This window comes from Artemia sp. Qi Xiang Cuo, unplaced genomic scaffold (genome assembly GCF_049724085.1).
Source record: "Artemia sp. Qi Xiang Cuo unplaced genomic scaffold, ASM4972408v1 HiC_scaffold_3386, whole genome shotgun sequence".
Taxonomy (NCBI): Eukaryota; Metazoa; Arthropoda; class Branchiopoda; order Anostraca; family Artemiidae; genus Artemia; species Artemia sp. Qi Xiang Cuo.
Genome location: NW_028300811.1, coordinates 888004 through 960092, shown reverse-complemented (window position 1 = coordinate 960092; position 72089 = coordinate 888004). Strand labels below are relative to the sequence as shown.

Below are 72089 nucleotides of genomic sequence, written 5' to 3'. Positions count from 1 at the left end.
AAGAGAGGACAAACACACAGAAACGACACATAGAGACGACACGTGCACAGAGACGATACACACAAACACAGAGTCAACACACACAGAGAGACGAGACATGGCGTATCTGATGAAATAATTTAGGTCGTATGATCAATTTAATTTTTTTTTTTAATACAGTAGTTTTTTTTTAGTAAGGACACTCAAGACAACACGCACACAGAGAGAACACACACACACAGATACGAAACACACACAGAGACGACACACACACAGAGATGACATACTCAAAGTGACGACTTACACATAGAGACGACACACACACACGCACACAGACGACAAACACACAGAGACGAGACATATAGAGAGACGACACACACACACACAGAGACGACAAACACACAGAGACAACACACACAAAGAGATGACACACACACACACACACACAGATACGAAACACACAAAGAGACGACACACGCACGGAGTGTCTGACCGTTTAAGTTTTGATGTTAGTGTTGTCAGTCAAAAGCTATGAGCTTGAGAAAAGAGCTTGAGAAAATTGCCTGATTATTGAAAAATGGGGAAACAACCTCCAAAAGTCGACAGGAATGCCCCCCTCCGGCGCACTGGAGGGGGGCATATCTGTCGACTTTTGGAGGGTGTTTCCCCATTTTTCAATAATCAGGAAATTTTCTCAAGCTCTTTTCCCAAGCTCATAGCTTTTGACTGACAACACTAACATCAAAACTTAAACGGTCAGAAACTCCGTGCGTGTGTCGTCTCTTTGTGTGTTTCGTATCTGTGTGTGTGTGTGTGTGTGTCGTGTCTTTGTGTGTGTGTTGTATTTGTGTGTTTGCCATCTCTCTGTATGTGTGTGTCGTCTCTCCATGTGTCTCGTCTCTGTGTGTTTGTCGTCTCTGTGTGTGTGTGTGTGTGTGTCGTCTCTATGTGTAAGTCGTCACTTTGAGTATGTCTTCTCTGTGTGTGTGTCTTCTCTGTGTGTGTTTCGTATCTGTGTGTGTGTGTTTTCTCTCTGTGAGCGTGTTGTTTTGAGTGTCCTTACTAAAAAAAAACTACTGTATTAAAAAAAAAAAAATTAAATTGATCATAAGACCTAAATTATTTCATCAGATACGCCATGTCTCGTCTCTCTGTGTGTGTTGATTATGTGTTTGTGTGTATTGTCTCTGTGCAAGTGTCGTCTCTATGTTTCTTTTCTGTGTGTTTGTCATCTTAGTGTGTGATTCGTCTCTTTGTGTCTGTCGTCTCTGTGTGTTTGTCCTCTCTGTGTGTGAGTGGACTGTCTCTGTGTTCGTCGTCTCTGTGCTGGTGTCATCTCTGTGGTTGTTTCTTATCTGTGTGTGTGTTGTCTGTGTGTGTTTGTCGTATAGTGTTGCATTTAATCTATATATGCGTCTCCGTGTGTTTATTTGAGTTATCTCTGTGTCGCTGATGTCTATCTTTTTGTTTATTATGTGTTTGTGTTTGTTTGTTTGCGTGTGTAGTTTCTGTGTGTTTGTTGTCTATGTGTGTGTGTAGTCTCTATGTGTATGTCGTCACTTTGAGTGTGTCGTCTCTGTGTGTGTGTCGTCTGTGTGTTTGTGTGTTGTCTCTGTGTGGATGTTGTCTCTGTGTGTGTTGTCTCTATGTGTGTGTCGTCTCTAAGTGTGTTTCGTATCTGTGTGTGTGTGTGACGTCTCTTTGTGTGTGTCGTCTCTATGTGTGTTTGTCATCTCTGTGTGTGTGTCTCGTCTCTCTGTGTGTGTTGACTCTGTGTGTGTGTATCGTCTCTGTGCATGTGTCGTCTCTAAGTGTCATTTCTGTGTGTTTGTCCTCTCTCTGTGTGAGTCTTCTTTTTGTGTTTGTCGTCTCTGCGTGTTTGTCCTCTCTGTGTGTGAGTGGACTCTGTGTGTGTGTGTCGTCTCTGTGAATGTGTCGTCTCTGTGGGTGTTTCGTATCTGTGTGTCTGTCATCTCTATGTCTGTGTTGTCTCTATGTGTGTGTTATCTCTGTGTGTGTTTGTTGTTTCTGTGTGTTTGTCCTCTCTGTGCGTGTGTCGTCTCTTTGTGTGTTTCGTATCTGTGTGTGTGTTGTCTCTGTGTGTTTGTCGTCTCTGTCTGCGTCTCGTCTTTCTATGTGTGTTGTCTCTGCGGGTTTGTCGTCTCTGTGTGTGTGTCGTCTCTATGTGTAAGTCGTCACTTTGAGTGTGTCATCTCTGTGTGTGTGTCGTCTCTTTATGTGTGTTGTCTCTGTGTGTTTGTCGTCTCTGTGTGTGTGTCGTCTCTATCTGTAAGTTGTCTCTTTGTGTGTTTGGTCTCTGTGTGTGTGTCGTCTCAGTGTCGTGGCAGTCTCTGTGTGTGTGTGTTGTCTCTAGTTGTGTGTTGCTTCTATGTGTGTGTTTTCTCTGTGCGTGCGTGCAGTCTCTTTGTGTGTGTTGTCTTTCTTTATGTGTGTCATTTCTGTGTGTGTGTCTCGTTTCTGTGTGTGTGTGTTGACTCTGTGTGTGTGTGTATCGTCTCTGTGCATGTGTCGTCTCTATGTGTCGTTTCTGTGTGTTTGTCCTCTCTTTGTGTGATTCGTCTCTTTGTGTCTGTCGTCTCTGTGTGTTTGTCCTCTCTGTGTGTGATTCGTCTCTTTGTGTCTGTGTGTGTGTGTCGTTTCTGTGTGTTTGTCCTCTCTGTGTGTGATTAGTCTATGTGTGTTTGTCCTCTCTGTGTGTGAGTGGACTCTGTGTGTGTGTCGTCTCTTTGCGTGTTTCGTATCTGTGTGTGTGTTGTCTCTGTGTCTGTGTGTCGTCTCTGTGTGTGTCGTCTCTATGTGTGTCGTCTCTGTGTGTTTGCCGGCTCTGTGTGTGTCGTCTCTCTGTGTGTTTTGTCTCTGTGTGTGTGTGTGTCCTATGTGTGTGTGTGTCGTCTCTGTGTGTGTGTCGTCTCTGTGTGTGTGTTGTCTCTGTGTTCAATAGTCGTTCTTTGGTCTTGATTTCACCTCTTAACTTAAAAAGCGAGGCATTGAATAGTCGTTCTTTTCCATGCTATAAAAAAACAGTACCATTGTTGCATCTCTGACCGATGAAAAGTCATCGCGCCATCCCCCAAAAAATACTATTCAGATATTTCTTGTTAAAAATAATTCCCCCCTCGATATAATCCCATTCCTGTCGACTTTTGGAAGGTTTTTCTTTATTTTTCGATAATTAGACAATTTTCTCAAACCCTTAGCTTTTGACTGGCAGCACTAAAGTTAATGAATCCTAAATCTTTTGGAAACAGCCTCTATTTTCTGTCCGTTTTTAAGTTTTGATGTTGCTTCTTACTTTCAGTTGAAGAAACTTTTTTTTTATAATTTACTTTCTGATCGCGGGGGGCTGGGCACGGTTGAAGTTGTTTTCAGGTAAAAATACCCTCCACCTCTTCTATGGAAAATTCCCCCCTCAAGACAATCCCATTCCTGTCGACTTTTGGAAGGTGTTTCTTCATTTTTCGATAATCCGACAATTTTCTCAAACCCATAGCTTTTGACTGGCAGCACTAAAGTTAATGAATCCTAAATCTTTTGGAAACAGCCTCTATTTTCTGTCCGTTTTTAAGTTTTGATGTTGCTCCTTACTTTCAGTTGAAGAAACTTTTTTATAATTTAATTTCTGATCGCGGGGGGGCTGGGCACGGTTGAAGTTGTTTTCATGTAGAAATACCCTCCACCTCTTCCATTTAAAAGTCCCTCCACAAGAAAATCCCAGACCAGTCAACGTTTGGAAGATTTTTCTAAATTTTTCGATATTCAGACAATTTTCTCTAACCCAGAGCTTTTGACTCACAGCACTAAAGTTAATGAATCCTAAATCTTTTGGAAACAGCCTCTATTTTCTGTCCGTTTTTAAGTTTTGACGTTGCTCCTTACTTTCAGTTGAAGAAACTTCTTTATAATTTAATTTCTGATCGCGGGGGGCTGGGCACGGTTGAAGTTGTTTTCATGTAAAAATACCCTCCACCTCTTCTATGGAAAATTCCTCCCTCAAGACAATCCCATTCCTGTCGACTTTTGGAAGGTGTTTCTTCATTTTTCGATAATCAGACAATTTTCTCAAACCCATAGCTTTTGACTGACAGCACTAAAGTTAATGAATCCTAAATCTTTTGGAAACAACCTCTATTTTCTTTCCGTTTTTAAGTTTTGACGTTGCTCCTTACTTTCAGTTGAAGAAACTTTTTTTTTTATAATTTAATTTCAGATCGCGGGGTGTTAGGCACGATTGAAGTTGTTTTCATGTAAAAATACCCTCCACCTCTTCTATGGAAAATTCCCCCCTCAAGACAATCTCATTCCTGTCGACTTTTGGAAGGTGTTTCTTCATTTTTCGATACTCAGACAATTTTCTCAAACCCATAGCTTTTGACTGGCAGCACTAAAGTTAATGAATCCTAAATCTTTTGGAAACAGCCTCTATTTTCTGTCCGTTTTTAAGTTTTGATGTTGCTCCTTACTTTCAGTTGAAGAAACTTTTTTTTTATAATTTAATTTCTGATAGCGGGGGGCTGGGCACGGTTGAAGTTGTTTTCACGTAAAAATACCCTCCACCTCTTCTATGGAAAATTCCCCCCTCAAGACAATCCCATTCCTGTCGACTTGTGGAAGATATTTCTTCATTTTTCGATAATCAGACAATTTTCTCAAACCCATAGGTTTTTACTGACAGCACTAAAGTTAATGAATCCTAAATCTTTTGGAAACAACCTCTATTTTCTGTCCGTTTTTTAAGTTTTGATGTTGCTCCTTACTTTCAGTTGAAGAAACTTTTTTTATAATTTAATTTCTGATCGCGGGGGCTGGGCACGGTTGAAGTTGTTTTCAAGTAAAAATACCCTCCACCTCTTCTATGGAAAATTCCCCCCTCCAGACAATCCCATTCCTGTTGACTTTTGGAAGATGTTTCTTCATTTTTCGATAATCAGACAATTATCTCAAACTCACAGCTTTTGACTGGCAACACTAAAGTTAATGAATCCTAAATCTTTTGGAAACAGCCTCTATTTTCTGTCCGTTTTTAAGTTTTGACGTTGTTCCTTAATTTCAGTTGAAGAAACTTTTTTTATAATTTTATTTCTGATCGCGGGGGCTGGGCACGGTTGAAGTTGTTTTCAAGTAAAAATACCCTCCACCTCTTCTATAGAAAATTCCCCCCTCAAGACAATCTCATTACTGATGTAAAAGTTTGAATCAAACACTTTTAGGATATCAAATGTCCTTACTGAAAAAATACCGTATTGAAAAAAAAATTAATTAAATCTATCATACGACCTAATTATTCCATCAGATACGCCAGCACTCATAAATGATCCTTTTGAAATTCTGCTAACAACATCGATGCTCAATGTAGAAGTTTTAATCAGACACTTTTAGGATATCGAGTGTCCTTACTAAAAAACTACTGCATTAAAAAAAAAAATTAAATTTATCATGCGACCTAAATTATTTCACTAGTTTTATTTTGTATGATATTTCTAAAGCCAATTAAGATGAAGAAATGTCTTCAAAGTCAAGGATATAAGAAAAAAAAATTCTGGATATTTTTTTGTCAGTTTGTAGTTTACGCACTAATATCAATATCACTAACGATTCTATTTGAACTTTCTCTAAGTTGATCAAATTGGTCTCTAAAGGGTTCTTGATAACAAAAAATAGTGCACGCCATGCTGAATGTGCTTTTAAAAAACTCATCTGGTCGATAACATGTTTGTTATCGTTAATGATTTCCAAAGATGTAAGAAAATTATGGAGCATAAAATTCTCTGGTTCAAATCTGAAACTTTAGTCTATTTTCGGATCGAAAAATAAAACTATTCCTATAAAATCTGAGCTAATAAGGGTTTTTGACCGTAAACTCTAGTTTCTTGTAAGAAAATTATAGAAAATACATTTCGCTGGGTCAAATTTGAACCTTTGGTTATGAAAAAACCAAAGCTATTTCAACGAAATAAGCTACTTTAAAATGTATAAGAATTATTTATTTAACAGAAATCCTCGCTTGTTTGAATGGCCAAAGCGTTTAGAATTACACAAATCCTTGTCTTAATCATCGACCTTTTGTTTTCATAACTCAGATAAGACACGTTTAAACTCTGACTTCAAAAGGGACTCTCCGTAATTATAAACACATGTGGTTTTTAGACTGGAAAAAAGATTTTCTGATAATTGGGAAAAAGGGACATTTTTTTTTTATGAACGAAATAGTTAAAAGTAAGGAATTATGGTCGTAACACAACAGTGGATGAGAGAGTTTTTGTTTTACATAATAGAAAAAAGCATACTTAGTGTTTTCTATCGAATATACTATTGAATGGGTTTTGTATTGTTGGGAGTGGGGGAGGGGGGCTAAGTCCCCCTGAAATTTGAATTTACTGGTAAATGCTTTTTATCTGGAAATAAATAAAGAAATTTAATAAGCTGTACTCACAATGACAATTGACTAATCCATTGTTTTCAACGAAATTTCAATGATGAATTGTTATGCAAAGGGAAAATCATATGTAAGCAGTTCTCTGATTGGCTGCCTAAAAAACAGGTGTCAGCTCGAAAAAAAACACTCTGGTTGAAAAACTTGGAGTTGAAACAATTTTGTGCGGGGAATCCCCCGTTCCTACTGCTATCTTTTTTGCAATGTTTAGGAACAGGAGGGGAATCCCCACTCGTTTGCAATGGTAATAACGGGACATAAACAATTAGCACATAGTTTCATAACGTGTTTAATCACGTGTAGAGGTCCCATAGAATAACAATGGAAGGAACATAGAATAGCATGGTAATTCGTATAGCTTCTATAGAAATGTAAGGCCATGTGAGAGGATACTCACTCTCTTTGAAAAGGTGTAGAGCAGTGCTAGAATAACATGGAGATTCCTAGGGGCGCGATAAAAATGGTACTTAGATAACTACTTATATATATATATATATATATATATATATATATATATATATATATATATATATATATATATATATATATATATATATATATATATATATATATATATATATATATATATATATATATAGCATACAGTTTACGTTACGACAAACAGTTTGTCGTAACGAACTGTTAGTAAGGAGCGACCCGGTTGAAAAGTAACCAAAACTCTAGAAAAAAGGAATTTCGATATCAACAGACATATCAAAGGAATCAGATTTTTATGCTGATTTTAAATATATAGCTTTAATTAAATTTAGTTTCAAAGGTTAAATTCATCAAAGGTTACGAGCCTGAGAAAATTTGCCTGATTTTCGAAAAAAAGGGTGAAACCCCCTAAATGTCATAGAATCCTAATGAAGATCTTACCATCACATTCAGCATTCAGAGAACCCTACTGTAGAGGTTTCAAGATCCTATCTGCAAAAACGCGGAATTTTATATTTTGTACCAGAAGAAAGATCACAGATGCGTGTTGTTTTTTTTTTATTATTAAATTTTTTTCCAGGGGTGATCATATAGACCCATTGGGACTAGAACGTTGGGAGAGGGCTTATTCTAACGAAAATGAAAAGTTGAAGTGCCCTTTTCAAGTGACCAAAAAAAATGGAAGGCAACTAGGCCCTCTCCCACACTACTTTTTTCCCAAAAATCGTCCGATCAAAATTTTGAGATAGCTATTTTGTTCAACATAGTTGAAAGACCCAATAACTATATATTTAAAGATAACATGACCCCCCCCCCTCAGGCCCTGGGGAAAGATCTTTAAGTTATAAAACTTGCCCATTGTATAGTATTTGTTATTGGGAAGTATGCATACATTTTTCGGGTGGAAGGAAGATGACAAACTATCTGCTGAGGGGATTTTCCACTGGGAGAATTTTCCATGGAAAGGAAAGGTTTCAGGGGGTGAACTTTCCAGGGGAAACTTTATACTGGGGGAATTTGCCAGAATTCGTATGCGAAATTTCTTTATCTGTCTTGCTTTCTCTTTACTGACTCAATTTTACGCGTGCAGAAGTTAAGGGTAATTGGCCGGGGTAATTTTTGCCTGAATTGAATTGTCTGGAGGATATTTTCATTTGGAGGGGGATTTTTCCTTGGAGGTGGAGCCAGATATCCTGGCCCTGTTTAAAAACGATCAGAAATTAAATAAAAAAAAGTTTCAACTGAAAGTAAGGAGCCACATTGTAACTTAAATCGAACAGAAATTAATAAGTAGATGAGGGGGGTTGCCCCCTCCTCAAAACCTTACTCTTTACGCTTAAGTTCAAATTTTGTCCCAATTCTTTAATAACGACTCCTGAAACACAAGGCTCGTTTAATTAGAACAATAAGTAACTTTTTGAAGTGCCGAAAAACTTCAGCGTATTGATATAATGTATGATTTATGTAATATTTAGCGTATTACGTAATAGCGTATTGCATATTACGTAGCGTATTACATAATACGCAATGATTTAGAGTATGATATTACGGCTAGGTAGTCCTTAGAAAGAATTTAGTCAAGTTAAAGAAGAATTAATTAAACAAAGTACGGGGATTATTCCTAACATATTGACATTGACATAAAGGAATCCGCTTTATAGTGGAAAATTAATTCAAAAAATGTTTTCCCACAAAAGAATTTTTTCAAAGAAAAGCAAAGAGCTACATTAAAACTAAGACGAGTATAAATAAATTACATTAATAATTCAAGCTTAAAACCAACATAAATCACTATTAATGAACAAATGAAACCTGGAACCAACACAAATCAGTGCCTATTTCAAAATGACAAAGGCTTGAATGTATTATTTTTTTTTCCCCAGAGCTTATTCATATGGAAGGGATAATCGTGGATACTTTGTAGGGGACTCTTTAAAATTAAAAATTCTAGTGCCCTTTTTAAGAATCAAAAGTGATTGAAGGGCAACAAGCCCCCTCCCGCGCTTATTTTAGCTTCGCTTTCCCCAAAGATATCCGATCAAAATTTTTAAATAACCATTATCATAGGCAGCGCAATAGCGCTGCCTAGGTAAAGAACGATGTTGGCACAATGTATTATTATTATTTTTTTGGTCTTAGACCAGGGCACTTTGTATCGAAGGAGTTGTCGTAGAAACTTTGAAAAGGCTCATTTGATTGGAAACTGGAAGCCAATTTTAATAGCTGAAAGTGATTGCAAGGCAACTAACACCCCTTCCACTCCCACCATTTCCCCAAACACATCCAATCAAAATTTTGAGATAGCCATTTTGTTCGACAGTTCTCCCAATTTCCAACCAAAATTTTGCCTTATCACATGCTTCACAAAGTGCTGGGTTTTTTGACCACCCGACAATTTCCGTCCGCTTTTAGTACGCTTAAGAGGAAAAGCCGCAAGTTCGGCAACAAGCAAAGAATGGATCAATTCAGCTCGGCATACATTTAGCTTCACTCGCGTATCAACTGAGTCTGTACGAGCAGACTTAGAGAGTATATCATAGGGCACATGGATTTTGTCAAAGATTAAATAAAACGACTCATTAAATTTTTGAACATTAATCCTAGACCAATTCGGTAACTTAATACACCTTTTACGCGACTCGGTGCAGTCCGTATCTTGTGGCAACTGAGCCGGCGGGAAATATGCTCTAAACTTGAGTGGGAGATGGTCCGACGTAAAGTTATTATCCGTAACAAGCACAGAAGGAATATTAACAGATTGGCTTGCTACAACATTGTCCAATTTGGACGTACTTCCAGAGTTATGAATGTATGTGTATTTTTCAATTTTAGCTCTGACGCCGAGATCATCACTGATAATACCGAGTAAAACACTTCTGCGACTTGACACCGCGTGGTCGCCGAATTCCAGGTTGCAGTTGAAGTCACCTACTATAATACAATGGAGCTTTCCTTGACGAGCTTTTTCCAGGCATTTAGAAAGCTTAGACATAAAATTGCGAAGTTGCATTCCGATTTGTCATCCCGGTAGTCAGTGGGAAGATGACATGAGTTTTAGCCACATTACTTACTCTAGCAGCAAGGTAACTATCTTCTGCATCCAAAATATCGGGGCATAGGTTTGATCGAACGTACACTACTAAACCACCTGAAGGACGACCACAATATTTTGTGTGCTTCGCAGGGACAGAATATACATTATGAAAAGGTGAAAGATTCAACAAGTTTATGCCCTGCTCCTTAGTAAAATGCTCTTGCAGGCATATTATGTCGCACTCACGAAGAAAATCAAAAACGAAAGTAGATTGGTTTATAAGGTTCCCACTGTTATTCCAAGATATTAGACTATGTGATGTCGGGGGTTGTTTGGTCATGGTCTAGCAAAGGTCGGTTTCTCTTTAGAAACGGGACAATTTGCGCTCTAGCACGTGTGACCGTTTTTCTTACATACTACACAAAGCATAGCAATAGTGAATGAATTGGATTTGCTGGATGCGTGGTCAGTCGCTCCACAGTGACCACAAATGGCGATATTATTACAATTGGCCACAATATGGCCTTTGGCGTGACAAGAGGAGCATCTTCTTGACAAAAATTTATATCCATCAACACGAAGTACTTCGTAATTAATTTTGGCTCCGTGTTTAAGGAAGGGGTCCACGTCAGCGTGGGTATCGGAGTAAACTTTGTAAGAGCGTGAGCTTCCGATCCTGACAGCTTTTCAAGCTCTGGGGATAAGGTGCAACACATCTTGATCCCTTCATTTCGATGGGAATTCTTTTCACTATCCCAATAAATTTTGGAGCCCTTAGTGACGCATTTATCGTGGGTTTCTTGCCTTTTATGTCGTCAATGATAGTTTCAGCAGTATCTCTAGACTTAGCTTTAAGTTTCCAGTCGTCTTTACTCTTACGTAGTTCACTGATTTGAGAAGGATTTGAACGAACTGAATCGACAAAGGACTTACGAGCACTGGGGGTGCTGAGTGATTCAGGTAAGTTCTTGAGTACAACTGCATAAGATGCATGAATGCTCGGATTCCGATGCATTGAATATTGAGGGCCAAGAAATAGGTTTGTTATTGTTTGATTCCATTAAACAATCAATTTTCCGGCCTAGCTCGTTTACTTTCACAGCCAGAGTAGCCACTACTGCATCGCCTAAAGTGGGAATAGAGCAAAGTATAATCACCTACGGAACAAGTACTGACAAAACTCTCCAAAAGTGACCCCGCGTACCTCAGCGCCTCTAGACGCAAAATGTTGTACTACTTAATCGCTCCGAGCCAAAGTACTTTGCTCCCGCCAATAATTATGCTAGAGCATGGTTCAGGCGACGAGTGACCGGGATGAATTGTGTAACTACGGTTTTTAGTTGCCAGGTTCGCATAGGTATACAAAGGATCACTTTTTTCGTGTGGAGAGGATAGGTTTTGTCAGTACTTGTTCCGTTGGTGATTATACTTTGGAATAGAGCAAGAATTCTCAATTACGAATTTTGGCATTGGCTTCTTTTCTTTATCCCGAGGGTGTAACCATTTACAAATATCTGTAACATTGTCTTCGCATTTCACGTTTCTAACGAACCTGCTCGTAAACTGGAACTTATCGTGCAACATTCTTTCGCAACATTCGTGCAACATTCTTTCGCTGTAATTATGTCGTCTTTACTAAAGAAGCTTGTTGTTTTGCCAACAATTAACTCAATCTTCGCACCCTCTGTCATTGATCGATAAACAAAGTTCAGAACAGGGCTTAATATTAGTCCCGTCATGGTAACAGAAACTTGTCTAACTGGATTTAAGACCTTGCCGTTTAAACTCCAAATCACTGTCAAAATATCTAGTCTAATATCTAGGGCAAAAGTCCGTTCATTTCACTAGGTAAAATAAGTTCATAAAAAACTTGCCAAACAGCTTCTTAATATCCAGAAAAATGATATTTTTTGTTCGTCCACACTGAATGAAAGCAAGTTGTGGGGGCAGCTCTCCCCCCCCCCCTCACACACACATACGTCGTATTGTCCCAAAAGGTATGTAATAGAAATTTTGAGATAACCATTCCATTCAAAATAGTCTAAATATCATATAACAAGGCTTTTGGGGTTGAAACAAACCCCAGAGATTAGGGGCAAGGGTTGTAAGTTATGTCCAGGAGATATTTAATATTTTTTTGGAAGGGATGGTTGTTTAACTTTAGAAAAGGCTCAGTTTTTTCCTGAAAAAGACTATGTCAATATAAAACGAACAGAAATTAATTAAAAACTTTTTCCACAAAATAAGTTTTTCAAAAAAAGTACAGAACTCAATTAAACCAAAAATGAACAAAAACAGAATCAAATAATCTACCAAGTATACAACTACCACAAATCAGTATCAATAAATAAATGAAAACCAAAGCAAACGGAAATTAAAATAAATAACAGAGTCAAATTCAAAACGAGCAGAAAAAAATAAAAGTAGGGTTTTAAAACCATATGCTTTCTAGAAGCCAGAATATAATTTGTACTTTATTGAAAAAATTCTTTTAAATGGTTTAATTTTTATAACTTTAAGAAATCAAAAATTAATTAAGCTTTTGAGGAATAAATATCAGCATATGCATATTAAACTGACAATGCACATTTTTTTTGCCATAAATTCATTTGAATTTTCTTCAGTAAAGCACAAATCATATTCTGGCTTTTAGAAAGCATAAGGTTTTAGAACCTTACTCATATTAATTTCTGCTCGTTTGAGTTTGACTCTGTTATTTATTTTAATTTCTGTTTGCTCTGGGTTTTATTTATTTATTGATACTGATTTATGGTAGTTGTATGATTATTTGATTCTATTCTGTTCATTTTTGGTTTAATGGAGTTCTCTACTTTTTTTTGAAAAACTTATTTTGTGGAAAAAGCTTTTTTTAATCAATATACTAACTAGTCTGCAGGTTGAATAACTATGTCTCCGGGTTGACACAGCCCAATACAGACTCTGGGGCTAGGACTGTAACTTATAAAAGTTACCTATTGTTTACATATCATATTTTTTATTGGGAAACGGGGTATTTTTGATCCTGGCTCTCCAAAAAGGCTTAAGGCATTAAGGTGAAATTTCAGGAAATGTTGAGGGAGGCTTTTCAACAAAATCAAAACACAGTATATCTTGCTGGTTTTCAAAAGGGTGTATCAGCAATTTCTAAGAAAAGGCTAAGATTATTAAGTTGAAGCTTTCAGGGTATTTTGAGAAGGATATTGAAGAGTGATCGGATGGCATCCAATACCCCTCGCTCTTTTTAAATGCCCTTCCCTCTGCACTATGACTGTGAACTGTGACTATGACTGCAACTACTTATGACTGTGACTAATTTTCTACTTGTGACTCCTTTCAGGAAATAAATAAAAAAAACAAGTTTTTTTAAACTGAAAATAAGGACCGACGTTAAAATTTAAAACGAACATAAATTGTTCCGTATATGAAAGGGGCTTTCCCCTCCTCAACGCTTCGCTCTTTACGCTTAACTTTTTAACTGTTTAAAAAAATAGAGTTGTTAGAAAGTCAAACTTTAGCGTAAAGTGCGAGGCATTCAGGGGGGAACAGCCCCATTCACATATGGAATAATTTTTGTTCGTTTTAAGTTTTAACGTCGGTCCTTACTTTCAGTTAAAAAAAATAGTTTTTTTATTTAATTTTTGAACGTTTTTGAATAAATGCAGGTTTTGATTTTGGCTCAACGTATGTGAATAATCAACAACAAATTTGTATATTAATTTTACTTTTATTTGGTTAAATAGCTTTCTCGAACGTTGTATAATTTTATTTACGAACGTTTTTATTAGTAATAAATATACGTAACTTACGAATTAACTTACGTAACAAATTTCTATATTCATTTGTTTTTAATACGTATATTAGGGGGTTCGTCCCCTCGTTAATACCTTGCTCTTTAAGCTAAAGTTTGAATTTTGTTCCAATTCTTTAAAAATGACCCTTATTCATAAAGGCCGTTAATTAGAATAAATAGCTCTTATGAAAGTACTAAAAAATCTTTGGCTTAAAGAGCGAGGTATTGACTAGGGGGCGAACCAAATCATACACGTAATATTTTATGTTGGTTTTAAGTTTTGATGTTGCTCCTTACTTTCAGTTGAAAAATTTGTTTTTTTATACAATTTCTGATTTTTTTTTTTTAAATAGTGCTTGGAAATCCGACGCCCCTTCATAGCAATGTCCCTTCCCATATGAAAACTTCCTCCATATAAAGATCCTCCCACATAACCCCAGACCCCTCCCCCGCCCCCCCCCACTACCAGAAAAAATCACCCTGAAAACGTCTGTATACTTCCCAATAACCAATACTATATGCTAACATTGGGTAAAGTTCATAACTTTCGACCCTCCCCCGGGGACTTTGAGGGATTAAATCATCCTAAAAGTCATATTTTATCATATTTTCGACCATGCTGAACAAAATGGCTATCTCAAAATTTTGATCGGGTGACTTTGGAAAAAAAAAATGAGCGTAGGAGGGGGACTAGGTGCCCTCCATTTTTGTTGGTCACTTAAAAAGGGCACATCAAATTTTAATTTCCGTTCCAATGAGCCCTTCATGATATTCTAGGAAAACTGGGTCGATACGAACACCCCTGGGAAAAAAAAACAAACAAAAACAAATAAACACGCATCCGTGATCTTTGTTCTGGCAAAAAATACATAATTCCACATTTTTGCAGATAGGAGATTGAAAGCTCTACAGTAGGGATCTCTAATACGCTGAATCTGATGGTGTTATTTTCATTAAGGTTCTATAGCTTTTAGGGGATCTTTTCTCATTTTTTTTAAAAATCCGCCAAATTTTCTCAGGCGCGTAACTTTTGATGGGTCGAACTAAACTGGACGAAACTTATATATTTGAAATCAGCATTAAAATCTTATTCCTTTGATGTATCCATTGGTATCAAAATCCTGTTTTTTAGAGTTTCGGTTACTATTGAGCCGGGTTGCTCCTTACTTACAGGTCGTTACCACGAACTGTTTGAAAATTGTATTAAAAAAACACATTTTTTCAAATGAAAGTAAGGTGCAACTCTAAAAATTAAAACGAACAGAAATTATTGCGTATATGAGGGCGTTGCCCCCCCCCTCAACACCTGGCTCTTCACGCTAAAGTTTTTTGGCACTTTTAATGAAGTTACTTATTATTCTAATTAAACGACCCATGTGTTTCGGGAGTCGTTTTTAAAGAATTGGGACAAAATATCAACTTTAGCGTAGAGAGTGAGGTGTTGAGGAAGGAGCTATCCCCCTCATTCACGTAATAATTTGTGTTTGTTTGAAGTTTTAATATTGCAGCTTACTTTCAGTTGAAAGAACTTGTTTTTTTCATTTAATTTCTGATTGTTTTTTAAATAACACCAGGATACATGGCTCCACCTCCACGGAACAATCCCCCCCCCCCCTCCGAAAATATCCTCTGGACAATTTAATTTAGACAATTTTCCTTAACATCTCGGATAACTACCACGCGTAAAATCGAGTTTGGCGAATTCCCCCAATAAAAAAATTCCCCTGAAAGGTTCACACCCTGGAAACTTTCCTATCCATGGAAAATTCTCCCCGTGCAAAATCCCCCAGCAGAATATTCGTCCTCTCCTCTCAACCCGAAAAATATACGCGTACTTCCCAATAACAAAAACTATACGGGAACCATGGGCAAATTTTATAGCTTAAAGAAATTTCCCGAGGGGCTGTGGGGGGTCAGGTTATCTCCAAAAACATAGTTATTGGCCCTTTCAACTATACTGAACAAAATAGAACTTTCAAAATTTTGATTGGAGGATTTTGGAAAAAAAGTGGCCTGGAAGGGGGCCTAGCTGCTCTCCAATTATTTTAGTAACTTAAAAAGGGCACTAGAACTTTTAACTTCCATTAGAGTGAGTCCTTTCCTGACGTTGTAGGTCCACTGGGTAATTACGATCAGCCCTGGGGGAAAAAACAAATAAACATGCATCCGTGATCTTTCTTCTTGCAAAAAATACAAAATTCCACATTTTTACAGATAGGAGCTTGAAACCTCTGCAGTAGGATTCTCTGGTACGCTGAATCTGATGGTGTGACTTCCATTAAGATTATATGACTTTTAGGTGGTGTTTCCTCCTTTCTTCGAAAATAAGGCAAATTTTCTGAGGCTAGTAACCTTTTATGGGTAAAACTAAACTTAATGGAACTTGTATATTTGAAATCAAATTTTGTTCCAATTCTTTAAAAAAGACCGCTTAATCACACAGGCCGTTCTTTATAATACATAGCTCTTATTAAAATACTAAAAAATATTTGGCTTAAAGAGCGAGGTATTGATTAGAGGGTGAACCCAATCATATATGTAATATTTTCTGTCCGTTTAAAGTTATGACGTTGCTGCTTACTTTCAGTTGCAAAACTTGTTTTCTTTTTTATTTAATTTCTGATCTTTTTTTTAAATAATTCTGGGAAATCCGGCGTCCCCTTCATAGCAATGTCCCTTCCCCCACAAAAATTCCTTCATGGAAAGATCCTCCCACATAACGCCCGACCCACCACCCCCCACTCCCACTACCAGAAAAAATCCTCCCTGAAAACGTCTGTATACTTCCCAATAACCTATACTATATATTAACATTGGGTAAAGTTCATAACTTTTGGCCCTCCCCCCGAGGACTTCGGGGGATTAAGTCACCCTAAAAGACATATTTATCATATTTTCGACCATGTTGATCAATATGGCTATCTCAAATTTTTTATCGGGTGACTTAGGGAAAAAATGAGCGTGGGAGGGGGCCTAGTTGCCCTCCATTTTTTTTTGTCACTTAAAAACTGCACTAGAACTTTTAATTTTCGTTCCAATGAGTCCTCCCAAGATATTCTAGGACCACTGGGTCGATACGATCACCCCTGGGGTAAAAAGACGAAAAAAACAAATAAACACACATCCATGATCTTTCTTCTGGCAAAAAATGCAAAATTCCACATTTTTGTAGATAGGAGCTTGAAACATCTACAGTAGAGTTTTCTGATACGCTGAATATGATGATGTGATTTCCATTAAGGTTCTATAACTTTTAGGGGGTCTTTCCCTCTTTTTTCGAAAATCTGTCAAATTTTCTCAGGCGCGTAGCTTTTGATGCGTAAGACTAAACTTGATGAAACTTATATATTTGACATCAGAATTAAAATCTGATTCTTTTTATGTATCTATTGATATCAAATTTCCGTTTTCTAGAGTTTTGTTTATCATTGAGCCGGGTTGCTCCTTACTTACAGTTCGTTACCACGAACTGCTTGATTTAACAAGTTAATTTAAATTATTACTTCTGCCAGTAAACTTAATCGTGATTGGTCTTTTCTGTTTTTATGATTGTAAAAATTGCTTATTTTTGTTCAGTGTACATTTTTTCGTTTTTTTTTTCTCCCTTTTCCCCCCTTATGTTGTACTCTGTCATTTAAGGGCTCTATGCTCTTTTTTGTTTTGACAGGTTACAGATGAATTAAATTGAATTAAGCTTATTAATAGTTGTACGTTTAATCTTAGCAAATAAACAAAGTGAAAAAAGTCGCTTTTTGTGGTTAATGGCTTTGCAACTCTGTTCAAAATTCCTTGAACTTGAGGGGGCAAAGTTGTGAGCAGGTTTTGGGGTATTTCCTTCTTTTTTGCTAATAGAAAAATATACTTATTTCAATGCCTTCGGAATGGTACCTTTCAGCTTGTTATATTTAAATATTCAGATCCACATGAGATGCACATTTTTTATTGCACACGTTGTGATAATTGGCACGATTCACTTTTTTTGCTTGTTAGTTGGTACAGCTCGCAATAAAGAACCGTTTGAAATTACTTTCCTATGGTTCTACGGTTGAGCTGTGCTTTAGTTTAATTTGTTTACCTGTATTATATATTTTTGTAATTAATTTATATTATTCTTAAACGTATATAATTCGGTAATTAAACGGTAATTCAATGTTTTGCTTGCAAATCCAGGTTAAAGTCCTTGAATGGACCCCAAAGTTACATCCAATCCATTTTTTTGCAGTTTCATATAGGGTAAGATAAGTGGTTTAAAATATACAATTCAGTTTCAAATCCTTTAAAATTTCAAGTCAATCAATAAATTTATTGTCAATAAATAACAGAGAAAAAATTTCAAAACTTTAGACCCCCACGTGGGCTCTTTGGCCGGTGAGAGTGGAAGACTAAACTTATCATTAAATAATAGCACTAAAATCAAACAGAAGGACAAGAAGAAAAAAATAGGATATATAAAACAAAAAAATAAACAACAAAAAATACCATGCCAATCAAAATAAGTGGATTAAACAAATTGTCTTTGTTTAAAGGAGAAGAAAACTAAGTGTCCAGGCAGAGATGGTGGTCAGTTAGCTCTTTTTTAAACTGTGAATAAGAATGACATAGCCGAATTTTAATACGTACGGAATTGCATATGGAGGCACAACTTAAATATTCAACTGACATTGATTTGCTACGATTAAATATGATAGACTTAGCAATATATAAAATTTTTCATTCCGCCATTTTAATGTTTCGTCATCATAAAGAGCGTGTTTTCTGAACGGTAAACTATGTTACAAAATTGCTGTAGTGGTCATTTTTGAAATTATTTTTCCTTTTATTGTATTTTAGAAAATTTCAGCATAGTTACCAAATTTAATAGAATTTTTTTATTAGTTGTTTAAGCATTTAAAAATAGTCAGTGTATTTACGTAAGTAATGAAAACATATTCAACATATTATCGAAAAATACAAACATTAAATATATCAAAATTTACCGAAAAATTTTCCCTGTGTTTTCCTGGTCGATTAAGAATTTTCTTTTAAGAGGGTTAGCTATTAACTGCTATTAAATAAAAAAAAACAAGTTTTTTAAACTGAAAGTAAGGAGCGACATTAAAACTTAAAACGAACAGAAATTATACCGTATATGAAAGGGGCTGTCCCCTCCTCAACGCCTCGCTCTTTACGCTAAAGTTTTTTAGTGTTTTAAAAATAAAGTTGCGTGACAGAGTCAAACTTTACCGTAAAGAGCGAGGTGTTGAGGAGGGTACAGTCCCTTTCATATACGGAATAATTTCTGTTCGTTTTAAGTTTTAATGTCGCTCCTTACTTTCAGTTCAAAAAACTTGTTTTTTTTATTTAATTTTTGAACGTTTTTGAATAAATGCAGGTTTTGATCTTGGCTCACAGTAAATGAATAATTAAAACAAAAAATTCATATTAATTTATTTTTATTTAGTTAAATGGCTTTCTCGAAACTTGTTTAATTTTATTTAAGAACGTTTTTATTAGTAATAAATATACGTAACTTACGAATTAACTTACGTAACGAACTTCAATATTCATATATTTTTAATACGTATATTAGGGGGTTCGGCCCCTAGTCAATACCCTGCTCTCGAAGCGAAAGTTCGAATTGTGTTCCAATTCTTTAAAAATGACGGCTTAATCACAAAGGCCGTTAATTAGAATAAATAGCTCTTATGAAAGTACTAAAAAATCTTTCGCTTAAAGAGCGAGGCATTGACTACGGGGTGAACCCAATTATAAACGAAATATTTTCTGTTTGTTTAAAGTTTCGATGTTGCTGCTGTTGCAGTTGAAATACTTGTTTTTTTTTATATTAAATTTCCGATCTTTTTTCAAATAATGCTGGGAAGTCCGGCGTCCCCTTCATAGCAATGTCCCTTCCCCCATGAAAACTTCCTTCATGGAAAGATCCTCCCACATAATCCCCGATCCCTCCCCCCACTACCAGGAAAAATGTCCCCTGAAAACGTCTGTATACTTCCAAATAACCAATACTATATGTTAACATTGGGCAAAGTTCATAATTTTCAGCCCTCCCCCCGGGAACTTCGGGGGATTAAGGCATCCTAAAAGACATACTTATAATATTTTCGAACATGCTGAACAAAATGGCTATCTAAAAATTTTGATCAGGTGACTTTGGGAAAAATATGAGCGTGGGAGGGGGCCTAGTTACTCTTAAAAGAAAATTAAAATTTTCTTTTAAGAGGGTTAGCTATTAACTGCTATATAAGTGATTGCAAGAACATAGTGAAGGAGGGTCTCCCACAAACATTTCGAGTATGCCTCTGAATAAGTTTTAGTCATCAATACACAAAATTGTCGACTCCTCGAAAAAGGCTTCTTACTCCTACTGAATGCGCTCGTGTTCTATTCTTAGACAAATATCCTTAAAGTTAAAGAAAAAAAAATCGAAAGTGAATATTTTTATTGTAAATAATTAACAAAATTCATTATCTGCCGAAAAGATCAAGTAGGTCAGGTGACTGTTTTCAGTTCACTCAAAATTCAATGTGAAATGGGAACTGCGGGTGATCGTTAACCCTTGAAAATAAATGCAAATCATTAATCAACTCTAAGCTTAACAAAATATATGAGAGGCACATTAAAAAAAAGTAAATAGCAGAAATATTGAAATTGTGGGACGAAAACAAACGAAGATCTAGACGTGCTACTTGCTAGACGTTCTAGACGGTCTCCTGTAGTTAAAAAACAAAATGGCCATTATGCAGGAATTAAGAATATAAATTGTTATTTCTGACCCGTTGGGGTATACTACATGCGAGGTTTATGCCATGAATTAAAAAAAAACCTCTGGCTGGAGCTAATGGACACATTAAAATAAATAATTTAGTTCACAGTTCATAGAGGGTAAATATATTAGCTAAAAGAACAAACACTAACCTTGCTCATCCTAATTAATTATCCCCGTAAAACTATGAAAATTACTGTAAAAGAATTCACACCATTTTGGAAAAACATTCCTAACCTTAACTGTCTCTGGGATTTTATTCTGTTAGCAAAGGATTGTTGTTAATTTAATAATATAAAAAAAACTAAAATTTGAACAAATGATTTTTATTTTAAGAAATAGAAACATCGATTAACATCACAGTTAGTACAACGCAAGTACATCACAGTTAGTACAACGCAAGTAAAATGTTCAGAAATTGAAAAATTTGCCATATTATAAAAGTATATATTTCTCACTAAAACCACTTTCTTTTACATTTCAACCCTACCAGAAATTATTAATCACGAAATTTTTTCTAACGTTATTACACCAAGAGAAAAATAATAAATATTTCTTTTTTAGCCTCCCTAATTAAACTGGACAACAAAGTAGGAATTTTTTCTCTCGAAAATCTATGAATATAAGCAAAAAATAGGAGGCAAAAATATTCAGCTTTACTTAAAATATGCATCAAATTCACCAATTTTGTAAATGTGTAAACAAAAAAGTCGGTGGTTTGAGAAAAAAAAGAACTAAAAAAAAAAACAGCTATGTAAAGCTCAATCCGTTTTATGGCCCTCATTATTACTTATTTTCACAGATTGCCGAGTAAAAAAAAAATTTTCTACTTTTTTGTCTATTTCAAAAATAAGCTAAAAAATTTTTAAAATTTATCATTTTCGAATATATCGAACATGAAACTGTACAACCATAGTATACAGCAGGAGGTCACGATTTCATTGAGGTTTATCATAGGCAAATTAATGTAGGGTAGACTTTCGGCTGGAATTTTTTTTCAATAATTTTGACATATTCTCACTTTTCAAACAATTCGTGTTAACGAATTGTAAGTAAGAAGCGACCCGGCTCAATGGTAACCGATACTCTAAAAAACGGAATTTTGATACCAATAGATACATCAAAAGAATCAGATTTAAATTCTGATTTCAAACGTATAAGTTTCATCAAGTTTAATTTTACCTGTCAAAAGTTACGCGCCTGAGAAAATTTGGCTGATTTTCAAAAAAAGGGGAAAAGACCCCCTAAAAGATATAGAACCTTAATGAAAATCACACCATCATATTCAGCGTATCAGAGAACCCTACTGTAGAGGTTTCAAGCTCCTATCTACAAAAATGTGGAATTTTCCATTTTTTGCCAGAAGAAAGATCACGGATGCGTGTTTATTTTTATTTATTTATTTTTTTTTTTTTTTTATTTTTCCCAGGGATGATCGTATCGACTCAGTGGTCCTAGAATATCGTGGGAGGGCTCATTGGAACGGAAATTAAAAGTTCTAGTGCCCTTTTTAGGTGACCAAAAGAATTGGAGGGGCAATTAGGCCCCCTCCCATGCTCAATTTTTTCCAAAGCCACCCGATCAAAATTTTGAGATAACCATTTTGTTCGGCATGGTCGAAAATATTATAAATATGTCTTTTAGGATGACTTAATCCCTCGAAGCCCCCAGGAGGAGGGCTTAAAGTTATGAACTTTACCCTATGTTAACATATAGTATTGGTTATTGGGACCCGGCTCAATGGTAACCGAAACTCTAGAAAACGATATTTTGATACAAATAGATACATCAAAAGAATTGGATTTTAATGCTGATTTCAAATATATAAGTTTCATCAAGTTTGATCCTACTTATCAAAAGTTACGCTTCTGAGAAAATTTGGCTGATTTTCGAAGAAAGGGGGATTGACCCCCTAAAAGTTATAGAACCTGAATGAATTTCACACCATCATATTCCGCGTATCAGAGAACCCTACTGTAGAGGTTTCAGACTCGTATCTATAAAAATGTGGAATTTTGCATTTTTTGCCAGAAGAAAGATCACGGGTGCGTGTTTATTTTTTTTTTTTTTTTTCCCCAGGGGTGATCGTATCGACCCAGTGGTCCTAGAATATCGTGGGAAGGCTCATTGGAATTGAAATTAAAAGTTCTAGTTCCCTTTTTAAGCGACCAAAAAAAATAGAGGGCAACTAGGCCCCCTCCCACGCTCATTGTTTTCCCAAAGTCACTTGATCAAAATTTTGAGATAGCCATTTTGTTCAGCATGTTCGAAAATATTATAAGTATGTCTTTTAGGATGACTTAATCCCCCGATGGTCCCGGGAAGAGGGCTGAAAGTTATGAACTTTACCCAATGTTAACATATAGTATTGGTTATTGGGAAGTATACAGTACAGACGTTTTCAGGGGAGATTTTTACTGGTAGTGGGGGGGCGGGTCGGGCAGGGACGTACGCAGGGGGGGGGGCTCGGGGACCGGCCCCCCCCCCCCGAAATCTCACGATTTTTTTCATTTTCCCATACTTTTCTGATTTTTCTCACAGAATAATGGGTTTGAAGGATTTGGCCCCCCCACGAAACAAATTGTGCCCCCCCCCGAAACAAATTCCTGCGTACGTGCCTGGGGTCGGGGGTTATGTGGGAGGATCTTTCCATGAAGAAAATTTTCATAGGGGAAGGGACATTGCTATGAAGGGGACGCCAGACTTCCCAGCATTATTTAAAAAAAGATCTGAAATTAAATATAAAAAAAGAAGTTTTTTCAACTGCAACAGCAGCAACATAAAAACTTTAAACGAACAGAAAATATTACATATATGATTGGGTTCACCCCCTAGTCAATACCTCACTCTTTAAGCCAAATATTTTTTAGTACTTTCATAAGAGCTATTTATTCTAATTAACGGCCTTTGTGATTAAGCGGTAATTTTTAAAGAATTGGGACAAAATTTGAACTTTCGCTTAAAGAGCAAGGTATTGACTAGGGGGCGGATCCCCTAATATACGTATTAAAAATATATGAATATAGAAGTTCGTTACGTAAGTTAATTCGTAAGTCACGTATATATATTACTAATAAAAACGTTCGTAAATAAAATGATACAAGTTTCGAGAAAGCCATTTAACCAAATAAAAGTAAATTAATATGTAAATTTTGTTTTAATTATTCATGTACTGTGAGCCAAGATAAAAACCTGCATTTATTCAAAAACATTCAAAAATTATATAAAAAAAACAAGTTTTTTTTTAACTGAAAGTAAGAAGCGACATTAAAACTTAAAACGAACAGAAATTATTCCGTATATGAAAGGGGTTTTCCCCTCCTCAACACCTTGCTCTTTACGCTAAAGTTTGAATTTCTCACAACTCTATTTTTTTTTAAACAATAAAAAAGTTTAGCGTAAAGAGCGAAGCGTTGAGGAGGGGACAGCCCCTAACATATACGGAATAATTTCTGTTCGTTTTAAGTTTTAATGTCGCTCCTTACTTTCAGTTAAAACAACTTGTTTTTTTTATTTAATACGTGTAAAGATCATATGTGTTATCACCAAACGCCTGAAATAATTCCCAAGACCCATTTACACAGCTGCGTTCTAAGGGAGGATCAGGAGGGCAGTGCTTGTTAAAAAAAACTTGGGTCCTCGTGATCTACCTGATCCTGCTGATTATCCATTTAAGAACAGCTTAGAAAACGTTTGACAATTTCTATGGTGAGTGAAAAGGTTAGAAACGACCTTTTGCAGTAGCAGAGACAATATGTATGTCAAATATGTCAAACTTTTTGACAAAACCTTGATGTGAAGCGTCCTGTTAAATTTTTAGAGCTGGTGTGATAATTGGTATTAAATACACAGTATTGTTGGAAAGTATTAGGGAACAGATGAATTTTATATAGATTTATTTCAATTTTTCATTTCTTAAATGTAAATTAATGTAAATGGAGAACATCTGAGGATCTTGAATTTTTTTTTATTGACCGGTGCCAATTTTCTGGCTAGCTGTTCTGAGTAATGTTCCAATTGGTTTTTTTTTGTTTTGTATTTATTAATAACTGTTCACAACATTTTAGGTAAAATCTTATCGGACAGAAACTAGATTTTGCAATATCAGGGGTGAAAATTCATAAAAATGTAAAAATGATTTTTTTTTTTTTTTTTTGCAAATATTATTTTAGAGCATAAGAAGAAGGTTACTAAGAGGAATTTTCTAAGAGTTCAGGGCAACGCGAGTAGCACTAAAAGAATAGAAAACAACATGCTGAATAGCCATACCAGTTCAAATGGCAGGCACGTCCATTGCAGTCAAAACTGTCTACAAGTGCCATTTCTTCATCGGATAATTTGAAGTCAAAGACGCTAATATTTTGAGCTAGGCGTTCCTTATGCACTGATTTTGGAATGACAATGAGACCACGCTGAACCTAAAAAAGAAAGACAGTCCTTAGAAATATAGTGTTGTATTAAATACAAGGATTTTTCTGTAAATCCTTTATATATAAAGGATTTACATATATATCCTTTTTATTATATTCTTTTATTATATATATATATATATATATATATATATATATATATATATATATATATATATATATATATATATATATATATATATATATATATATATATATATATATATATATATATATATATATATATATATATATATATATATATATATATATATATATATATATGTGTGTGTGTGTGTGTGTGTGTGTGTGTGTGTGTGTGTGTGTGTGTGTGTGTGTGTGTGTGTGTGTGTGTGTGTGTGTGTGTGTGTGTGTGTGTGTGTGTGTGTGTGTGTGTGTGTGTGTGTGTGTGTGTGTGTGTGTGTGTGTGTGTGTGTGTGTGTGTGTGTGTGTGTGTGTGTGTGTGTGTGTGTGTGTGTGTGTGTGTGTGTGTGTGTGTGTGTGTGTGTGTGTGTGTGTGTGTGTGTGTGTGTGTGTGTGTGTGTGTGTGTGTGTGTGTGTGTGTGTGTGTGTGTGTGTGTGTGTGTGTGTGTGTGTGTGTGTGTGTGTGTGTGTGTGTGTGTGTGTGTGTGTGTGTGTGTGTGTGTGTGTGTGTGTGTGTGTGTGTGTGTGTGTGTGTGTGTGTGTGTGTGTGTGTGTGTGTGTGTGTGTGTGTTTGTGTGTGTGTGTGTTCTTTTTTAGTACTTTCAAAAGAGCTATCTATTCTAATTAACCGGCCTTTGTCATTCAGGGGTTTGTGATTCGAACAAAATTCAAACTTTTGCGTAAAGAGCAAGGTATTGACAAAGGACCGAACTCCTTAATACATGTAATAAAAACATACGAATATAGAAATTCCTTACGTAAGTTAATTCGTAAGTTACGTCAGAACAAAATTTCGAGAAAACCAATTAGCCAAAAAAAGGAAAATTAAAATGCAAATTTTGTTTTAATTATTCTTGTACGGTGAGCCAAAATCAAAGCTGCATTAATTCAAAAACATTCAGAAATTAACAAAGAAAAACAAGTTTTTTTTTAACTGAAAGTAAGGAGCGACATTAAAACTTAAAACGAACAGAAATTATTCCGTATATGAAAGGGGCTGTCCCCTCATCAACGCTTCGCGCTTTACGCTAAAGTTTGACTCTTTCTCACAAGTCTATTTTTTAAAACAATAAAAACTTTAGCGTAAAGAGCAAGGCGTTGAGGAGGGGACAGCCTTTTTCATATACGGAATAATTTCTGTTCGTTTTAAGTTTTAATGTCGCTCCTTACTTTCAGTTAAAAAAAAACTTGTTTTTTTTAGTTAATTACCTGACAAAGCTGCACATATATTGTGAAAGATTTTATGGAAGGTACGAAAGTAGTAACCGTATACACAGTATCACGAACACATTCACGAATAAATTCACAGTAAAGGCCCAATTACTTGAAAGGATACATGCACTTTCACAAGCCTGAGGCATGGATCTGTGTGTGTACTTTCAAGTAATTGGGTTACCAGGGTCATTTGCCTATTACAATGAACTCTACATGGCTTGGCAGACATGTTTTTTATTATGAAATTGATGTTTTGTGTGTCAGTCGATAAAGCATTAATAGATACAGCCGGTGATTGCGTAATATGCCTTACCAGGGTCAGTCATCTATGGATCCAGCCAGTGATTGCGTAATATGCCTTACCACGGGTCAGTGAGCTATTACAATGAACCCTATGTGGGTTGGCAGACATGTTTTTTATTATGAAATCGATTTTTTGTGTGTCAGTCGATTAGAGAAAGTTGGTGGTTATTCCAATATAATAACTTGATTGGTCGGTTTTCTAAAAACGTTATTGCGATAGGATTACTCAATTTACATCTTAGTGTTAACTGGGACGATGACTTAGTCTAATTGCGTAGGTACTAAAGGAATATTTGAAGGTGGAGAAAAAAAGGGGGTAATTAGTGATTGGATAAATTTAACAACAAATGACTGAAAAGTGTTTTGGAGGAAATGGGATGAATGTGTACTGTATAATACACAAGTGATGATTTGCACAGTGTTGTCAATTTTAAATAGTTTAGAAATAAAAAAATTAACAAGAAATGGCTGAAAAGTGTTTTTGGGGAGTTGAGTTGCACGATGGTTGACTTGGACGAGGGTTCAGTTACATGCGGATTCAGTTACACGGGGATTAGTTAAATGGGGTCGAGTTGCACGAGGATTCAGTAGCATGGAGGTTCAGTTATACGGGGTTTCGGTTATACAGGGGTTCAGTTGAATGGGGTCGGTGGTCGTTATAATACACAAGTTCCATTTGAACAGTGTTGTGAGGTCCCCTACCACAACCCAAAAGGGCTCCGCGCCCCCCACCCCCACCCCGGGTTTATCAACGCTACTCTGTGGTGGTTGTTATAAACAAGTTCCAAGTGAACAGTGTTTTGAGGTCCCTTACCACAACACCAAAGGGCTCCGATCCCCCCCCCCCAACCCCGAGGGAAACCCCGGTCCTCAAAGGTTCTCTGGGCTCCCAAAGGACACCCGGCGCTCTAATGGCTCTGAGCCTCCATTATAATACTTTTTAAGGCTTTATTATATCTTTTCAGAAACTCTAGTTTTTTGCAAGAAAATTATGGAAAATACAATTCTCTGGTTCAAATGTGAAACTTAAGTCCATTTTTGGATCGAAAAAATAAACTATTTCCGTAAAATCTAAGCTAATAAGGGTTTTTGACTGTAAACTCTAGTTTGTTGAAAGAAAATTAAATGAACCCTACAGTAGGATGTCCGCTACTATCCTAAGCTTCAGCTGAAGCTAGCTTCAAACATTGAACCTAAAAGATTCAAATTACCATAGTTACGAAGTGTTTATAGAATTGGTGGTTTTTAAAAAGACCGTTGGATATTCATGAGTGTGATGACTATTGTAAAAATTCATCTTTGTTTGTCATCCACTCAGTATGATTCCAATCTATGTCAGGGATTTGTTTGTTCTTCTTCTTCTTCTTAGGATATCTCACACACATATTCCGAGAAGGAATATCTATTGGTACCCATTTACTTAAAAAATCGAACCTCGTCCTCTGGGTTATGTATCTTACTTGGAAATATCTCACAACTAAAATCTTCCGAGTTGAATAATGGTATATCTGACTTAAATTTCTCGATTAAAAGTTTGTCAGTGGGCACATTCCCTTTCGTGTACAGTGCTGTTACGCCAAAAAACAGCATATCTCTCTGACTTCCTCCTGTACGTAGAATAAATCCTTCCCTTTGTTATAGGATGGAAGAATCATTCTATTATATAAACCTATTTTGTTTATAAAGTATAGTGTACTGAGCCACCTTTCTTCATTGTACGCATACATATTATAGTTTATATACCAGTGGTAACAAGAGACCTCTTGATGATCAGTAGTCAACAGTAGAAATGCGCATTCAAAAATCACTCCACACGCCGATTTCTTCACGCCAATATATTCGCAGTCGAAAACCCCATACATCTTTGAAGTTTTATTGATAGAATGGTTATTCAAACTGTTTAAAGTTCCAAATTGAAACTACATTATATACTAAAGAAACTGAATATATTAACATCTAAAACAAGAATTTTTATGTAACGATTTCTTCAAATAATAACAAGAGGATTTGTCTTTACACTGCTCACAGTGTGGAATGTGCTACTAAAATTTCGTTTAAAGAAATTAAACACCATTCTTATCAGATTCAAACGCTTAATACCCACAAGCATATGCGGTAATGGTTAATTATTACGAAAATCATACGGGAGAGGAATCTATATCTTGGGGATTAAAAGAAATTAAACTTCTTCCTATCAGATTCAAACGCGTAATAGCCCAAGCTTATGCGACTCAAATTTCTTTTTAGAGGGCTAACGTATATCTGTTGAAATAATTTAACTCCAGTTTCAGAACTCCTATCAAGTCGAACAGTAAAGCAAAAACAAACCTCCATGGAGAGGTCCTTCCACGTAACCCCTCCCCAGTTTTTGGGAAACAAGGTGAAAGTAAAGTGCAACTCGTATAAATGAAACCTAAAACGAACAAAAACTATAATAATTAACCGAGTCAATCTCAAAACGACCAGAAATTAACATAAGTTGGGGGCAAAACCCCATATGCCTTCCCAAGACACGAACAAAATTTGCACTTTACTGAAAAAATACAAATGGTCTTTTATTTCGCTAAACTTGGTGAGCAGTTTTTTTAACTTAACTTTATAGAAACTTCAATAGTTTAAACGAGATAATTTCAAATTTTTTATAGAAACTGCATTAGTTTAAACGAAAAGTAGTAAATGCAATTTAATTTTGATTTTGTAGTTCAGTCATTTTCATAGAAACTGCAATAGTTTAAACGAAATAATTTCAAATTTTTTATTGAAGCTGCATTAGTTTAAATGAAAAGTAGTAAATGCAATTTAATTTTGATTTTGTAATTCAGGCATTTTTATAGAAACTGCACATTTTTTGTTATCAAATTCTGGTCTAGATTTACCTTGTGCCCTTTTCAAGTGACCGAAAAAATTGGAGGGAAACTAGGCCCCCTCCCACGCTCATGTTTTCCCAAAGCCACCTGATCAAATTTTGAGATAGCCATTTTGTTCAACATGCTCGAAAATTTAATAACTATGTCTTTGAGGATGGCTTAATCCCCCACAGTCCTCGGGAGAAGGGCTGCAGGTTATGAACTTTGTCCCAATGTTTACATATAGTATTGGTTATTGGGAAGTATACAGACGTTTTCAGGGAGATTTTTTTGTGTGTAGGGGGGAGGGTCGGGGGAGGGGTTACGTGGAAGGAGCTCTCCATGGAGGAATTTTTACATTTAGGAAGATAATTTTTCGATCAGAAATTAAATATAAAAAAACAAGTTTTTCCAATTGAAAGTAAGGAGCAACATTAAAACTTGAAACGAACAGAAATTATTACACATTTGAGGGGGGTCTACCCCTTGCTAATACTGACTCTTTACGCTAAAGTTTTTTTTAGTACTTTCAAATTTATTCTAATTAAACGCCCTTTGTGATTCATTCTTAAAGAATTAGAACAAAATTCGAACTGTAGCGTAAGGAGCGAGGTATTAACGTGGGGGGCGAACCCCTTATATACGTAATAATTTCTGTTCGTTTAAGTTTTAATGTTACTCCTTACTTTTAGTTGAAAAACTTATGTTTTTTTATTTAATATCTAACAAACAACAAATTAATTTTTAAATTTTCAGGTATTTCTCTAGTTTGAATTAAATAGCTTTAGCGATTCTGAACTAAACATAAAAACAAATTCAACTTTCTTCCATGTTTTAAAGACGTTGCTTATTTTTATAAGAAAAGAAATCCGGTAATGATGTTAAAAAATTTTCCACTTCAGTTCTTTATTTCACAAAGTCATAAAGAAATTTAAAGTTCTATTCTAAATTTTTCGGTGGAAGATAGAGAAAGTAATATCATAGTTGTGAATATTTTCCCGGGAGATAAAAAGTTTTACTTCAATTTTAAATTTTCTCAACGAAGTGAAGAAAAGTTCAACTTCTCTTCTGAATTTTCTCTATGGAAAAGAAATAAGTTATTGATTAACTCTATTTTTCTAGGGAAAATAAAAATTTGTCACTTCAGTTCTTTATTTCATAAAGACATAAAGAAATTTAAAGTTCTATTCTAAATTTTTAGATGGAAGATAGAAAAAGTAATACCATGGTTGTAAATATTTTTCCGGAAGATAAAAAGTTCTACTTTAATTTTAAATTTTTCACAGAAGATAAAAAGTTCAAGTTCTTTTCTGAGTTTTACCAAAGAACAAAATTCAATTCTAATTTTCCTGGGAAAATGAAAATTTTCCACTTCAATTCAGAATTTTTTAAAACAATAAAAAACTTTTCGCTCTTTCTCGAATCTATCCATTTTTTAGAGTCCTAACTCTCTCACAACCAACTTCAGACTAATCAGAATGTTTTTTGTTAGATATTAAATAAAAAAACATAAGTTTTTCAAGTAAAAGTAAGGAGTAACATTAAAACTTAAAACGAACAGAAATTATTACGTATATAAGGGGTTCACCCCCTCGTTAATAACACGCTCTTTACGCTACAGTTCGAATTTTTTTCTAATTCTTTAAGAATGAATCACAAATGCCGTTTAATTAGAATAAATTTGAAAGTACTAAAAAAAAACTTTAGCGTAAAGAGTGAGGTATTGACAAGGGGGCAAACCCCGTCATATGCGTAATAATTTCTGTTCATATTAGGTTTTAATGTTGCTCCTTACTTTCAGTTGAAAAAACTTGTTTTTTTATATTTAATTTCTGATCGAAAAATTATCTTCCCAAATGAAAAATTCCTCCATGGAGAGATCCTTCCACGTAACCCCTCCCCCGACCCCCCCCCCCTCCACACAAATTTATTCTAATTAAACGCCCTTTGTTATTCATTCTTATAGAATTAGAACAAAATTCGAACTGTAGCGTAAAGAGCGAGGTATTAACGAGGGGGCGAACCCCTTATATACGTAATAATTTCTGTTCGTTTTAAGTTTTAATGTTACTCCTTACTTTTAGTTGAAAAACTTATGTTTTTTTTATTTAATATCTAACAAAAAACAAATTAATTTTTAAATTTTCAGGTATTTCTCTAGTTTGAATTAAATAGTTTTAGCGATTCTGAACTAAACTTAAAAAAAATTTCAACTTTCTTTCATGTCTTAAAGACGTTGCTTATTTTTATAAGAAAAGAAATCCGGTAATGATGTTAAAAAAATTTCCACTTCAGTTCTTTATTTCACAAAGTCATAAAGAAATTTAAAGTTCTATTCTAAATTTTTCGGTGGAAGATAGAGAAAGTAATAATCAGATTCAAACGCTTAATATCTCAAACATATGCGAGTCAAATTTCACCTTAAAGCCCCAACGCATCTGATGAAGTAATTTAAGTCTTAGGATCAATTTCATAGGAACACTCGATACCCTTAAGATGTCTGATTCAAATTATTAAACCTATGGAAATGCTTGATTATGTAATTCAGTCACTTTTACAGAAACTGTACATTTTTGTTACCAAATTCGGGTCTAGATCTCATTTTTACAGAAACTGTACATCTTTCTTACCAAATTCTGGTCTAGATTTACCTTTGAAGCGAGGTATTAACGAGGGGGCAAACCCCTTATATACGTAATAATTTCTGTTCGTTTTAAGTTTTAATGTTACTCCTTAATTTAATTTTAAAAAATTTTTTTTTTTTTTTAATATCAAAAAAAAAAAAATTTATTTTTTAATTTTTCAGTTTTTTTTATTTTTTTAATTAAATAGATTTCGCGACTCTGAACTAAACTTAAAAAAATTTCAACTTTCTTTCATGTCTTAAAGACGTTGCTTATTTTTATAAGAAAAGAAATCCGGTAATGATGTTAAAAAATTTTCCACTTCAGTTCTTTATTTCACAAAGTCATAAAGAAATTTAAAGTTCTATTCTAAATTTTTCGCTGGAAGATAGAGAAAGTAATAATCAGATTTAAACGCTTAATATCTCAAGCATATGCGAGTCAAATTTCACCTTAAAGCCCCAACGTATCTGATGAAGTAATTTAAGTCTTAGGATCAATTTCATAGGAACACTCGATACCCTTAAAATGTCTGATTCAAATTATTATACCTATGGAAATTCTTGATTATGTAATTCAGTCACTTTTACAGAAACTGTACATATTTATTACCAAATTTTGATCTAGATTTCATTTTTACAGAAACTGTACATCTTTCTTACCAAATTCTGGTCTAGATTTACCTTTGATTAGGGAAGCTGTAATAATAAATGAAAAGTTATACTATTAAAATCAATTTGATATTAACAACTCACTGCACTACAAAACCATCTGAGGTATTCCCGGCTATGTTTTATCAATAAAATATCTGATTGAATTTAAGGTATAGTATGAATGGATTGCAAAAAAAAAACAAAAATACTAAAAATATTAAAAAATCACTGCAATACAAAACAAAATGATTTATTCAAGGCTATGTTTTATCAATAAAATATCTGAATGCATTTAAGGCATAGTATGAATGGATTGCAAAAAAAAAACACGAAAATACTACTACTAGTAACAACTCACTTCACTACAAAACCATCTGATGTGATCACGACTATGTCAAAAAACACGAAAATACTTCTACTAGTAATAACTCACTGCACTACAAAACCATTTGATGTAGTCACGGCTATGTTTTATCAAGAAAATATCTGAATGCATTTAAGGTATAGTATGAATGGCTTGAAAAACACTACAATACTACTACTAGTAACACCTCACTGCACTACAAAACCATCTGATGTAGTCACGGCTATGTTATATCAAGAAGATATCTGAATGCATTTAAGGTATAGTATGAATGGCTTTCAAAAAACACGAAAATACTACTACTAGTAACAACTCACTGAACTAAAAAACCATCTGATGTAGTTACGGATATGTTTTATAAAGAAAATATCTGAATGCATTTAAGGTATAGTATGAATGGCTTGCAAAAAACACGAAAATACTACTACTAGTAACAACTCACTGCACTACAAAACCATCTGATGTAGCCACGGCTATGTTTTTGTCTATGTCGTTCCTCCATTTCTGAGGGGGCAGGAGATTAAGAAGGCTATTATTTCATTTTTTAATTTTCATCATCATCTTCAACTAATTATTTTGTTGTTCGACATGAGGTTACATTTTGACATCGTTTGACAATTTACTAAATTTTAACGTTTTCTTATGCAAGAGTCGGAACACACACACACACATACACACACACAAAAAAGTTCGCCCTCGCTTAGCATGCACTACCTAGTGTGCATCTTGGAGCACCACGCGGTCTGTAGAGTTCCAACCACATTTGGCACATTTCCACCACACGTTGCACATTTGTGATATGCTAGGCAAAGTTCACCCCGCTTGGCTGTGTATGTGTATGTGTGATCATAGGTTAGGTTAGCCTATCTACGCGCGCGTACAGTTGAATAAAATATGCAAAGTCGACATAACTTTATTTCATTTTTTAAAGTTAATTTAGACGAGGTTACATGGCCCGCCATGCAACCTCGTCTAAATTAACCTCAAAAAATGAAATAAAGCTATGTCGACTTTGCATATTTTATTCAACTGTACGCGCGCGTACATAGGCTAACCTAACCTATGATCACACACACATACACAGCCAAGCATGGTGAACTTTGCCTAGCATATCACAACTGTGCAACGCGTGGTGGAAATGTGCCAAATGTGGTTGGAACTGTACAGACCGCGTGGTGCTCCAAGATGCACACTAGGTAGTGCATGCTAAGCGAGGGCGAACTTTGTGTGTGTGTGTGTGTGTGTGTGTTCCGATTCTTGCATAAGAAAACGTTAAAATTTAGTAAATTGTCAAACGATGTCAAAATGTAACCTCATGTCGAACAAAAAAATAATTAGTTGAAGATGATGATGAAAATTCAAAAATGAAATAATAGCCTTCTTAATCTCCTGCCCCCTCAGAAAAGGAAGAACGACATAGACAAAAACATAGCCGTGGCTACATCAGATGGTTTAGTAGTGCAGTGAGTTGTTACTAGTAGTAGTATTTTCATATTTTTTGCAAGCCATTCATACTATACCTTAAATGCATTCAGATATTTTCTTGATAGAACATAGCCGTGACTACATCATATGGTTTTGTAGTGCAGTGTGTTGTTAGTAGTAGAAGTTTTTTCGTGTTTTGCAAGCCATTCATACTATACATTAAATGCATTCAGATATTTTCTTGATAAAACATAGCCGTGACTACATCAGATGGTTTTGTAGTGCCGTGAGTTGTTACTAGTAGTAGTATTTTCGTGTTTTTGCAAGCCATTCATACTATGCCTTAAATGTATTCAGATATTTTCTTGATCAAACATATCCGTGACTACATCAGATGGTAAGCATATCCGTGATTTCGTGAGTTGTTACTAGTAGTAGTATTTTCGTGTTTTTTTTTGCAAGCCATTCATACTATACCTTAAATGCATTCAGATATTTTATTGATTAAACATAGCCGTGACTACATCAGATGGTATTGTAGTGCAGTGAGTTGTTACTAGTAGTAGTATTTTCTTTTTTTTTGACATAGTCCTGATCACATCATATGGTTTTGTAGTTAAGTGAGTTGTTACTAGTAGTAGTATTTTCGTGTTTTTTTTGCAAGCCATTCATAATATGCATTATACGAATTAATATATTTTCTTGATAAACAATATAATTTAATTCATCAGTTTGTCTTTCTTTGATTTTTGTTTTTGATATTATTATCATTTCCGTGTTTTTTTTTGAAAGCCAATAATAACAAAACATAAATGCAATAATATATTTTATTTATTAAAAATAGACGTGACTACATCAGATGGTTTTGTAGTGCAGTGAGTTGTTACTAGCAAATTGATTTTAATAGTATAACTTTTCATTTATTATTACAGCTTCCCTAATCAAAGGTAAATCTAGGCCAGAATTTGGTAAGAAAAATGTACAGTTTCTGTAAAAATGAAATCTAGACCAGAATTTGGTGACAAAAATGTACAGTTTCTGTAAAAGTGACTGAATTACATAATCAAGAATTTCCATTGGTTTAATAATTTGAATCAGACATTTTAAGGGTATCGAGTGTTCCTATGAAATTGATCCTAAGACTTAAATTACTTCATCAGATACGTTGGGGCTTTAAGGTGAAATTTGACTCGCATATGCTTGAGATATTAAGCGTTTAAATCTGATTATTACTTTCTCTATCTTCCACCGAAAAATTTAGAATAGTACTTTAAATTTCTTTATGACTTTGTGAAATAAAGAACTGAAGTGGAAAATTTTTTAACGTCATTACCGGATTTCTTTTCTTATAAAAATAAGCAACGTCTTTAAGACATGAAAGAAAGTTGAAATTTTTTTTAAGTTTAGTTCAGAGTCGCTAAAGCTATTTAATTCAAACTAGAGAAATAACTGAAAATTTAAAAATTAATTTGTTTTTTTTTAGATATTAAATAAAAAACATAAGTTTTTAAACCAAAAGTAAGGAGTAACATTAAAACTTAAAACGAACAGAAATTATTACGTATATAAGGGGTTCGCCCCCTCGTTAATACCTCGCTTCAAAGGTAAATCTAGACCAGAATTTGGTAAGAAAAATGTACAGTTTCTGTAAAAATGAAATCTAGACCAGAATTTGGTAACAAAATGTACAGTTTCTGTAAAAGTGACTGAATTACATAATCAAGAATTTCCATAGGTTTAATAATTTGAATCAGACATTTTAAGGGTATCGAGTGTTCCTATAAAATTGATCCTAAGACTTAAATTACTTCATCAGATACGTTGGGGCTTTAAGGTGAAATTTGACTCGAATATGTTTGAGATATTAAGCGTTTGAATCTGATTATTACTTTCTCTATGTTCCAGCGAAAAATTTAGAATAGAACATTAAATTTCTTTATGACTTTGTGAAATAAGGAACTGAAGTGGAAATTTTTTCAAAATCATTACCGGATTCCTTTTCTTATAAAAATAAGCAACGTCTTTAAAACATGGAAGAAAGTTGAAATTAGTTTTAAGTTTAGTTCAGAGTCGCTAAAGCTATTTAATTCAAACTAGAGAAATACCTGAAAATTTAAAAATTAATTTGTTTTTTGTTAGATATTAAATAAAAAAAACATAAGTTTTTCAACTAAAAGTAAGGAGTAACATTAAAACTTAAAACGAACAGAAATTATTACGTAAATAAGGGGTTTGCCCCCTCATTAATACCTCGCTCTTTACGCTACATTTCGAATTTTGTTCTAATTCTTTAAGAATGAATCACAAAGGGCGTTTAATTAGAATAAATTTGTGTGGAGGGGGGGGGGGGTCGGGGGAGGGGTTACGTGGAAGGATGTCTCCATGGAGGAATTTTTCATTTGGGAAGATATTTTTTCGATCAGAAATTAAATATAAAAAAAACAAGTTTTTTCAACTGAAAGTAAGGAGCAACATTAAAACCTAAAACAAACAGAAATTATTACGCATATTACGGGGTTCGCTCCCTCGTCAATACCTCACTCTTTACGCTAAAGTTTTTTTTTAGTACTTTCAAATTTATTCTAATTAAACGGCCTTTGTTATTCATTCTTATATAATTAGAAAAAAATTCTAAATGTAGCTTAAATAGCGAGGTATTACCGAGGGGGCGAACCCCTTACATACGTAATAATTTTTGTTAGTTTTAAGTTTTAATGTTACTCCTTACTTTTACTTGAAAAACTTATGTTTTTTTATTTAATATCTAACAAAATACATTCTGATTAGTCTGAAGTTGGTTGTGAGAGAGTTAGGACTCTAAAAAATGGATAGATTCGAGAAAGAGCGAAAAGTTTTTTATTGTTTTAAAAAATTCTGAATTGAAGTGGAAAATTTTCATTTTCACAGGAAAATTAGAATTGAATTGTGTTCTTTGGTAAAATTTAGAAAAGAACTTGAACTTTTTATCTTCTGTGAAAAATTTAAAATTGAAGTAGAACTTTTTATCTTCCCGAAAAATATTCACAACCATGGTATTACCTTTTATATCTTCCATCTGAAAACTTAGAATAGAACTTTAAATTTCTTTACGTCTTTATGAAATAAAGAACTGAAGTGACAAATTTTTATTTTCCCTAGAAAAATAGAGTTAATCAATAACTTATTTCTTTTCCATAGAGAAAATTCAGAAGAGAAGTTGAACTTTTCTTCACTTCGTTGAGAAAATTTAAAATTGAATTAATACTTTTTATCTCCCGGGAAAATATTCACAACTATGATATTACTTTCTCTATCTTCCACCGAAAAATTTAGAATAGAACTTTAAATTTCTTTATGACTTTGTGAAATAAAGAACTGAAGTGGAAAATTTTTTAAAATCATTACCGGATTCCTTTTCTTATAAAAATAAGCAACGCCTTTAAAACATGGAAGAAAGTTGATTTTTTTTTATGTTTAGTTCAGAGTCGCTAAATCTATTTAATTCGAACTAGACAAATACCTGAAAATTTAAAAATTAATTTGTTGTTTGCTAGATATTAAATAAAAAACATAAGTTTTTCAAGTAAAAGTAAGGAGTAACATTAAAACTTAAACGAAGAAAAATTATTACGTATATAAGGGGTTCGCCCCCCTCGTTAATACCTTGTTCTTTACGCTACAGTTCGAATTTTTTTCTAATTCTTTAAGAATGAAACACAAAGGGCGTTTAATTAGAATAAATTTGAAAGTACTAAAAAAAACTTTAGCGTAAAGAGTGTTTTATTGACGAGGGGGCGAACCCCGTCATATGCGTAATAATTTTTGTTCGTTTTAGGTTTTAATGTTGCTCCTTACTTTCAGTTGAAAAAACTTATTTTTTTTATATTTAATTTCTGATCGAAAAATTATCTTCCCAAATGTAAAAATTCCTCCATGGAGAGATCCTTCCACGTAACCCCTCCCCCGACCCTCCCCCCTCCACACAAAAAAAATCTCCCTGAAAACATCTCTATACTTCGCAATAACCAATACTATATGTAAACATTGGACAAAGTTCATAGCCTGCAGCCCTTCTCCCGAGGACTGTGGGGGATTAAGCCATCCTCAAAGACATAGTTATTAAATTTTTCGAGCATGTTGAACAAAATGGCTATCTCAAAATTTGATCAGGTGGCTTTGGGAAAACATGAGCGTGGGAGGGGGCCTAGTTTCCCTCCAATTTTTTCGGTCACTTGAAAAGGGCACAAGGTAAATCTAGACCAGAATTTGATAACAAAAAAATGTGCAGTTTCTATAAAAATTAATGAATTACAAAATCAAAATTAAATTGCATTTACTACTTTTCATTTAAACTAATGCAGCTTCAATAAAAAATTTGAAATTATTTCGTTTAAACTATTGCAGTTTCTATAAAAATGACTGAAGTACAAAATCAAAATTAAATTGCATTTACTACTTTTCGTTTAAACTAATGCAGTTTCTATAAAAAATTTGAAATTATCTCGTTTAAAATATTGAAGTTTCTATAAAGTTAAGTTAAAAAACTGCTCACCAAGTTTAGCGAAATAAAAGACCATTTGTATTTTTTCAGTAAAGTGCAAATTTTGTTCGTGTCTTGGGAAGGCATATGGGGTTTTGCGCCCAACTTATGTTAATTTCTGGTTGTTTTGAGATTGACTCGGTTAATTATTATAGTTTTTGTTAGTTTTGGGTTTCATTTATACGAGTTGCACTTTACTTTCACCTTGTTTCCCAAAAACTGGGGAGGGGTTACGTGGAAGGATCTCTCCATGGAGGTTTGTTGTTGCTTTACTGTTCGACTGGATAGGAATTCTGAAACTGGAGTTAAATTATTTCAACAGATACACGTTAGCACTCTAAAAAGAAATTTGAGTCGCATAAGCTTGGGCTATTAAGCGTTTGAATCTGATAGGAAGAAGTTTAATTTCTTTTAATCCCCAAGATATAGATTCCTCTCCCGTATGATTTTCGTAATAATTAACCATTACCGCATATGCTTGTGGGTATTAAGCGTTTGAATCTGATAAGAATGGTGTTTAATTTCTTTAAACGAAATTTTAGTAACACATTCCACACTGTGAGCAGTGTAAAGACAAATCCTCTTGTTATTATTTGAAGAAATCATTACATAAAAATTCTTGTTTTAGATGTTAATATATTCAGTTTCTTTAGCATATAATGTTGTTTCAATTTGGAACTTTAAACAGTTTGAATAACCATTCTATCAATAAAACTTCAAAGATGTATGGGGTTTTCGACTGCGAATATATTGGCGTGAAGAAATCGGCGTGTGGAGTGATTTTTGAATGCGCATTTCTACTGTTGACTACTGATCATCAAGAGGTCTCTTGTTATCACTGGTATATAAACTATAATATGTATGCGTACTATGAAGAAAGCTGGCGCAGTACACTATACTTTATAAACAAAATAGGTTTATATAATAGAATGATTCTTCCATCCTATAACAAAGGGAAGGATTTATCCTACGTACAGGAGGAAGTCAGAGAGATATGCTGTTTTTTTGGCGTAACAGCACTGTACACAAAAGGGAATGTGCCCACTGACAAACTTTTAATCGAGAAATGCAAGTCAGATATACCATTATTCAACTTGGAGGATTTTAGTTGTGAGATATTTCCGAGTAAGATACATAACCCAGAGGACGAGGTTCGATTTTTTAGTATATGGGTACCAATAGATATTCCTTCTCGAAATATGTGTGTTAGATATCCTAAGAAGAAGAAGAAGAACAAACAAATCCCTGACATAGATTGGAATCATACTGAGTGGATGACAAACAACGATGAATTTTTACAATAGTCATCACACTCATGACTATCCAACGGTCTTTTTAAAAGCCACCAATTCTATAAGCACTTCGTAACTATGGTAATTTGAATCTTTTAGGTTCAATGTTTGAAGCTAGCGTCAGCTGAAGCTTAGGATAGTAGCGGACATCCTACTGTAGGGTTCATTTAATTTTATTTCAATAAACTAGAGTTTACAGTAAAAAACCCTTATTAGCTCAGATTTTACGGAAATAGTTTATTTTTTCGATCCAAAAATGGACTTAAGCTTCACTTTTGAACCAGAGAATTGTATTTTCCATAATTTTCTTGCAAAAAACTAGAATTTCTGAAAAGATATAATAAAGCCTTAAAAAGTATTATAATGGAGGCTCAGAGCCATTGGAGCGCCGGGTGTCCTTTGGGAGCCCAGAGAACCTTTGAGGACTGGGGTTTCCCTGGGGGTGGGGGGGGGGGTATCGGCGCCCTTTGGGTTTGTGGTAATGGACCTAAAAACACTTTTCAATTGTAAATTGTTTATTATAACGACCACTGAGTACCGTCGCTACTACTTGGGTGGGGGTGGGGGGATCGGAGCCCTTTGGGGTTGTGGTAGGGGACCTCACAACACTGTTCAAATGGAACTTTTGTATTATAACAACCACCGACCCCATGCAACTGAACCCCTATATAACCGAAACCCCGTATAACTGAACCTCCATGACACTGAATCCTCGTGCAACTCGACCCCATTTAAGTATCCCCGTGTAACTGAATCCGCATGTAATTTACCCCTCGTGCAAGTCAGCCATCGTGCAACTCAACTCCCTCAAAACACTTTTCAGCCATTTCTTGTTAATTTTTTTATTTATAAACTATTTAAAATTGACAACACTGTGCAACTCTTCACTTGTGTATTATACAGTACACATTCATCCCATCTCCTCCAAAACACTTTTCAGTCATTTCTTGTTAAAATTATCCAATCACTAATTACCTATTTTTTTTTCTCCACCTTCAAATGTTCCTTTAGTACCTACGCAATTAGACTAAGTCATCGTCCCAGTTAACACTAAGATGTAAATTGAGTAATCCTATCGCAATAACGTTTTTAGAAAACTGACCAATCAAGTTATTATATTGGACTAACCACCAACTTTCTCTAATCGACTGACACACAAAAAATCGATTTCATAATAAAAAACATGTCTGCCAACCCACATAGGGTTCATTGTAATAGCTCATTGACCCGTGGTAAGGCATATTACGCAATCACTGGCTGGATCCATAGATGACTGACCCTGGTAAGGCATATTACGCAATCACCGGCTGTATCTATTAATGCTTTATCGACTGACACACAAAAAATTGATTTCATAATAAAAACATGTCTGCCAAGCCATGTAGAGTTCATTGTAATAGGCAAATGACCCTGGTAACCCAATTACTTGAAAGTACACACACATATCCATGCCTCAGGCTTGTGAAAGTGCATGTATCCTTTCAAGTAATTGGGCCTTTACTGTGAATGTATTCGTGAATGTGTTCGTGATACTGCGTATACGGTTACTACTTACGAAGTCATAACTATATTTAATGTCCTATTTTAGCAATCTAGCTTACTATATAGGATAATTTCTCTTACTTTTATTTTCAAATAGCTAGTTACTTAGGTGCAAAAAATTACTTTCAAACAGTGCGTGGTAACGACTTGTAAGTAAGGAGCAACGCGGATCAATAGTAACAGAAACTCTAAAAACGGAACCTCGATATCAATAGATTTAGCCTATAGATATATCTGTGCTTGTTAATTATTGAAAGATCTTAAGCCGAACTGGCCAGCAATGACAAAAAACCAACAAAGAGAAAAATCTCTAAAAAAAAACAAACAAACGAGACTGTGGCCAGTGGAGAGAAAAGAAAAACAACAGAAACAAAACAACGCGGATATTTCGCCTGTATACCATACAGGCCATCTTTTCATCTTTTCCCAACGTGTTTTTTTTTACGCCGTTGTTACATTTTTTTTTTTTTTTTTGGTGGTGGTTTTATTGGTTTTTAGTTTTACCTTGTTTTTTTCTGTGTCTTTCGGTATTTATAATCCTGTTTTTTATAAATTTGAAAAAAAAGAGGTTTTTGTTTTCTGTTGTTTTTCTTTTATCTCCACTTGTAAAATTCTCGTTTGTTTTTTTTTTTTTAGATATTTTTGTATTTGTTGGTCTTTTGTAATGGCTGGCTAGTTCGGCTTAAGATCTTTCATTCGTCAATTGTACGGGCAACAATTAGCCGCTTCTGTAAATTATTATTTGTATTTAGTTAAAAAACATGCAAATCTATTAAATCAACAAATGTTCTTAAAAAATTGCAAGAAGGAATCAGTGATTCCGAAATCTTTTAATATATGGACCCATTTTGGAACTGAAAATGAAACAAAATTAAAAAATAAATTAAGCCTAATAGCTTTAAATCACGTAATTTATGAACAAAAACGGAGACGTTTTAAACTGTCTAATGAATTAAATTCTGTTGAAAATTTTTTAAGAAATAAACTTCCATATGATATTTTTATACGAATTAAGGAAATGGCCACTAGATCTTTTCGCCATGATTTTCATTTGTCCAAGGTTTGTTTGGTTGACAAGTTTAATAAACTTTTGTTTGGGAATTTCCAAGATTCAGATGTTTTTTATCCTCGTCTTTGTCTGGGTCCAGCAATTAAGAATTTGTCTTCTAAGCCTCTTAATATTCAACAAGAAGCCGTTTTGTTGAAGGGTTCTAAGTTCTGTTTTCCAACACCGGTCTCCTATTCAAAAATAATTTCAAAGGTGGAGTCAAGAATTATGGCTTATATAGATAAGGTTGATACTCCTCAAGAACTCGGAGCAGAGATCGTAAGAAATCTAAACAAATTTAATATGAAATTCATAGTTAAAGAAATTTCACAAAAAAATGACACTAAAATCCTTTCTGATTTGAAAAAGGATAAATTAATTACTATCACCAGAGCTGATAAGGGACACACGATAGTAGTTATGAACACTGAAGATTATAATAATCAAATGAAATCCTTTATTTTGGACACTATTACATACAAAAAACTTGATTTTGATCCTACATATAAATATGTAAAATCAACAAGAAAGGAATTAGAGTCAATGAAAAATAATTTTAACATTAACCCACAGTTTTATAACAAATATTATCATAGGTGTTGTTCGGCACCCAAGATCTATGGTCTACATAAGATTCATAAGACTTGATCCCCCCTCCATCCCATTGTGTAAACTTTTCTGTCACCTGTTTCAAAATTGGGAAAATGGTTGTCAGTAGCTTTGCGTCCACTTTTGGGAACACAAAAATCATGTTTAAAAAATTCGACTGATCTTACATATAAATTGAGAAATATAAAGCTGGAGGAGACTTCAATTCTGTTCAGTGTAAATGCTGTGTCCATATATTCAAATTGTGATTTAAAAAGGTGCGAGGATATTCTAAAAAGTAAATTAGAAAAACACTTTGATTTAATACAGGATGTGACGTTAGCCAGTTTGGATATTGATGTCATTATGAAACTCATTATTCTGGTAAATAAATTTTCTTTTTATTTTGGTTTTCGAGGGGAGTTTTATAGGCAAATATTTGGGTTACCTATAGGGGCTTCTCTTTCTCCTTTATTGTCAAATCTTTTCATAGATGTCATTGAAACCTCCGCTATACGCAGTTTTAGAATCTCCCCTTGCTTCTGGGGTAGGTTCTTGGATGATGTGGTGTGCGTTTGGAAACATGGGTTGGACTCCTTAGACCTTTTTTGTAAGCATTTAAATAGTTTTGATAATAATATTAAATTTACAGTTGAATTTGAGGATAATAATAAGTTACCTTTTCTGGATATTTTATTAATTAAAAGGGATTTCCATTTACTTTTCTCGATTTACAGAAAACCTACGCACAATGATAGGTATTTAAATTTTCATTCTTGCCACCCTATGTCGGTGAAAAGGGGGTTGTAATTTCACTAGTGGATAGAGCCTTTAAAATCTGTTCCTAGGAATTTCTGGATTCGGAATTGTTATACTTGAGGGATATTTTATTTTGTAATAGTTATCCAATTAAGTTCATTGATAAAATAATTGAAAATAGACGGGCCAAACATAGTAGTAGGGTTATTGAGGTTTCTCAGTCTTTAGATTTAGTTGTATCAAAAAGTTTCATTTCATTACCATATGTACCTGGTTTGGGTGAGAAACTTTCACGGGTTTTACGTAAATTTGGTATTGATACATGTTTCCAATCGCTGAGGCCAATGGGTAGTTTTTTTAGTTCTGGTAAGGATTTAACTCGGGAAAATTTAGTAAGTGGGGTGTATAAAATTCCGTGTTCTTGTGGGAAGTTCTATATTGGTAGGACTCACCAACAATTTGTTGAAAGGTTTATTGAACACCGAAATTCAATAGAAAAAACCCTACAATTAAGCAAGCCTCCAGAAACTTTCGTTTCTGCTTTAGCAGAGCATATTTGGTTTCAACCAGATAATTTTTTAAAATTTTATGAAGCCTTGGCTATTTCTAATGATAAGGGGTACACCCAATGGGTCAGGGAAGCCATAAATATTAAAATACATATGTTTGATAACCTTTCCATAAATAGGGATACGGGTAATTTAAATATTGACCCAATTTATGATAACCTTCTAAAGAGTGAATCAATTGTCAATAAGGGAGTAAAGATTTTAAATAATCACCAGGGGACTATTTTACCTGTTAGACCAAAACGATTTGCTTCAGTAATAGCTAACAAAAGGATTATTTCGCAACTGAATAATTAAAGTAATTTACATTTTTTTTATTTTTCCTCAGTTACTCTGGTGTCCTCACTTAATTAAATATATTTTAGCATATTTTACCGACTTTTTTAATTTTTCGCCTTTTGTAAATTTTTTTTTTTTTTTGGTGGTGGTTTTATTGGTTTTTAGTTTTTTTTTGTGTTTTTTTTTGTGTCTTTCGTGGTTAATACGCCTTGTTTGTATAAAGGCTAAATATACGCGTTTTTTTTTTTATGTTGTTTTCTTTTCTCTCCAAGGGCCACATGATCTTTTGTTTTTTTTTTTTTTTTTTTTAGAGATTTTTCTCTTTGTTTATTTTTTGTTAATTATTAACTTAAAAAAAAAAGTTTTTTCAACTGAAAGTAAGGAGTAACATTAAAACTTAAAAAGAACAGAATTTATTATGTATATGAAGGGGTTGCCCCCTCCTCAGTAACTCGCTGTTTACGCTATATTTTTTTAGTGCTTTTAAAAAAGCTTCTTATTGTTGTAATTAAACGACTCTTTTGTTTTAGGACTTGTTCTTAAAGAATTAGGACAAAATTCAAACTTTAGCGAAAAGAGCGAGGTGTCGAGGAGGGGAAAATCCCCTTCATACACGTAATAATTTCTGTTTGTTAAAATTTAATGTTTTTCCTCACTTTCAGCTGAAAAAAAACTTGTTTCTTATTTAATTCTTGTTAAAATTTTACAAGAATCTATTAATCTAATAAGTATCCCAATCTTGCAAAATTTCCATATGTAATTTCTCTGTTTCCATGCACAGATACAGAAAAAATAATGGGGATGGGGGCCAACGTAACTCGTGCTCCCCATCGGTGTTCCTTGAAAAACCACTCTTATAATAAGTGCAGCATTTTACCTTCTTGCAGGGAGGCACGTGTAACTAATAACACCTCTTCGATCCATCCCAGCCCACATCCCAAAAGTAAGAAAACCAACCTGGTATCGAATGAGTACTTGAGCGGGAGACTTCTTATGTTTTATTGCAAGTTGAACTAGTTTGGGGTCTTCCATAAGTTTTGGATCATCAGGTTTTGCCCATGGCCGGTCTGGGGATCCAAGTGGGCTATAAGCTGTCACAGAGATCCCTCGGTCCTTACAAAACTTAATTAATTTTTTCTGGTTCAGATAAGGGTGACATTCAATCTAGAAAATGACAAAGACTATTTAACCTCATAGAACCCAAATTTTGGATAATAGCCAACAGCCTAACAAGCAAGACCTCAGTACCAACCAACATGCTTCCAACCAACAGCCTGACTAACATAATAAGTTAATAAGAAAAAGTAAAATAAAAACACAGTAAAATAAACAAAATATAAATAGGCCTACAGTATTACTACAAATTAAACATTTATGAACTAAAAATAAAATAGCATAAAAATGAATTAAAATAAATAAAATGTAAATTTTTTCGATTAAAATTTATGTAAAACAAACTTCACATTGTATCACGCAAAAACTAAATGCGAAAAACCTTATCTTTGCTGAAATTAGGCGAGACAACTTTCTTCATTCAAAGCTGAATAATACTCTGTATTCAAATAAAATTTCGGTATCCAAAAGGGATTAAGAAAAACTCCTATTCAAGACAGGATAAACTCGCCTGAAAGAAGGGGGTTTTGGCATTCAATTCAATTCTTTTTTTTTAAGAAGTCATGAAAAAATTTATAGAGAGGCTTAATGTAGTTATTCATGCTCTATAATTATAGCTGCACAATGAAAGCTATTCATACGGAGTCCTAAATTTAGACCTAGTTTTAAATTTCAAATCTAATTTCTATTTTCTATTTGATTGTCTGGGGTTTTAAGGTTATGGAGTTTTAAGGAATTGAGATTATGCCAATATAAAGTAACCAAAATAACGAAAATAGTGAAGAGAGCAAATTAAATAAATTAAAACAAGAACCAAGTGACAAAACGAAAACAACAATAATTCAGATACTAAATTGCAGATGAATTATGTGTGAAAATATGGCTAAATACAACTGCAAATACGGACGTGGGTGACGTTCTGGGTTACTAAAAACAATTTAAATGTCTAAAGTTAAAATGCTTTGGTAAAAGTCTGAAAAGTTCAAACTACAGACTAAATAATAATGTAGCAAGCAGTCAAATTTTTGCTTGGACCTAATGGCTAAAACTAATTAAACATCAATGCGTCTCATATCAATACTTCTATGTATTTCTCTAACTTTTATGTCTCATTCTTTTAGTCTAACCTCTAATGACAATGACATCTAACAACCTCTTAATTACGTGTAATAACATCAAAGGCAAAGGCCTTAAATCAGGGACATCAATTCCTGAGAATCAAAGCGTAGAGTAAATTTGTTGTTTATCGATTTTTCTCAAGTAGTTACCAAAAAAGGGTATTTTCCAATGGAATATCCTATAAAGAAATTTTTTTCAAAATATTGGGTGGAAAGAGGAAATATTGAGACACAATTGTCCACTTATTCCTCTCAAATGTCCCTCTCTATAGATGTCTCTATAGATGTATAGATGTATTTTACTATAGATGTACTCTATAGCGTTATCAGTCTGATTGCATCGATTATAGAAGACTGAATAATTTCTTTTTGTTTGCTTTTGTTTACTGGTTAAAAAAAAATAATTGCTACAGAAATTCCATTCAAAATTCAAGGTTTGAAAATGTCCCATAAATAAAACTAACCGTATTATAATTTGTTTCTTCTTACTATTCTAGTAATTTACTTCTCCTTCCCCCGACCATAAACATTTTCGTGTACATTTCCAGCGTCAAGGGCACCGGCAGAAAATTTTCTGGGGGGTAGGCAAACGCCAAAATATCAATGTTGGTTGGGTGACAGGGAATGTATTTCAGGTTTTTTTTCCGTAGATATAAGTTTATTTTTAAATCCTTTTATGAAAAAACTCAAATAAAAAAGGCAATTAAATCGCATACAAAATTAAACAAAATACACCCCCCCCCCTCCAAAAAAAGCAAGCGACCTTATTGAAAAGCTTATTGTTAGATACATTATAGCAGAGAACCCTACCGTAGAGGTTTTAAGATCCAATCTTCCAACTGTGGAATTTTGCATCTTTTTGAAGAAACCTCGATGAGGCATGTTTATTTGTTTTATTGTTTCCCAAGGGTGACGGTACCAAACTGAAGGGAGGGACAAAATTAGATAATTGGGAGGGAGCTCATTCAAACCTAAATTTTAAAGCTGTATTTAAGTGACCATACAGATTGGACCAGGGAAAAATTCTTGTTTTCTTGCTATTTTAGGGCACAAAACTACGACTTTACCACGAAGAGAATGATTTTGCAATCAATTTAAAATTCTGAAAAGCTAATTGATTTAAAAGTATAAATAACTATATTCTAGACTTTCTAGTTGTAAAAGAAGTGATGTCACTGGGTGGCAGCACTGGATTCAACCAAGTTGATTTGCCTTATTTGTAATAAACTGGGGATACATTTATCAGTTTGTAATTGCTGATCAGTGCTAATAAGGGGGGATGAGTCATTATTTAGGTAGGGGTAGGTTAGGGGGTAGGGGGGGGATTCCTAAAAAAAAGTATATTTTCATGGACAAAATGTCTACTCTTCATGAGGCTTCAGACAAATGTTTCTCTGTACAGCTAAAACGTTACATTCCGATTTCTACGAACACAGAGGTGGAAAATGTAAGGCAGGTGTCATTGTCAGCCCTGCCTGGAAATTTCTTTGGGGTGGCAAATTCTGCAAGGAACTTAGTTTTCAGCAATTTTAAATGGTGCTATTTTCTTTTTCTATTTATATGAAGTATTTCAATGTATTTAAACAAATGTATGTAAGGTATTTATCGATAAGAAATCCTATCTTAGGGGTTGTGATGGCTTCAGTTATGTAGAAGATCAAACGTTTCACAGAATTTCCATCAATAATACAAACAATAATACTCCTTTTCATCCAACCAAAAGTCTTTAGTAGTAATATTAACAAGGACTTTTTACCGAAAACTATTCATCGCCAATTTTTTAAGTTTATTCAACTTTTATCCAAAATTGAAATTTCAAATTTAAACGTAGGACGGTACTAGTGCACGTATAATTATTGATCTACACATTTTAAAAGCAATTAACCAGAGATTTAAGGGACAGATACCTCAAATTATATCTTGGTTAGGCCTGGGTATGGTCTGGAAAACAATTAAAAATTAAATAACAAAAATATAGCTTTTCAGCTGAGAGCAAGGGACAGATTTGAAATCTATTTGAACAGATTATTCTTTATATGAAGGGGGCTGTCTCCTTCTTAGCTCCTTACTCTTGACTCTGAAGTTTCGCTTTTTCCCATTTTTTTCAGAAAATTTGCAACTGGAAAGATAAGATTTTTCAAAGCACTAAAAATACTTTTGTAAAATGAGCAAGGTGTTGAGAAGGGGGCAGTTCCCCTTATATACAACATAATTTATATTTGTTTCTAGGTTTAAATTTGCTCCTTACTTTAGTTGAAACCCCTTTTCTATTTGTTTAATTACAATTCATGAAACTGTGAAAGTTTTATGAATGCAATACTTTTGGTAAAGCAGAAAAACGATCAATATTTCAATGATCTCTGTTTGGATTTTGATGGGTAATCAAACAGTTCGAGGTAACGAACTGTATGTACGAAGCGACCCGGCTCAATAGTAACCGAAACTCTAAAAAACTGAATGTTGATACCAATTGATATATCAAAAGAATTGGCTTATTATGCTAATTCCAAATATATAAGCTTCATTATGTTTAGTTTTACCCATCAAAAGCATCAAACCTGAGAAAATTTGTCTGATTTTCTAAAACAGGGGAAAGACCCCCCCGAAGTCATATAATTTCAATGAAAATTACACCATCAGGTTCAGCGTATCAAAGAATCCTACTGTAGAGGTTTCAAGTTGCCATCTACAAAAATTTGCCAGAAGAAAGATCACGGATGCGTGTTTATATGTTTTTTTCCAGGGGTGATCGTATTGACCCAGTGGGCAAAGATTGTCGAGAGAGGGCTCATTCTTTCGGAAATGAAAGGCTATAGTGGCCTTTTCAAGTGACAAAATAATTGGAGGGCAACTAAGCCCTAACCCACTCTATCTTTTTCCCAGAATCGTCCGATGAAAATTTTGAGATAGCTTTTTTCTTTAGCATAGTTGAAAGGCCCACAAACTATGTCTTTAGGGATAAAATGACCCCCTACAGCTCCTGGGGATAGGTTTGTAAGTTCGAAAATTTACCCATTGTTTTATTTATTATTGGGAGTATGCACAAATTTTTAGGATAGGGTGGGAAGGAAGAATTTTTTGCTGGGAGGATTTTGCACGGAGAGAATTTCCCATGGAAAGGGAAGTTTCCAAAGGGGTGAACTTTCGAGGAGAAATTTTACACTTGGTGAATTTGCCTGAGTTCCTAAGCGAAATTTCTTTATATGTCTTACTTTTTCTTTACCGATTCAATTTTAGGCGCGGAGATGTTATGGGTTATTGTCCGGGGTAAATTTTCGCCAGGATTGAATAGCCCAGAGGATATTTGTGTAGGAAGGAGGATTCTCCCGTGATGGTGGAGCTAGGTATCCTGGCGTTATTAAAAACAAAGATCAGATATTTAATAAAAAACAAGATTTTTTAACTGAAAGTCAGGAGAAACATTAAAACTTAAAACGAAAAGAAATTATTACGTATATGAGGGGAGTTGCTCCTTCCTTAGCACCTATTTCTTTACGCTAAAGTTTAAATTTGGTGCCAATTCTTTAAAAACAACTCATGAAACACAAGGGTCGTTTAATTAGAACAATAAGTAACTTTTTTTAAGTGCCGAAAAACTGTAGCTTGAAGAGCGAGATATTGAGGAGGGGGGCAACCCTCCTCATATACGTAATAGTTTTGTTCGTTTTAAGTTTTGATGTTGCTCCTTACTTTCAGTCGAAAAAATGTTTTTTTATTTAATGAAGCTTAGAGACAAGCATTTTTCTAAAGGCAATGAAAAAAGTATGTCAAATAAAGTAAAAGTATATAAAAATCGAAAAAATAGTTAATTAAACACATACACAAAACAATAGCCTACTTACAAAAACTAAGATATAAACTCCAAGCATTCAGATCTCTTGAGCAATGCCGAAGCGTTGGACGGGTATTTTTTTTAGCAATATCGACAGTTTTGAACTTGGTTATCAAACACCAAAATATTTAATGCCTTTAGAGTCAATTGCTTAGAAAAAGTAACGCATAGTCAAAGTAGTTTGTTTAAAGCAAAACATTAAAACTGAGATTAAGATAATCAAATCAAATTTTTTGATTAGATATTTTTAATTTAATTTTTTAATACCAAAAACCAATGTATTTGACACCTTTATACCTCATAACTGTAAAAAATTAGCAGCGAGAACAACAAGCGAGAAAAATAAGCGAGAACAACATAAATTCAATCACTCCTGGAAAAATAGATAAATGATAATAAAAACAAAAACGTATCTGTCCAGGGAGAAAATACAAAATTCTCAGCATTCTGTTCAGGGGAAATATTTTTGATTATAGTGGCTTCATATATCAGCTCATGGGTACTCTGGGTATGCAAGCAAAAGTTGACGGCAATTTTTTACCAAAATTTCCCCTTATTAAGTTGTTACCCTTGTGTTTTATTTTATTATACGAACTTTCTTGTGTACTCATAACCGCACTAACTACTAATAAACAAATACATATTTAGGATCGCCATAAATAGCTGATTCTTTGATTTAGTGTTACACATAGTTAGGCTCTTACACTTTAGTTATAGGGTCAAAATATATCGGCAGGCAGTCAACGATGGGGCAATACTCATTTTTTCCATGGTTTTTCCATATTCTGCCTTTTTTTTCTTTTGGTTTCCTTAGAATTACTTTATAGTCCTAAATTTCCAGGGGGCATGGAAATCTATTAAAATAAATTATTTTATATTTATTAAAATAAATTTATTAAATTTATTAAAATAATTTATTATTTTAATAAAATAATTTATTAAAATAAATTATTAATAATTAAAATAACTTAAATAAATTTAAATAAAAATAAGAAACATCACCTCTCATAATCTGGAACAACATTAAAACTATTGTATTTATTTATTCCTTTCACTGAACATGAGTTTCTATAGCCAAGCATCTTAAATATATGTAACAAGTTAATGTACAGTTCCCTTCCAAATACTTTCATCTTCTCTGGGTTCGAATAGAATTATTAAATAACCTTATATGTTATTAGATAATACTTGCAGCAAACTAAGATATTTTCCAGATTTTATAGCTATAGCCTATAACCAGCTGAAGAATTTAGCAGTTAAAAATTTTTACCTGATTATTTACTGGTTTAATGGTAGCTACATCAAGTACTCCTTGAATCTGCTCTGAATTGAAATTAGAGACACCAATAGACCTCACAAGTCCCTTCTTAACCAGCTCCTCCATTGCCTTCCATGTATGAACATAATCAACTGATGAGTACAATGTTTTTCCATTTTCATCTGCAGGGTGCAATCCATTATTTTCCTGGAATAATAAAAAAAAAATTAGCATTAAAGTTGTATGTTATATGAGCAGAAATAGGTAGCAGGAACCGTAAATATGGAGTGGCGTGAATTCACGAAAATTTTTTGGGAGGATTTATTTTTCAAAATCAATAGGGGGTACCAAAACTTTGTTTTTCAAAACCTAAGGAGAGGGGCAAAATAGTCCAGGGAACCCCCCTGCTACTCCAAACTGACACCACTGAGTATATGCATATGCAGCCACTAGAGTTATATTACCCAATTTGTAAAAATTAGTATTACCGCATAGTAGAAATGTCATTATAATTCTGAGACATACCTTAATAAGTGTCACTATAATGTTGGAAAACTATCATTAGTCTACAATATGTATCCTACGTGTACATTTGGCCCAGTTACCTGTATTTTTATTGAATATAGTTTTTTAAACTTATATAAAGATCGACGTTAAAATTTAAAATGAGCAAATATTATCCTGTAGATCTAGGGAATGTCCCCCTCCTAATCCATGCTCATTACGCCAACTACTTAAAGCATTCTTGAATGTAAAAAAATGGATACTGCACTATAAGTACTTACTTAGACTTAGTTCCTCCCATGCCGTCTGGCGTATAAAGCGACAACGGTGCTTCTCCACGAGGACCTCTGAAGAGCTTGAGACCACAGATTTTCAGAAGATGTCCTCGCCAAAGTAGCCTCTTTCTCTAGAGATCGGCCAAGCGTGGTTCTCTGTCGTCCATGTCTTCTAATGCCCGGGGGGGCCAACATCAATTATCATAGGGGAGCCTGCCATCGCCCATACGGACTATATGACACCAAATTGCCATCTATTACTTAGGATTTTTTTTTAAATATTAGCGGTTGTTCCGTTCTTTCACGTATGGTGGCGTTCGTAATCTTTTCGGACCAGTGGATCTTCAGTATGCCACGAAGACAGTTTTTTTCGAAACATAGTATTGGCTTCTGAATCTGTTTCATCAGTGCCCATGTCTCATATCCATACGTTAGTACAGAGAGGAAATTGCTATTTAGGAGTCGGAGTTTGAGCTTCAGAGAGTACCCAGCGTTTTCCCAAACTATTCTTAATTTGGTAAAAGCGTTGCCTGCACCAGTAATGCGTGTAGTAATTTCATGCTCGAGACTTCCGTCAGATTTGATGAGGCTTCCCAGATACTTAAATTATGTAACCTCAACTAGCTCATCTGAACCAACATTAAGTGGCCGGGCCGGGGTTGTATTTAGGTTGTTACGCATAGCCTTCGTCTTTTGAGTACTATTTGACAATCCAACTCACCCAGCTTTGTTCGAGAGCTCGGTGATGTTCTTCTCTTAGATGAGAGAGGAGCGCAATGTCATCAGAAAAATCCCCGTCAAAGACAGTATGCCTCTCATTCAACTGTATCCCTCTAAAAAATGACAGGATCGAAGTACATAGTTAACGAGAATCATGAAGAGCATAGGAGAGACGATACAACCTTGTCGTACAACAGAATCGATCTGGAACCATTCTATCAGGTCTCCATCATCAGTTCTTACGGTGGCCAGCTGGTCATTGTATAAAGCAACAATAATACTAATAATCTTTTATGGGAGTCCGTAATATCATAGTATTCTCCATAGTGATTCTCTTTGTGCTGAATCGAACGCCTTTAAGAAATCAATAAACGCTATTAATATTTCAGTTTGCCTATCGTTCGATTCTTCAATTAGAATTATTTTCAATTACAAGATCTACCTGACCGAAAACCGTGTTGCTCATTTCTCAGGATCTCGTCAATCCTCGACTGAATACGATCCAGGAGTATTTGACAGAGAGCCTTACTTCCTATAGACTTTAGGGTGATACCTCGCCAATTGTTGCAATCCACGGTTTGACCTGTCTTAAAATAATTTATAATGACTCCTTTCTTCCAATCAGTCGGGACACTCTCGGTTTCCCAAATCTGATTGAAAGTTTCATAGAGAGGCTTCGTCAAGGCCGAGGCACTATATTTCAATAATTCAGGTTGTACGCCATGAAGTCCGGTCGCTTTGCCGTTTTCAGGTTGCATAGTGCGGTTTTCACTTCTAGTAAGCTAATGGGCTCAACGTTGATTCCGAGACTAATGAGCGGGACATCGGGCGGAGGCTTCATGGGATTTATAGGGGGAAGAAAATTGAGTACTTCGTTGAAGTATTCTCTCCATATGTTATCAATATCTTCTTTCCTCGTAAGTAGTTCACCAGTCTTAGTTTCAACAGCACATGCCGGCTTTCGGAAGTCACCAGTGGTCTTTTTGGTTACTCAACACACCGTTCTACTGTCTCCTTTGCTGGCAGCCTTCTCAGCTTTGGCTGTTTTTGTCTCCAAAAAGCAACGTCTGTTATTCCCTCTGGACTGCTTTGCAGCTTTGTGGATTTGTTTGTATTGGGCCTTGAGTTGGTCTTTTCAGTGAGGGATGACGTTACTATCAAAGCTGTCTAGCTGGATCTTAATTTATTTTCTCTCTTGCATGAGCTTCCATGAGCAATCGTTGATTCACTGTTCACTCTTCTTTTTCGCGTAGCCAACCGACTCTTCAGCGGATCTCCTTACACGCTCCACAATTAAATTCCCCTTTTCATCCACTGGGACACAGGTTTCATTGCATGTCAGGTTCGCAAACTTTTTAGAAAGGGCAACACAATATAATTTCCTCACTTGTCTATCCCAGAGCTTCTGAATGTTGATCACTTTCATAGTCTCTTTGCGCTTGGTAATAGCCTTTAAATTTAGTTTTAAACTAGCAATCACTAGTTGGTGGTCCGAGTATGAATCGGCCCCACGAAAAGTACGCACATCTTCCAGACAAGGTCTATGACATTTTCTAATAAGAGCGTGGTCAATTTAGTTCCGTGTAGTCCCGTCAAGTGAAGTCCATGTATATTTGTGAACATCACGATGAGGGAACCATGATCGTGCAACAATTAGGTCATGGCTAGCGCAAAAAAAAATCTATTAATTGCACTCCATTGTCATTTATCACACCAAGACCGTGCTGGCCAATTACTTCAGAGGCATAACTGCGGTCAATACCAGCCTTAGAAATTACCACACAAAACGAGAGTATCATGCTCAGGTACTGAGTTGACTAGATAATTTAATCCAGAATAAAACGCATCATTCACAGAATCATCAGCCTCATTCGTCAGGTCTTAAGCAAATATAATTGCCATTTTCGACTGAGAACTAACGAAATGAGCTTTTAGCATCTTTTCATTTTGGCATAAATTCGAGCATCGATTTCTTAGCTGAGTTGCTCACAGCTAAGGACACTCCAGCTGCACGCTTCGTCTCCTTTCCAGAGAACAAGACATCATATCCCTCAACATGCATGGAGCCAGAGCCTGTTAGTCTAGCTTCTGATAGAGCTGCTATTTCGACATTATAGGACTGAAGGATTTTAATTACACCCTCAATGCGGCCAGGCTGGGTATCTGGATTTATCGTTATAAATAAAATATAGTAATAAGCATTTACCCGGCCAGTTGAAAATTACAAGTTATTTTTGTTCTTTTATAACGATTGTCTTTGCATTTCAATTGTAAGCTGAAAAGTTTAAAGCATATGTACATCAATAAGCCCTTCTCTACTTGAGGTATTGAAAAAAACTGTCTTTCCCATTCTTCTTGTGTTAGAGCCTTCATCCTTGAAAAAAGGAAAACAAGTTGAACTTTTGCGCTATGCCGTGAGTTAGGGAAAGCCTTATGGACAGCCCTTACGTATATAATCATTTCAATTCAACTCAAGTGTTAATGTCACTCTATACTTTGACTTGAAAAGATTTGTTTCTTTATTAAATCTCTATTCTCTTTAATGTCATATCCAGAAATATGATTCATTTATTATTTCATTTATTAAAGAAAAAGAATTCGGTGCATTTTCTTTTCAAAATAAAATAGAATTTTAGAGTTTTTGCTAAATAAGAATTAACCAAACTCTCCACTCATAACACATAAGTTCGACTGTTTCTCGCCATACTTTGATATTTAAAAACTAACTTGTCGTTAAAAACCAATATTTTAAAATAAGATAAGAGGGTACCCCCCCCCCCTTAGTATCCACATCACTGGTTTCGTCTCATATTCATGCATTTATACTAGAGTGAGGTCAGAGGTTAAACGCTTGTTCGTCTGAATATTCATTTGAAAGACCATGCCTTTGAAATTTTGAAAATATAGACCTAAAAATGCTCTTTTAAGGCTTTTGGCATCTTTCCCCTCCCCCTATAGAAATAATGTGGGCCACTACCGGGGTCTTATCCAGAGTGATGGGTAATTGGGTTTACCCCCTCCCCCTCGTCCCACATTTTGGTCCGACATGTAAAAACGTAACAAAAATGCATTTCGACAAATTTTTTATGCAATTTTTAAAGTTATTTGTTAGCCCCACCCCCGAATAAAAGTTCTGGATATGCCCATGGCCTCCTCCCTAAAATTTGATGCGCATCGATACAATACGCTATATCCGTTAATTTTCTTTGATAACTGGTCTAAGATAACGGTTCTTTTTTTATGGATTGCATATACTTATATTAACAAAGTAGTCCCCTTTACAGTGGTGGTTCTGGCCTCTCTTGTGCCCAGGGCAAAATCGTGATAAGCCTCCCCCTCCCCCTGTCTCACACAGAATTTTCACGCCAAATTTTATCAAAATTTTCATTTACTAAAAAGCTATTTTCAATTCATTAATTAATTAATTATTTATCTTTTAATAGTTTATTATTAAATTAAATTAATTATTTTAATTTAATTGTTATTAAGATCATTTTTTAATTTTTAATTTCTTTTATTTATTAATTAATAACGTATTAATTGTTTTAATTTATTAACTTCACCTTCTACTAAATTTGAATTATAATTAAAAAAAATATGAAAATTACAAAATGATTATATTCCCCCAAATCTCTATTTAAAGAAATATTACTATTTATTTTGATTTTAATTTCAATTGCCACTCGAACAACCTGTTTTATGCCTAAATCATTGCTAATAAGGCAAATTTCTTCAAAAAGCATTTTATGACTAGGGTTATCATATATGTGACAGCAGAATCAAAGGAAATATTTGTACTATTAGAATTTAAATCTTTAGTTATGTCTTCTTGGTGTTGCTGTAGGCGTTTTTCTAAATTTTGATGGGTTCTACCAACATAAAAATGGCCACAGTCACATGGTATTTGATAAACCCCTCTTTGGCGAGTAACTGGGGTTATATCTTTACCAGAATTTAGGAAATTCATGATTATAAAATTATTTGTATATACGAAATAAAAATTATTTTGTGTGCAAACTTTTTTTAAACTTGTAGTGACCTTTGGAATATATGGAAGGTAAATTATATTTGAGGGCTTGGTAGGAACTTCACATGTTAAAAGATCCTTGATTTTACGGGAGTGTCTTGCAAATCTTTGGCTAATTCTATTGCTAATAAGGACAATAGGATAACTGTTTCCAAAAAGTATGTCTCTAATAAAACTTAGTTCATCTGTGATGTAAGATTCAGAGCAAATGTTTAGGATAATCGACAAGAGAGGTGAAAACAGCTCTTTTAACTTGTGGGGGGTGATTGGATTTAAAATATAAATATCTGTTGTTTTGTGTGGGCTCTCTGTAAATTGTAAAATCCAGTTTACCATATTACTAATAATTAGTACATCCAGAGACGGTAGTTTATTTGCATTTTCAATTTCTAAGGTAAATAGTAGAATTCGGTCATATGTATTAAGGTAATCTAGAAAGCCCCTAAGTTCATTTCCCCCATAATTCCAGAGCGATATTACATCAACCATATAACGCCCCCAATAGACATTTTTTTAAAAATATGAATTTAAGGCCCAATTTTCAAGGTGTTCTGCATAAATGTTCGCTAATAACCCGGATAGCGGCGCACCAATAGGGAGACCATTTTTTTGTTGATAAAATGAATTACGGAACTGAAAATAAATTGAATACTTATTACAAATTTTTGCTATGGACATTAAAACCTAGCAATATATTCATGTTATTTAATCTTTAGTTAATTTGTAGTTTTATTAAATTTTATTTTTTAGTAACTGCTAAGATATTGCAACATCCATATTTGTATATATAGACACTATGGAGAAACTGTATGTTATCTTGCCTTCTGAAATGCTTGAACTTTTATGTTTTTCCACTAAATCTACCAAATTACATATATACAATTTCTGGGAATAAAGTAACGGTTTGAATGCTGTACATACCCACTTTCCAATATTGGAAGCAGGAGCTTTCGTACATGCTACAATAGGCCTTAAGGGAATACCTTGCTTGTGTAATTTCGGTAAACCGTAAAATTTTGGGCAAAAGTTACCTCAGGGGAGAAATTTATTATACAATTGTGGGGTGATTTTGCCATTTTGTTTTAGATTATTTAATTCGGTTATAATTTTATTCGCAAACTATAAGTCATCCTCAAAGACATAGTTATTATGTTTTTCAACTATGGTGAATAAAATTTTGATATCTCAAAATTTTGATCAGGTGACTTTGGGGAAAATGAGCGTGGGAGGCGGGCTAGATACCTTCCAATATTTTTGTTCACATAAAAAGGGCACTGGACCTTTTGATTTCCGATCAAATGAGCCCTCTCCCGATCTTCTACAATCGCTGGTTCGATATGATCACTCCTGGGAAAAAAAAAATTTATAAATAAATAAACACACATTTGTGATCTTTCTTCTGCCAAAAAATGCAAAATTCCACACTTTTGTACATAGGAGCTTGAAACTTCTACAGTAGGGTTCTCTGGCATTCTGAATCTGATGGAATGATTCCAATTAAGATCACTTGGTATTTTCGGGGTGTTTTTCCCCCTTTTCACAAATTCGGCAAGTTTTCTCACGCTCATAACATCTGATAGGTACCATTAAATTTGATGAATTCTACATATTTTGAATCAACATCAAAATTGAATTGTTTTGATGTATCTATTGTTATCAAGACTCTGTTTCATAGAGTTTTGGTTACTATTGAGCCTCATCGCTCCTTACTAACAGTTCGTTACCACGAAACTATAAGTTCACAGGAATTTTTGCTTTTTTTTGTCCGTTACCACGAACTGTTTGAAACGGAGATCAGTGCCACCAGTTTCGACTGCTTTTTATCTGTTTTTTATGCTGAAGGAGTGGGAGCCAAGAATGTAGACAATCCATGTGGATTTGGTAATGCAGCCTTGGGCTTAAATTTAAGTGAAATTACTTTGTCTTTAAGTTTTTATTTCTTCACTCAGCATGAAAAACCGCCATTAGTTAAAAATTTTAATACTTAATTTGTTGAACATCGGGCCTTCAAGCTGTAACCAAAAAATTAGTTTTACCTTAACGATAAAATAAAAGTTCAAAATAGGGATAAATCCTTTTTAATAGACAGTGTAAGGAAAATTCACAAAAAATACCAGATATTTCGGTCACATATACAGTGACTGTCATCAGTAGTAAAACTAAACTAAAACAATTTAAAACCAAAGTTTATATACGAAATAAAACTACATATTGTTTAAATCTCTAATTCTTTTCAAAGCAAAGGCGGAAGCTAGCCTCTTTGACCTTCTTGGATTCGGTTCATTAGCGTTCAATGATATAACATTTGGACAAAGGTCAACTACATTGGGTGAGTTGAACTTTACTCTGTCAGACCCTAATAAATTATCATAGAGTGTGGGCTGAACTCTGTCTATGATAATTTATTAGGGTCTGACAGAGTAAAGTTCAATTCATCCAATGTAGTTGACCTTTGTCCAAATGTTATACCATTGAACGCTAATGAACCGAATCCAAGAAGGTCAAAGTTTTATTTGATTTCCTATATAAGCTTTTGTTTTAAATTGTTTTAGTTTAGTTTTATTACTGATGACAGTCACTCTATATGTGACCAAAATATCTGGTATTTTTTGTGAATTTTCTATACACTGTCTATTAAAAAGGATTTATCCCTATTTTGAGGTTTTATTTTATCGTCATGGAAAGGCAGTGTGGTCTCCGAAATTATTTAGTTTTACCTTAAATGCCATTGGCCAGTGAATTAGGTACAAATCTAAATAACCAACATTAAGATCTTCAATAGATTTCTTGCAAGTAGGAGCTACTAAATCAGCTTGATGAAATGTATTCCAAAGCTGAAAAGAAGAAAAATACTCATTAGGTAAGACCTCTTGTCAATTTTACTGTACGAATTACTTATCATTTATTAATTGTCATAAATAACACTATGATATATTTTTATTGTATTATACATAATACCCCAATATTAATATTATAGTGCATTTATTTTTTTATGCATTAAAAAAGTTTATATATTAAAAAATTTGTTTTTTATACTTATATTTTTTATGCCTAATTTAACAATTTTTATAAATACTACAATTTTTATACCAATTTTTATAATGCCACATATCTTGCAAGAGCAACTAAATCAACTTGTCGGAATGTATCCCGAAGGGGAAAAAAAACTAATTGGACTAAACCTAAAGTATATTAATTAGTTATTGTTTATCCATAATGAAAACGATCTGATACTATATTTATGATGTCGCTATGTAACTGGCTATGTCTATAACTTTAAGATGAATCCGCTTCGCAGGATACCAGTTTATTTTTGCATATAATAAGCCTTGCTACCTTAGTTAGGGCGTGCGATCGACAAAACTTAGTAATAAGGGCAAGACCAGGGTTGCCAACGGCCGGGATTAATCCCGGTTTTCCAGAATTTTTTTGCGGTCCGGGATTTTCGGGATAATTGTAAAAAAACGGATTTTTCGCTAAAAACCGGGATTTCTGCTAAAAAACCAGGATTCTTCGATCAAAAAGAGATTTTTAACGCTTTTGGCTGATAGTCCACTATTTTTTTCTGTACGATATCACAAATATTCTCTATTTTTGTTTGTTTCCTCTAGATTTCCGCTATTTCACTGGGGCAACGATTTTTTCGTTCGGGATTCGACTTTGAAAATTCGATTCCAATGTAGCGATGAGCGGCAAATTCAAAACAAAAACATTTGCTAGAGTTCTTGATATCATTTTATGAGTCTCAAATGTATTCTGAAATCTAGGGTAGCGGAAGCGATAAATACCATCGGAAAACTTGTTATGCTCAGTAGAGCTCAGTTCCAGTGTCTTTTTATTTTGGTGTTTTGCAGATGAAACTTCGTCATGACTTTTACAAAGTCATGACCAAATGATCTGCCAACATTCTGTGATTTCTTTAGGTTGTAGTAAGTTTTTCAATATACGTAGTCGTACGTTTGTGTCGTTTAAAGAATGTACATTAATTGGTTGAAAAGATTGCTATCAGCGTATTCCCCAGATTTTTCTAATATTTTTAGACACTTTCATGCGCATGATATTCCACTCAGTATTTAAGTTCCAAACTTTGAAGATCGCAGATGAGTATCCAGATAAACACGAAAAATCGAAAAGGTTTATCTGGATTACGTTTCATAGAGGGAAAATTTGAAAATTTCATATACCTTGCTAACAACATAAAGTTCTTCTCTTTTCACAGTTCCGTCAGCAATTTTGGCTTTGATGGCAGCACCCACTTCTTTTTCATTTTCATATACCATTGCACAATCAATGTGGCGATAACCAACTTCAATAGCATTTTTCACAGCCTGTTCTACCTCACCTGGAGTAGACTGGAAATAAAAAAGGCAAAAATTTGCATTATTATCAGAATAAAGTTCTTAGTTAATTCATTGCAAGACAGCCAAGGGTGGGCGCGCTAAACTTGAAATCCTTTACCCGTGAGGACGGGGGTAAGAGTCCTGGCGTTGCTGGTTATTTTATAGGGAAGGGGAGGGGTGTCAGCGGCGTGATTCTGTAAGCTCAGTCAGCAGGGTTGCCACCAGTGACACTTTAGTGTCACTTTTGACACTTTTAAAAAAAAATGGCACTTTTAGGGACACTTGACACTATTAGGACACTTTTTAGCAAAAGTGGCACTTTTTTTGCTAAATAGCACTATTTTACAAAAAAAGAATTTTTTCAGACAAAAAACCGGAAGGAAAACTGTCAATGTAGATATGCATCGATATTCTTTTTCTGTCAGTTAAGATTCTTATCTTAACTCTGTGCGCAGCAATTATTGGATGCAAGAATCTTACTGTGCAGTGAAAAACATAAACGTGTTTGTGTCTATCTGTGTGTAATAATTGTTTATATTCTTTTTTTTGTCACCGATAAGCGAAGATCATCCAGTGATCTTCGGGTACGAAATACTTGGCAATGGAAAGGGCAGAGATAGATATTTAACTGCATTGTGGTGGAGAAGCCTTCAATTGTTTTCAGTCGTTTAGTTCAACTATTTTGTATTGTTGCAATAATTTGTAGGCTCATAGATGATAAGTCAGTCAAGGAGTTTGTAATTCTTGAGTGGGTCCGAATTCAATTTTTATGTTTTATTAGTTGAGGGTTGACTACAATTCAAAGAAGAAAAGAGCAAGAAAAGTTAAGTGTACTTTTGCGTCACTATGTTAATAGCTGTTACTATGTTAACCAGTCACTGGGCTGGTGACTGCTTAACTTTACGCGTCTTTTCATCGATTTCCGTGACTGGAGCTCTTGAAGCCCAGTGACTGAAAAGCTCACTGGTGACATCACACAATGACTCAGCAAAGCAAAAACATCCACTAAGCTGACTGGTATCCCACAAGAATATCTAGTGACTTCTTCAGTGACTGGACCTGTGACGTAAAATTATACTCTAACATTTCTGTTCATACTTTTCATATTTTTCTTTGAACTCTTGGCAATGAGCAAATGAATTCATACATAAACAAAAACAAAATTGATGCCAAAACTTCCATTATGTTTAATCCTATGCAATCATTAGCAAAATCACAATAAAATTTCACTTTTTTTTCTTACTTAAATTTTTGAATTTGGACGCACTTCCTCATTTTAGTTATTATATTCCCACTAATATTTGATTGTAAATGTGCTTTCACGCTGATACACTAAATGCTCGTTTTTTATTATAATGGTGCTTTCATATTGATACTTAAAATGCTTGTTGACTGTTCCTATGCCTTAGTCCCTGGAGACATCGTAAAGAAAACTTTTGGAAAATGACACTTTTACACAAAATTGACACTATTTTGCCGCCCAAAGTGGCACAAAAAAAACCGGCCGAGTGGCAACCCTGTCAGTCAGAGCCTTCCCAGCTCTAAATGGGTACCGGGAGAAATCTGGGGAAGGTAAACAGGAAGGGTGTGGTAAAGCCCAGGATGGCTGAAGAGCTGAAGGGCTCCCACCCCCATTCCACTTCCCGGATCAAAGGTTACGAAAGGGAGATCAGTACCACCGGTAGGGACTGTAAAGTCCAATGCCGTATACCTTACCTGTTTTTACAATTGGAGGATATAGCAATTATATGGTTCTTCACATTCCTTTTAAAGCAATAAATCTTACACTCTTATATTTGAAATTCATGTATGTATTTCCTGTCTTGATTATTCTTTTTTTCATAATCTGGCTTTTTATTTCACTTTTAAATTATTCCCCTTATTTTCATCTTCGCTGCTCCAAAATTTCAATTTACATTTATGTCTAATAGTTATTAAATAAAAAAATAAAAATTTTTTTTAACTGAAAGTAAGGAGCGACGCTAAAACTTAAAACGAACAGAAATTATTCCGTATATGAAAGGAACTGTCCCCTCTTCAACGCCTCGTTCTTTAAGCTGAAGGTTCTTATTGTTAAAAAAAAAAATAGAGTTGCGAGAAAGTCAAACTTTAGCGTAAAGAGCGAAGTGTTGAGGAGGGGACAGCCCCTTTCATATACGGAATAATTTCTGTTCGTTTTAAGTTTTAACGTCGCTCCTTGCTTTCAGTTAAAAAAAACTTGTTTTTTGTATTTACTTTTTGAACATTTTTGAATTAATACAAGTTTTGATTTTGGCTCACCGTACATGAATAATTGCAACAAAATTTGCATGATAATGTAACTTTTATCTGGTTAAATGGTCTTATCGAAAGTTGTTTAATTTTATTTACGAACGTTTTTATTAGTAATGAAGATACCTAACTTACGAATGAACGAACTTATCGAACTACAATCGTATAGTCTTAATACGTATATTAGGGGGTTCACCCCCTAGTCAATACCTTGCTCTTTACGCTAAAGTTCGAATTTTGTTCCAATTCTTTAAAAATGACCCTCTTAATCACAAAGGCCGTTAAGTAGAATAAATAGTTCTTATGAAAGTACTAAAAAATCTGTGGCTTAAAGAGCGAGGTATTGACCCAATTTGGGACGCTCCGTTTTTCTCGTACGACTTTATAGTTTGTCTTGGTCCTTCCGGAGAGATTGCGGGAGTGTTTTAGATTTTAAATTCCCTGATTAGGAAGTGGTATCGTCACTATATTTACCATCTGTGCTTAACAACGGTGTTCTTATTTGTGTCTGACTGGACTCCCATGTCAAAACAAGTGCATGGTAAGACATACAAGTTTAGACACAGAACTCTTGCTGAATCTGCATGTTAACGCTACAAACATGTGAACGCCACATAAGACAACCATGAGCATGAATTATCTCATCTACAATAAGTAATCTGAAATCTTAGGCATAATTTAAGTCTGATTGCATATTACAAGATGTGTGTACCCTCCGCATATATTCCTGATCTAGGTATACCCTCCAGAGATAATCTCCACTATATACATTCAACGATGAAACGAGGACGATTTTTGTCCCTGACACTTTCACCGATTCAAAATAAACGAAGTATGTCACTTCGAAGCGTGCAGAACTAAAATATTTGTATATGTATTTTGCTCATATTATTTACTGTAATATCGCGTTTCCTTTACTTTTAACATTGATCATTTTATGTCTGAGAAGTTTTGTTTTTAAATTTTTTTAACGTTCGTACCTTTTTTAGGATTTTAATCAGAATTTGTGATAGTCTTTTGAAATTAATGCTATCTTATCTAAGTCGAGAACTAACTTTTCACAAGTAACTGAGTTGAAACAGTTTAGAAACATAATCGAATTACATGTTTTGATTGAGGGACTTTTGCTAGACTTTAAGATTATTTCAAATAGTTGCTTTGCCTTTTTTTTTAATTCTTTTTCCATTTTTTGAAACACCCTTCCATAACTCCATTTTTCCAATACTGTCTACACAAAATCTTCTGTTCATAACAAGTTAACTTGTAAGGTCAACAAGGTAGTCCCAGAAACCTACCTGGTAGCAGTTGTGGGGGGGGGGGGTGGAAGTTAAGTAAGGCAGCTAAGATATTCATTCTTTAGAAAAACACGTTAATGTGAACTTTTTAGGCCTGGTCCTTAGCAGTTGCCCGCTCTACTTAAAAATGAAAAGGTTCTGAGTATGCCTATGTTTACATAAAAGTATGCCAATTTGGATATTCTTAAGAAATCCATAGAACATATAATAAAATCCAAAGTATATCTAAAAAACATGTGCTATATTAATGGAAGGAAAGAATATTATTCAAAAAGACAACGGAATAAACTGCCCAGGGTAAAAAATTAGATGTCAACTCTTTAGAGGGTGGGTATTGCTGGAATAGCCCATACGAAATATAAAATAAAAGTGAAATTGAAGCTAAGACTGCTTGTGTTCTTAATGGAAGAGTGTTTTCCAAAAATACTGTGGGTTAGTTTTCTAAAGGTAATTAGCCAAGCTGTTATCCTTTTAAAACGTTTATCGCACTAGCTAAACAGCGTATCATTTTTACACGTTACTCCTCATCTTAGGCTCTGAACTTGATTTTTTGAAAATAAAAATTAATCCAAATATAAATAAATAACAAACAACCGATGTGTAAACTTTGGAAGTGGTTTTCTTTTGTGTTTAAACCTATAATTAAAATTCTAAATATCTGTCAAAAGGTCCATGTTCTAGTCAAATCCCATTACTTTGATAACTATATTAATTCTGAATATTTTCTGTAATTCCTGGAAGTTGACAGATTAAAATAGAGCAGTTCTGTCAAATGTCCGGATGTGTATCTGCATATTGTGCTGAATATAAGTTACCAATTTAGAGTACTTGAACCAGTTCTAATTCTGTATCTGTCCTCGCCATATGTACATTCACTGTATTATATGTATAAATAAACATTTTATGCTCTAAACATAAACTATGTGATGGTTAGAGACTCTAGACATCCTCCACCGGTAGAACCCAGATAATAGGCCAACGCTACCATAAGACTCCAAAGAGAAGAAGTCACACTTTACAGAGAAGAAGACGATTCACAGAGAAGGGAACCCAGAAAGCTCACAGAATGAAAATCAAAAGATAAAAATTCTGCCCAGCTGTGCATTTTTTTGTTTAAGTGTATATTATTATAATATTAAAAATTAGTTATAATAACAATAATTTTTTAAATGAATAATTCCAAATTTATTAGAAATAAATTTTAATTATAATTTAATTATACAATTTAACTATGATAACAATATTTTTTAAAGAAGTATTTTTAAATTTATTATAAATACATTCAATATTGTCTTTTATTATAGATGTAATAATATATTATATTTCACCAAAACACAGTTAGCCATTGACATCCTAAAACCATATGAATACAAAACAAGTAAAAATAATTGTGGTTCAATGTTAATTTATACCCATTTTTTTTAAATATCACGCTTATTACAGACTTACACAAACTTAAATTGTCAAAACAACTGTTATTATAAAATGGGGTTGAAGAACGACCCAATATCTAAATATGTCCGTATAATTTTTTCTAGGAGATAATATAAAACAAAATATATCAAATATGGTGAGTGGGAAGAAGATTTGGCAAATTTTTGAAAAACAGAAATTTTTACGTCAAATTCCTTATTTTCTGGTTACTATTAAAAATAACTGCGCTTTTTTTTATGTTTTTGGTCCTCAAAAGAAGGAGGAAAGGGGTAACTTTTTGCGTTTAGGTATCTATGTAATATTCAAAATTCTTTCACCTTCCAAGTCCCAAGTCCTAAAATAGGCACATCATAACCATTAATTTTGATAGTTGGTATACGTTGAGCCATTTTCTTCAGTATTCAGATTTCAGTAGAAAACAAGCAAGTTGGATCAACTTAACGAAATTACTGTGCCGAAGTCTTTGCAAGATTTGAAATTAATCTCAAAAACTGTATGTATATATACAGTCTACGGTTATACTTACAGATGATAAGAAGAAATTGTGAAAGTTTTAAATCTTTCACAGAAATTGTGAAAGTTTTAATTGTGTAAGGAATTGTGAAAGTTCTAAGTAGCAGAAGTTATCAAATTAGGCAAATATCAATAATATTTGCAGAGTCAGAATAAACAAAAGTTGGTTCGCGTATTTGCATCATTTTTCTAGGTGAAGCTAATTCCGTATCAAATAATTCAAGTGACGAAGCCATTAGGGTCATTCTGGAGGCGATAAGCTACACAACATAAATTTCACAGGAGAGTAGAAAAGATATGCTTTATATTTCGTGACATTATTTATTAATATAAATAGCATATTACTAGGCGCATAAACATAAAATGAATATTCAGGATCTCACCCCACCCCTCCCAAAGTGTTGATATTTTTAAAGTTTTCACAATAAATCCTTATAATTTCCAAATTATTAGCTTATTTTTTTGAAGCTGCTCAATCAATATTCTTTATAATTTTCATAATAATATCTAATTATTTGTAATTTTTCTAATTTACCCCAGCCCACTCCAATGAAGAATAGGTTCATGTGTACAAACTATGTAAAGCCCAGTTTTAACATTCAATTCTAATACAATATTATTTAGACGAAAAATTTACTTGTCAAGATAGATAGTGTAAACCTCTATTTAAGTTCTTTCTATATGCCCTTTTATATTGGCAGATGTGATGGTTTATGTAAATTCCAAAGATAGACGATAAACGTTGGTACATGGTCTTTATTGAATAACGTGAGAATACACATAGAAAAAATAAGGTAGCACAAGAACAACTAACTACGACGAAGGCGAGAGATGGACTGCCTTTAGAAATGAGCGGAGAATGTAACTTTCCTGGAACGGAAGTTCCAGGCCTGGGAACGACCACTTTCCCACGACTAGCTTTAGTCCCAAGAGCTCCCCCCTGGACCGCTATCGTTGACACATAAATCCCCAACTAACTACGAAATGAGATACCCGGAAAAGCTTCTCGAATTGATGTTAAATACTTTACAGATTCTCCCCCTGTTTTAAGTTAAATTTCTCAAATTTGGCTTATCCCCTTCTCATTAAACCCCCAAACTTTAATTGAATTCAAAACATTCCCTTCCCAAATTATTCACTTCTCGCCTACTAACATTCTACAGCATGAACTAGTAAACAATTACATTATACAAACACTACACACTACTTGCACAAGTAAAAACTTACATAGTATAAATGAACCACACTAACAACCGTAGTCGGAAACTGGATATTTTAACACTTCACTTTTCTCTCTATACTTTAAAATAGACTTTTTCCCCATACTCCTGAATTTGACGAGGACAAGGAAAGTTGGGATTATGCATAAACTTTAAATTAGGGCAAAAGGAATGACCGGGAAAGGCTAATTAATCCTGAAAATACCAGCGACAAATAAATGAAATTGCAGAAACTCTAAAAATCATACCATGCAGCAATGACGTTAAGATATTATTCCCAATAAAATCCTCGGGGTCTTATTGCTGCGAAACGCCTCGGTTTAGACCTATTTGGTTTTTCTCTACTAACTTGTGGTTCGACAAATGGCAGTACTACTGTTGATATCTCTACATAACTATAAGCGCTACGCATTAAAACCATCCCGTGAGGCATCAACCTCATCTCGCGTGATATTAAAACCAGCTCCCTCTACCTGGGTAGCCAAACCGCCCTGCGAGGAATCAGTACCATCTCGCAGTGCAACAAAAAAAAAAAAACATCCCAAGAGGCATCATAACCATCCCACGGGACTTAAAAACCAGCGCCCTGTTCCTGGGTAGCCAAACCGCCCTGCGAGGAATCAGTACCATCTCGCAGTGCAACAAAAAAAACCATCCCGTGAGGCATCAGTACCATCCCACGGGACCTTAAAACCAGCTCCCTTTTCCTGGGTAGCCAAACCGCCCTGCGAGGAATCAGTACCATCTCGCAGTGCAAAAAAAAAAAACCCATCCCGTGAGGCATCAGTACCATCCCACGGGACCTAAAAACCAGCTCTCTTGTCCTGGGTAGCCAAACCCCCCTGCGAGGAATCAGTACCAGCTCGCAGTCCAACAAAAACCCATCCCGTGAGGCATCAGTACCATCCCACGGGACCTTAAAACCAGCTCCCTTTTCCTGGGTAGCCAAACCGCCCTGCGAGGAATCAGTACCATCTCGCAGTGCCTTCTCATTATCATCGAGTTCAAATTTCACCCTCGTCAGCGCAGATAGAAATTAATCGGAAAAAGAAGACGTTTCTTCTTTACCCCCTATCTGTTCTATCTGTTCATATTTTATTGCAATCTTATACACATTACCTAAACAAAAAAAAAAAATTCTTCTCTATTCTTTAACAAATACCGTTTGTAGGACGGTCTGATACACTCCTTGAATAAATTAAGAGCAAATCTTCCAAGAACTACACCGTAAACCCTGGCTTCTAAGGACGCCCTACATGACCTTCCTAATCTTTGCATCCTTCTATAGAATAGATATACCCTTTCATCCTTAAATTGAGCCACGCCTACAAACTCTGCAACCATTTTGCCTACTATTTTGCCTGGGGTATATACTACAAGTAATCCACTTTTTAAACTTGACAAATTTATAATCGTGGGATCCAGATTCCCAAAAAAGGAGCGAAACAAATCATGGGCCAAAAATGACGCAAAGTTTTTGAATCAGACCAATTTAACAACAACTGAAATTTTTGTACCTTTGCAACAAACTCAATTTTTGTAACTTTGTAACAAATTTTGTAACAAATTTAATTATTTTTCCACTTTCTGACTTTGTGAGTGGCGTTATTACTAAAAAAAAAGGGTCAATTAGCGATCCTATTACTTGGGACTGTTGAGGCTGTTCTATTGAAGGAGTAATTGGGGTGGTGCTCAGGGGAGTTGGAGGGTTTGTTGGGACCCATGTCTTGATCTTTTGAAGGTAATCATAAAGTTCATCTTGATCGAAATTAGGATCATTTGAGTCAAATAAAAGAGGTGGAAATATGCCATCTCCCCTCCACTGTTTTACAAAATCAAAAGCAACCTTTTTTTTATATCCAGTTTCCGCCGGATCGAGAATAGGAATAAAAACTGACATATTGAGATTAAAATTTGAAAAGCAGTTATTCTAAAAATTTAAATATTTGTTTTAAACACAGCTCTTTAATTACGGACGCCAGATTTTGGGCAATAAACTTCACCTTTAACAACAAGGGTCTAATAAAATTTACTGGGTTGTTTAGTCGTGCTAAATCACTTACGAAAGGTCGTCTGTCTTACATCTAATTGCAGTTGGTCTCAATTAAATCACTAGCGTCAAATGGAGTCACAATTGAGAATTAATTTTCGATTATCGAATTCACAATGTTAAATTTTGTTTGGAAACTGTCAAATGTAGATCACACTTCAACTGTATAAAATCAGGTAAAAAAAAACACCAAACGTAGAATGGCTAAGTGAAGGTAGAAATCAACCGGAGACTCTCAGTTGTAGAAATTTGAATTAGCATGTAGAAGCTATCGCGAGGAAATCCATATTAGGCATTGTGTAACAGCCTATTTCAAAATGTTCATTTAAAAGAAAGTGTTTCTCAAGAAGGCGCTTTGAATAGAAAAAAGTTCAATACCTCGTAACATTTCGATGCCTTTTTATCAGTCTTTTGTAATATTTGCCGTTCAATATCACAAGCAATTTTGGTAGCGGGCGAAATAGCTCTTCAATATGTTGCCAGTATGTAGCGTAAGATGTCGTAAGTACTTACAACGGTCACTCAAATGTCACTTGGAGGTTTTCCACTAGTGATATATGCTCCACTAATCTTAACCGCTTGCCACCACTCTGTAAAGTTCTGCTGTCACCACTCTGTAAACCTCTTTTTAAGTTCTTTCTATATGCCCTTTTTTATTGGCAGATGTGATGGTTTACGTAAATTCCAAAGATAGACGATAAACGTTGGTACATGGTCTTTATTGAATAACGTGAGAATACACATAGAGAAAATAAGGTAGCACAAGAACAACTAACTACGATGAAGGCGAGAGATGGACTCCCTTTAGAAATGAACGGAGAATGTAATTTTCCTGGAACGGAAGTTCCAGACCTGGGACCGACCACTTTCCCACGACTAGCTTTAGTCCCAAGAGCTCCCCCCTGGACCGCTATCGTTGACACATAAATCCCCAACTAACTACGAAATGAGATACCCTGAAAAGCTTCTCGAATTGATGTTAAATACTTTACAATAGTCGTGGTACTGGCACAGGTTTCTTTTTCCTCATTAATTAATTTTAAAAAAACTTTTCCCACAAAATAAGTTTTTCAAAGAAAAGTAAA

General features: G+C 34.5%; 1 protein-coding gene across 1 annotated transcript; it reads right to left on the bottom strand.

The window, feature by feature from the left end:
- Positions 1 to 20114: 20114 nt before the first annotated feature.
- On the bottom strand, positions 20115 to 67675 carry LOC148938341 (aldo-keto reductase 1B-like). Its single transcript, XM_089107872.1, has 7 exons — positions 67539 to 67675; positions 62066 to 62233; positions 60599 to 60715; positions 52368 to 52562; positions 45992 to 46198; positions 24725 to 24873; positions 20115 to 20247 (listed from the first exon to the last, which is right to left on the bottom strand). The coding sequence occupies exons 1-7, from the start codon at positions 67608 to 67610 to the stop codon at positions 20205 to 20207; spliced, it is 951 nt and encodes a 316-aa protein (XP_088963998.1). The 5' UTR covers positions 67611 to 67675; the 3' UTR covers positions 20115 to 20204.
- Between the last annotated feature and the right edge of the window lie 4414 nt (positions 67676 to 72089).

Bases quoted from the DNA above. Each gene is read 5' to 3' on its own strand.
- LOC148938341 (XM_089107872.1), bottom strand. From the start codon at position 67,610: ATGGCTCAACGTATACCAACTATCAAAATTAATGGTTATGATGTGCCT. The intron at 62,234-67,538 runs GTGAAAGAATTT...TTTTATTTCCAG, and splicing joins TAGGACTTGGGACTTGGAAG to TCTACTCCAGGTGAGGTAGA. The intron at 46,199-52,367 runs GTAAAAATTTTT...GTCATTTTCTAG, and splicing joins TTAAACCAGTAAATAATCAG to ATTGAATGTCACCCTTATCT.